At 34.8% G+C, this 72089-nt stretch overlaps 3 protein-coding genes and 1 long non-coding RNA gene across 4 annotated transcripts; all 4 read right to left on the reverse strand.

Moving 5' to 3' along the window:
- Window positions 1–22444: 22444 nt before the first annotated feature.
- LOC120258694 (pectinesterase inhibitor 10) lies at window positions 22445–23374 on the reverse strand. The gene has a single exon (XM_039266143.1). The coding sequence runs from the start codon at window positions 23372–23374 to the stop codon at window positions 22445–22447; it is 930 nt and encodes a 309-aa protein (XP_039122077.1).
- Window positions 23375–29079: 5705 nt separating this feature from the next.
- Window positions 29080–33246, reverse strand: LOC120257879. The gene is made up of 4 exons (XM_039265171.1): window positions 32889–33246; window positions 31360–31804; window positions 31052–31167; window positions 29080–29674 (listed from the first exon to the last, which is right to left on the reverse strand). The coding sequence occupies exons 1-4, from the start codon at window positions 33229–33231 to the stop codon at window positions 29250–29252; spliced, it is 1329 nt and encodes a 442-aa protein (XP_039121105.1). The 5' UTR covers window positions 33232–33246; the 3' UTR covers window positions 29080–29249.
- An 8190-nt stretch (window positions 33247–41436) lies between these two features.
- LOC120258695 lies at window positions 41437–43274 on the reverse strand. Its single transcript, XM_039266144.1, has 4 exons — window positions 42925–43274; window positions 42641–42788; window positions 41859–42525; window positions 41437–41666 (listed from the first exon to the last, which is right to left on the reverse strand). The coding sequence occupies exons 1-4, from the start codon at window positions 43272–43274 to the stop codon at window positions 41437–41439; spliced, it is 1395 nt and encodes a 464-aa protein (XP_039122078.1).
- A 396-nt stretch (window positions 43275–43670) lies between these two features.
- On the reverse strand, window positions 43671–46136 carry LOC120259432. The gene is made up of 3 exons (XR_005536108.1): window positions 45979–46136; window positions 45517–45588; window positions 43671–44247 (listed from the first exon to the last, which is right to left on the reverse strand). It is a non-coding gene; the product is annotated as an uncharacterized LOC120259432 (long non-coding RNA).
- Window positions 46137–72089: the final 25953 nt, after the last annotated feature.

The raw sequence follows: 72089 nt of genomic DNA on the forward strand, positions 1-72089 counted from the left end.
TTTATTAATAAAATTAGCTCTCTGAGCTCTTCCCTAAAAAAACACTAAATATGGTTAGAACAATAATTGCCCTTCATCTTCATAAGCATGAAAAATGATTGATTACAAAATGGATTGATTAAACATGTCTCAATAAGGAAAAATTGTAAACACTTTGCATTCCATCAAAAGAAAATATCATATCTCCTCCACAAACAGTGATAGCAAATAACAATGAAAATGACTCATGATTGTGAGTCAACATATTAAGAGGAATTCATCTGAAAACTAGTGGGCTAAATCAATGAAAAGCAAATAAAACCATTATGATCTACCCAGTTTGTTTTATCAAACAAAACCAATTAAAACCATTATGCATACATGTTCAAATGAGCAAACATAAATCAAATCTAGCTCAAATATGAAGCTCACTGATTAGACTCTCTTAGGAAACATCATAGTGAAATCATGTTATCGCAGTGACACGTAAACGCCTCTTTTAAAGGACAACTGCAACCTGATGTATGGAAATAACAGTGAAACCATGCTATAGCATTGACACGAAAGCCCCTTTCTAATGATGAGAGGCCCCTGATTTGTCAGCTAACTTTTGCCACATGGATATCTACAACTTGATGTATGAAAATGACTGCAATACATAGATCAAAACTGGATTGTAAGGAATCAATCGTAAAAAACTATTTGCTACAGACTTGCTGTTATCAACTTCTAGTTTCTGCTAACAAACCGAATGGCCAGAATACCTTCAACACAAAATCTAGTAAAAACCAGAACACCAACCAGCACATCCTCCACAAACACAAAATATTTATAACACACAATATAAAAAGCAGTATCAAACATAATCAATTGATGCTTGTCAGTAACATTGTTCGGTGTCCATTAAAAAATAATAAACCCCTAATGACTGCAAAAAAGTACAAACAATAAATAGATCTTTAGAAAACAACATAGTGGAATCATGTTATTCCATTGACACAAAACCCCTTTTCTAAAAGATGAGAACCCCTAATTTATCAGTCAACTTTTGCCACATCGATAACTGCAACATGATGTATAAAAATGGCTGCAATACAAAGATCAAAACCACAGGGATAAATCATGCTTCGTTTGGTCATAAACAAGTCAATTTTGAAAGAAACTAGTTGTTGCAGAAACTGCAACAATAAATTAATAAAAAACAGAGAACAGAAAAATAATGCTTTATCTTCTCTAGCTATAAATAACACCACCCTTTGAAAGAGACCAGATCATATCACATAGTAAGAACCTTTAAATTCTGACAGACGATAGTTTTCACAACACTCTTTCTGCGTTAGTTGTCACACTAGATCAAAATAACCAAATGGCTTACACTTAGAGCATTTCTTGTGTGGCTGCATGCAATCTCTCTTAGGAAAACCAAACACCAAGTACACATAACCCGTACTAAAGGATATTGATTTCCGCGATCAAGAGACTCCAAATTCTGCACCAAAATTTACAATTGCAGGTATTTTCATACACCAAAGGAAGCATGCACAAGAGTTGCTAGCCAAGTTCTACATGAAGAATTGTGAACTTGCTAGCACACCTTTTGTGGTTGGAGACAAGCTTATCAAGGAAGATGGTTCAACAAAGATCAATGACAGTATATACAAAAGCTTAATTGGTAATTTATTGTACTTGTGTGCAACAAGGCCTTATTTAACATTTATTGTGCATTTTCTATTATGTAAGCACCAACAAAACTTCATTACATGGCAACTAAAATAGTTCTGAGATATGTGAAAGGAACAACAAAACTTATTTTAGGGAACTGTTTTACAATTGGGACATGAGTTATTATAGGGAGTTCAAAGGAAAAAGGTCTTGTAGCATTTCCAACAGCAGAAGCCAAGTATATTGCCTTAGCAAAAGCTACAAGTCAAGTTGTTTGCATAAAGAAACTGCTGAAAGATTTAAAGTTTAAGCTCAAGGAAATGACTGTAATTCTTTGAGGCAATTGTGTAGCCATGTCAATTCCTAAGAATCCGGTCTTTCATAGCAAGGCCAAGCACAATAAAGTTAAATTTCATGGAATCAGACACCTTGAAGAGAAGAAAGAGATTGAAGTAATGTATTGGCGTTCCCAAGAACAGCTAGCAGGCATATTTACCAAGCCTTTGTCTAAGTCCAGATTTGAGACACTTAGAGGAAAGCTTGGGATGGGCATATTAACCCCAAGGAGGAAGTTACTATAGCGAACATGGCAAGATTAGTCTCAATCTGCTCCTAAATTGCCTAATTGTTAGCAGGCCTTTAGCTAGTTTTCAATTTGACTTAGTTTAGAGGCTTTTTAAATTGTAAGCAAATAATCATGGTATGATTTACTATTTTGTAATTTCTATTTATGCAAATAAAGTAGTACAAGGCAGCAACAATGTGGTCTGCCATTCATTTTCCTATTACAACTTAATTTTACATTTTATTCTCTTACGTTTTTTTTTAATTCTTGGTTCTATACCAACAAGAAGTATAGAGAGAAGATGAGCCAACCATTTCATAGAACCATAAGCCAAGATCATTGCATTGAATAGAGTGGCATCTTCATCTTTAAAGGCAAGTAAGACCCCTGCATTTCATTGGCAACATCTAAAATTAATATAAAAAAAGGCATTTCTTTTTAGAACCCCTTGTCAAGAACAACCCAATGCATAAACTAATTTATAAAAATAAAGTTATTACCACAAAACAAGAGCTTTTTTGCAATTAGGAAATAAGAAACTACATAAGCTATGACATTGCTAAAAATATTGACCAACTAACATATAAGGCTTCCTTTCTTTTCTAGCCAAAGCTTTGCATGTAGACCCCTTGAATTAAGATGCAAATTGCATGTAATTCTCCTTGATTCCTTCACATGCATGCAATTCTCATTGGTTCCTTCCTTTAATTATAATCCCATCCAATTTACAATTATTACTTTCCTCTAACTAGGACATCAACCATTATACAATTATTTTTTTCCTAAAGTTAAGATATCAATCATCATATTATTAATTCTTTACATACTTAGCTTCTTCATCTAACTCATGGTCTCTTAATGTTGAGTCTTGCAATGATTCCTCATATAGATCTTTAACCCATGTTCACTGGTTTTTTCTTCTTCAGTGCACTTTTGTTTCCAAGATGAAAATTAAAAATTGGAGCTTAATGCTTTTGAAATCTTCCCAGGGGGCATCATCACTCGGGCAACTCTTTCCACATAATCAACATGTCCCATTAAATTTGACTTCCCTGCTAATAATGCATTATGTTTTCTAGATGATCAACACTTGACTATCATCATATTGTGCTCACAAACTAGGAAGAATCAAGCTAGAATATCCTACACATTGCTCTAGGCAAGAAACATGAAAAACCAGATGAATTCTTGCTTACTCTACTAGCTCCAATTGGTACACAACCTCATAAACTTTTGGTATCTGGTGTCATTCCATTTCTTTTGTTAACCTCGCACAAAACATCAAAACTATCATTCCAAACTTTGATTAATCCCTTAATTTGCTCAATTGTTTGAAGATAATAGGTTGAGCAAGTAGACAACTCTCTCTTGTGCATCCTATCCAATTCCTCCCAAAAAATAGCTAGTAAAGATTCAATCCCGACCAATAACAATGGTGGTAGAAATGCCTAGCAATTTCCTAACATTGTCAATAAACACACAACTACAAGCTGCACCTTATAAAGGTGATAGAGAAACATGAAAGTTTTTTTGCTAACCTGTTAATGAAAACCAGAATGATTGTGTAGCCTTTTGAATTTGGGAGCTCCTCAATGAAGTCCATGTGAACATCCTTCTAAATGTGTCCAGGGATAGACAAGGTTGGAGTAAACCACTAGGCTTTTGGAAATCATGCTTCATCTGTTAGCAGATGAAGCATTTTTTGATAAATTGTAACATATATTTTGAGAATTCTAGCCAATAGAAATTTCATTAGACTTGCATCATCCAAGAACAATGTTCCACAGAATGTCCACCCTCCACATATTCATGGAAATAGTATAGTAGTTTTTTGCATGTGCCTCCTTTCCCAAGCATGATAACTCTACCTTTGAAAAATAATGAGCCATATTTCACTTCATACTCAGGGAAGACAAATGGGTCGGCTTCTAGTTTTGTTGGTATTTCTTAGACCCATGCATCTACCCTACTAGTATTTCTAATCTCATCCTAGATTCTCCAAATAGCCATGAAAGCAGGGGGCTCTAAGGGTTGTTAACAGCTTCTGTCAATCATTCATAGAATTGTAATAACCCCTTGCAAATTACCTGGTCAGAACATATGAACTTCCACTAGTAAATCCAATTTAATATCTCCAATGAAAACTCCCAAAAAAATTCAATCCAGTCTAATTATGCATTGATTTATAAGACATTCAAATTCACATGGGTACTCGGCCAAGTTTCCTTTTTGCTTGATTTTAGCTAACGCGACATTATAGTTAATAAAGACAATAGTACAAGACCTTTTTTGTGTGTGTGTGTGTGATCCCTATCTCAAATTCTTACGATGATACATTGTACTCACATGCTCTTGGACTTCGAGAGTACCATTGCCACCACTGATAGGCCTCCCCATATAATTAATAAGTGTCCCATTAAAGTTTCTTATGCTTTGGAGTGTGATAGAAGATGAAATATTAGTGTGCTTTACTAAGCTAAATAAAGTTTTTTATGCTTTGGAGTGTGATTGATCACAACATATTAATGTGCTTTACTAAGGCAACTTTATTGGGTCACTCATGGAAGCCTTTATGGCCTACTCTCCATCCGGACTCTTCCCACTCCTCAAATTCTCTTCACAAGGAATTCTGAACTCTTGGCACACCTCTTAATGAAAGAACTGATGTTAGAGCCCCTTGTCAAGAACAACCCACGGTATAAACTGGAGAAAAGCTTATCCTCCCCCAAAAACCCCCCCGAAAAAGGAAAAAGCGAAAAGAAAAGAAAGACTATGACTTTATTGCTACTAGAAAATATTAAGACTACAATATAGCTGAAAATTTTAAAACATTAATCTATGTAACTTCCTTTCTTTTATAGACAAAACATTAATCTATGTAGCTTCCTTTCTTTTATAGCCAAAACTTTGCATGCAGATCATCATCATTATTATTATTATTATTATTATTATTATTATTATTATTATTATTATTATTAGAGAGCTCCATTCCTTTGTGAAAGAGCAAGAGAGCAGGGTTCGATCAGGCAAACTTGCGCCAAACTATCAGTGACAAGGGGGTTCCAATAATATAGGACAAGTATGTAAACATGTAACTCTTCTAAAGAAGCTACATTAACAGGAACTCCTTCTCATTGGGCTTATCTATATATTATAAAAACTCAAACTAACTTTCACAGGAATGTGTAATAGGGAACATCATTGGAACAAGATCCTTCATATTAGTGAACACTCATTAAATCAAAACAGCCCTTCTTGTGAAAATCTAGATCACAAGAAGTGCTAGACAAACACATGTTTCTAATAATACAAACCATTGCTAGACAAATATTCGTTAAATCTAAACATCCATTAATATTTCAATGAATATAAACAAAAATTTTACCACTATTGCATCACAAAGTGTGCATACTATTTTTAGCTTGACTTCAGAACAAAGATCTAAATATACAAAAACTGATAGAAGGAAAATTTGTTGCATACTACTAAGAAGGAAAAGCAATTTAGAAGTAGAGCAATGACATACCCATTTATAAATGTTCCAAAACCCACTGTTCCTATCAGTTACAAAAACATAGTTCTCCTGCAAATCAAACTAGAATTTATAATCCTTTAACAAGGATTAGTAAAGTAAATAAATTGCTCCCAATACAGAAAGAATTCTTGTTAGGTCAATAAGAAACTAAAGACAATATTATGTTCTCAATAATAAAATAGCATAAACAACAAATGCAATAAAAAAAGATAAGGAAACAAAATATATAAATGGTATAACAAAAAAATGATTTCCTAAGGTACAACAATTTTGCCAAAATAACCAAATATTACTAGTTTCTCCAAAATAAAATTGTGTTAAGTGTTTAAACTCTCTTAATAGACTATAATTGATTTCCTTTAGGTTTTGTTGCTCTTAAATTCAAGGTTTCAGACACATCATAAACCCTCATACATGCAATTAAGCATAAACAAAATTAAATTTAGATAAATAAGATATTTTTCCTCTTCCTTGATGCATAAAATTTTTTTAGTTCAAGAGTAAAGCATAAATTGGTTAAATGAACCGAGCACCTATCATAAACGAAAGAAGTTTCCAATAACAAAATAAATAAATGAAGTCGCGAACATGATTCTTGAGTAGAAAGAAGACAAACACACAAGCAAAAGCTATAGCTTTGAATTTACAGAATAAAGGACTTAGCTAAAGTATCCTAACACATAGCTTTGTCTGGTGTACACATACACACATACACACACACACACACACACACACAAAAGCTACCACTTTGAATTTATAGAATGATGGACTGAGCTAAAATATCCTAACACATAGCATTTTCTAGAGTCATTGTATCAGTTCAAGGCAAAAAGACTTCTCTTACATTCAGATATGCATCGTGTTCAGTTGCAAAATTCTAATTTCAATGCCTAGTTTAAGAATCACAATGCTGAGGGTACCTACAAAAAATACAATTCCCACACCTAAACCTATCTTGTACCAAATCCAATCCCAAACTTGCTAAATCTGTCCAAAACCTGATAAATGTTTTAAATAAAAAAAAATCAATCATCCATATTTGGAAACTCAACATATTATTTCAAATAATCATACTTCAAAAATTCAAAAGAAGATCTTCTAAATAAATTTATAAAAAATAAATAAATAAATTCTAAGAGATTAAAGCTCCACATGCTTGAAGAAAAGATACACTTGTTCCAAAACTCTAAGAAAATTAGGATTAAGAAATTTCAAGTAAAAATGTAGAAATTAGAAAAAAAAGAAGTTTTTTACATTATGGTAACTGACTAAAGGTTATTATTTGCATGCTAGTTTACCCATGATGGTTTGTTCATTATTGTAAGACTCTTATAGCATGGATTAATGATTGATTTGAGTTACATATTTGTTGTTGTACTCTATTGAATCATGTTTCACCTCTAGTATTGTCTTGTGCACTGGATCTTGTGTTGATGCCCTGGGAATAGCCAACTTGACTACTCTATCTCTCTTGATTGCTTAACACACAACTTTGAGTACTTGGCCTTAGAATACTAAGTTCTATCTTTCAATGTACTCTTAAGAACTTCTAAGTCTTGTTGAGCTAACCCTAGTTTTGTGGCATGTAGAGTAGTATGAAGACTAAAGATTTTCAAATAATAATAGCAACTAACCTAACAATTAAATTATATATATACGAATTAGATTTTCTGGTACCCAAAAATCAAATTCTAAACCCTTCTCAAACCTTAGTAGGTTTTTTTTAAATGGGTCCTATTAGAGTTTGGTTTGGATATCCCCCAAATTCATAAAAATTGCCATCCCAGACTAGTTTTTGGGTATAAGTTCAAGACTAAAAAAACTTGTCCCATATATAGCTTTCACAATGTTAGGATGCAAGTTTCCAATCTTAATTCTACATTTAATATGTCTTTTAAACCATGAGGAATGTTCAAAAGAAAGCCAGTGCAGTTCAGTGTGAATAACATCAAGGGGCCTATCTTTATACATGTTTTTATACTCATTATTCATAGTGAGCTATTAGTCTTTATTTGACCAGTGCTATGATATTAGGATATGATTTTTAGTCTTGATTTAACTATAATAAAACCAATTCTATTGGTCAATATTTTCAATCTAGCTAATGACTTACCTCCACTTAAGTCAAACCAAGCATTATATCAATATTTGCCAAGGCTTATTGAACTTAACTTTATAAGCTATATTTTTTTGGACACTAATAGAAACAACTATTACAAAAAGAAAATTAAACTGGAAGGAAAAGTGATGTTGACGGCACTAATCATCAAACCAAGCCGGACAGTCCCTGCCCTGAAAAGAAGAAGGAGAGAGCATGAAGTTGACGACCATGATTTGCAAGCACGTCCGCAATAGCGTTGTCTTCACAGGGAATGGAAGAGAAGTTGATGTTGGGGAAAAGCTTTACAAAAAAATCAGCTCCTGGTATTCATTCAAAAGTCGCCAGGCGACACATGGATTGAAATCCTTGAGAATCTGAGTAATTTCGGGGCAGTCGGTAAAGATCCAATCTGGATTCCAGGATGAGTTAACACACGAGCGAAGACCCAGAAGGATAGCCGCCAGGACGGATTAACTTTATAAGCTATATGACCTCAGAACTATGATTGTGTTAACAAGCCAAGACAAACACACTTTACTAAAGAAGGGGAAAAAAAGTTCATGTCTACAGACACTCCCAATGGCACAAAGAAAGATGAGATATGGAGAATGAAAATTACTTAGCATAACAGGCAGGAAAACAATCTTGATAAATTGCAAGTACCTATTTTTTGGTTGATTAATTACTTGCAAAGGTAAATCAAACATACTACGAAGGTGGGCCACTAAAGCATATACTCAATATGCAGACCGGTAAATATAACTAATATTATTATAGTCCATTTATAGGCTTCCTTTAATTTGACCAAAGATGGAAAAAAGGTGGGAAAACCTTTAGGTGACCATTTGGGTTCACTTGGTGACTCTACAAGCTCCAGATCACCGGCAACACAGATCCACTCACATAAATCCCTATAAAAGCATAAATTGGTTAAGCAATATATATCAATCTTAGGTATTGGATATGACACAAAGCCAAGAAAGAACTTGAGAAATATTTGCATACAGAAGCAGTAGTTCACCCATAAAAAAATTAAAAAAATTTCTATTTTCTAACAAAACTGCTCAAAAAGGAACCACTAAAAGCAATTTTTTATCCTAATAAAGGAAGGTGCAGTAGCAAATTCTATCTTGGGAAGCTATTTTTCCTTGGTATATCAAGAAATATAAAAGTTCATATTCATAAATTACTCGTTTATAAATAGTACAATGGCATGAAAATGAAACATCATAAGGCATTTAATTTGTTTCTTACATAATTGAGAAAGAAACAAATATACAGTTCATTTGTCTAAAACATTATACAGTGGTATCAGTAATAAATTATTGACTTTCTGATCTCATATGAATCAATCTAGTTGAAACCCCAGAGTTATGGGGTATATATCACTAATAAAGGTGTACATAGATGATTAACTACGTGCCATTAAATCTGAGATAGCAAAATATTCCAAATCTATGAAAACATTTCGACAGACTAGCTCTCAATCTAACAATGAGCTACAGTTAGGCAAGTCATTGTGTTTTAGCTATTTCGGGCATATGTAGTTTTCAATAAGAATTCTACAACATATTACTTGATTGCAATCACCATGCACAAGTACTTACCCATTCAAAAAAACAACCATCCCAAAGTTCAGCTCGATCCCAAGGCATATTTGAGTGACTCCAATCGATCCAAGCAATCCTCTTGCTAGTATTGTCAACGTGTGCGAATACATAGAAATCATTCCCACCAACCAGCTCCTTAGGTTCTTATAACAAAAAGATAAAATTATGAAAATTAATTAGTAACTTGAGAAACAACTAAAAATGATTAAATATATCATGCAAACATTTTATAAAAACATTGCATATCTTCTACAAATAACGTATATTAATTAAGCACTCTAACTTGAATGTTTCCATCTTTGCTTTCTACATCAACAATTGTTGATGTTGGATTTAAGCTACTTATGTGATTGTCTGGGAAACAACCATGAAGTATAAATATGAGGAAGGAGAACTCATGAGAGATGACAATTGCGTGACAACTTTCAAGTGCTCTAATTTCTTACATTAAGGTTCCAAGAACACCAACCTCCCATAATAGTGGTAAAACGGTTGAAGAGATGATTGAAGACACCACCAGCATAACTATAGGTCCATTATAATCCAAAGTGAAAGGAACTGGCAAAAGATCTGCAAGCAAGCATTACTTTCGGAAATTCACACAAAGTACAAAATATAATGCAATATCTTGGGAAACTTAGCAGAAAAAGTTTGCTTCTAGATCATATACACCAGCAGGCTAAAATAACAATATATGAATAGGACAAGCCAATACAAATGGCTCTTGTGCAGTCTGAGGGTACAACATACTCAGCTTCATCACTAATGTGGAAACTTACAGCTTAATTTGTCAGTAACACACTGTATTTGTAACTTAAAAACAAGAATAACAAGGTCAACCTTTTTTGGGCCCAATATAGAAAAAAGTTACACAGGAAGCTGTAAAATAAATAAATAAATAAATAAACAAACCCTATCAACAAAGAGCACAATATGAGACAATAATCATATGAGTTGTGTCGGTTCATGAATATGCTGTCATAAAGCAATGATGCATAATGTGAGTGAACCATCTAAAAGCAGATTAAATGGGTTGTAGAAGGAATGCATTTGGCTTATACAAGATACAATGCTAGCGACTTGTATTGCACATCTAACGCAGGTTCAAGTGAAACCATCATGCATGAAAAAGCAAACAATAATTCTTCACAAGATATTTTCTGGAAAAAATAATGAAACATTGACTTTAACTAAGAATTTTTTTTGTCTCCTCCATGGTCCAAGCATTACCAACTAATCTATTATTTGACATCCATCACAACCATTTGTATGGACCATAAGATAGAATATATTAAATCAAGAAAGAACATATTAAATCAAAAGGACAAAATCCGTCAACAAAAAGTTCTGGGCCATGTTCATAAAACATCTAAATCAGACCCAAATTTTTGACATTTATGAAGTAAAACATCTCCATGGTCAAACCCTTAAAATACATCAAGAAGAGCCAGAATTTTGGATCTTTTATGACCAGAAACATAGTCCAATCAAATTTCTAGCACTCTTTGGGAGACACATAAACAATCTGACTTTGTGGTTAACAAATCAAGCTCAATGAATCTCAACATTTACACACAGACATATAAATATGGGCATAAAACATGAAGCACTTATGTTTAGCCTTATCTTAGTGGCTAGTCAATCAACATAATGAACCTCGAAGCATTAACATGTAGATTCTACAACATGGGTCTAAAATATGAAATAATCTATGTTAATGGTCACAAATATATCAAAATTTTGGGGTAAATTACAAAACATGCGAAGGCTTAAAGGTTTTAAGTGTCAGAACACTTTTGCCCTAAAAGCATAAACCATACATTATAGTTCCCTAAGAGCAATTCTGATAAGTAGAAAAGTTTACCTCCAATGGATTTCTTGTAGAAACGTTGATCTTTGTACTTTGAAAATACAAGCATGTGCTTAGAGACAACAAATGCACCACCTCCATATTGTTGGGTCAATGTCCATGCTGCAAAATCTAGATGTATGATGTCTGTAGGTTTGCCTTCAAAATAATAGGTTCTTTAACAAGAACAACACATCTGAAAGACCAAAATCAACATAGTGCTTTACCATTTCAAATTAAATGATGTGAATTTACAAAATATAACATCTCCATAAACTCCACTGAATAAAATCAAATTTAAAAAAAATTGGAGATATATCTGAATGAAGAACAAGAAAAAGCATCATTAACTAAAAGCAATGTCAGATAATCTGAATTATTTTTTGTTTTTGATAAATGTGGACAAGACACAAAGGCACAAGCCCTCAACCATTGAGTTAGGAGAGATTTAAACTCTGGACATTTCGCTTGGGAGAGAATCCAATGAATACTTTGTCTAAATTATAATCACAGTACTCATTTGAAATTTTCTTTAAAAGTTAAACATAACTAACAAGGAAGTTGCATTAATTAATTAGTTAATTAATTAATTAACTTTTTTCTTCATTCCATGATTCTATAAGAACTACAAACTAAAATGATCTTATCACCAAGTTTTCTTAGATATGAATGCTCCATCCAAAATATAAATATCTTAGTTCCATACAGGTATTCTACCCAAACCCTAACCCTAACCTCTACATTTTAAACCCCAAACCCCAATCCAATCAACCTCTAAATGAACACTGCTTTCTTACCAAGAATCACTTTTAAGAAACCTTCTCTAAACTAGAAACCTAATTCATTCATCCTTTCCAACATTTGTAGCATAACTCATTATGATTTTCAAATGCGCACCAAAAGAGAACCCATAAGCAACAAAAGAAAACCAAAACCTAAATTGAATACCATACCCTCCAATTCCATCATAAGGGCCGGTCTCAATCCAAACAAGCCGTCCATCCCCATCAATGGTCATGCCACTGAGTTGCTTCTCCGCACCAAAAACAACATTGGCAGTGATTGGGGAACTTCGTACGGCGCCATGATCTTCTCGGCTCCAACGATGTCCGATGAGGACATGGCCCAACAAGATGAGGAGAGGAGGAGAGGCGAGCGATGGAGAGCTTGGAGCGACGAGGAGAGAAAAAAGAGAGGAGGACGGGGGAGGAGGAGGAGAGTGGAAGCAGGAGAAGCAGGACACACTAGATTTAACATCAAATTCCATAATACAATTCTCATACAAGCCAAATGAGTGTACAAAGTTATATGAAATATTAGAATGTTGTACACTCATCAAACAAGAAGAAGAAGAAGAAGAAAAAGAATAATAATAATAATAATAATAATAATAATAAGGATTTCAAGGTTGGAAAAGAATTTTAGAAGAAGAAGAGGGCTCATAGTCGAAGCTGACTTGAGGAGTAAGGAGGCTGCTTGCCGTTGCTAGTATAGAGGCTAGAGCCACCTTCATCACCGGTGTGGAGTTGCTACTGTCGCTACCGGTGTGATTCAGTGTGAAGCCACCCCATCCGCATTGAGAGTTAGGGAGTTAGAAATTTGGGTGGTGTATGTCGGCGTTGTCAGCTTGTGATTTGCGTGAGTTGTGATTAATTTTTTTATATATAAATTAAGGGGCTAGAAAGGCCACCCAAAATAGGCCCGCCCCACCCAAACCTTTGACCCAAATGTGTTGGTCCAGTTTAGGACCGCTTCCAAATGGGCCTAAAAAAGGCCATCCTAGATGCATATATTTTAGTTTCCGGGGGCAGGCCAACTTTGGGAGAGGGGGAAGGGGAGGGAGGAGAGAGCAGCGAGGCTCGAATTGACAACTCTAGATGCATGTATACTCATGTCAAAAGTACATAAGATGAGTAAAGAATGTTTCGTAAGATTTGTACCTAATTTTATCAAATTTGCATGACGTTTTATTTTGAGCTTTTATTGTTAAGGAGAAAATTCATGATGTCTTATGTGTTCAATTCTTTTATTTGAAGCGTTGAATATATTTAAATTATAAATCACATTATTTAAGATTAGTTGGATATTAATGCTACTCTTGAGGTTGTGGCAATGGTAAGGTAAGCTTAGACATAGGGCATTTTAGTACAGGTGGAAATTCGTGTAAACGTGTCTAATCGTGTCATGTCAAGATAGGAATATAACACCAAAATACTAGACACAAACAAGGCATGATTATTAATCATGTCTAACTTTCTAAACACATGCATGACCCGTATATGAAGCATGTAACATGATACGACCTACTTAACCCACTTAATCTGTAATTGAGCCTTGTAACATGGCACACCCCACCCTAACACTCTTATAATTGCATCGTGTAACACAACAAAACCAATTTAATTTGCTTTTACACAAAATCCATGAATTAATAATGACAACAACTTAAATTAAATCTAAAATATTTTATTTAAAAATACACCAAACAGATATCAATACTTAGATACTTAAGTCCAACATACATAAGTACTTAAATATCTATAATCCAATACATGTTCGCTATAATTACTTTTTTACCCTTATATTCGTGTTAATCATATCTTACATGGGTTGATATGATTATGACAAAAAACCGTTTAATTTAAGCATATTTTAATCGTGTTGACCCATTACAACATGAACACATTTATACTAAACACATATACGCTTTAAACTTTGTGCGTTTTGTGTAATCATGTCAGTACCCATTTTGCCACCCATTACATTTGAGCTTGAACCCCTTGCATATGTTGAAAAGCTTTGTGTGTAGATTAGGAAATTGAATTTGTGTCACAACAAGGTGTTCCGGAAGGGAATCATATGGATATACTTGTGCCTTTGTGGGCTAGCTAATAGGAGTAGAAGAAGGGAAAGGTGTGTGCTAATGTTGGGCAAGGTTGATCTTAGAGAAAATTAATGGGTTATTAAGGAATACAAATGCATGAGAGTTCATGCCTAAATCTAGTCTAATAATGTTGTAATGTATATTTATACACATTCAATGATTTTAAAAGAGTTTTGTAGAACTTTTGTTCATATGTGTTTGGGTTAAATGCTCCATGTAAGGTTTTAAGGTGATTTGGACATCTTTATGGATGAAATAGGGAGCCATGAGGGTAGCATGCAACCTACATGGCAACTACGTGGGGTTGGCTGAGAACCATGGTGGCATCATACACCCCGCATGGAGGTTATATGTACTATAGTAGGACTGTATTGTTACTCTAGTACCTATAAAATTCCTACAATTCTTATTCTAGGTTTATATTTTGCATTGGTCTAACTTCAATGATGCTAGGGTTGGTTAGTACTGATAATTGTTATGTTAATATATAGAGTTAATCCTAGAAAAAGTTTGTATTATTGAAGTTAGGTGATGTCATCATTTAATTTTATATGCTAGGGATTGCGTCATGTGAGTATCGAGAAGTGTGCTTAATCATTGATTAAATATGTAAGAGATTTGGGTGAGAGAAAGCATGAAGTCAGTTTAAATAATAGGCTTGATTTCTTGTGTTCACATTCGGTTGTGGGGGTTACTTGAGTTTAGTTGTGCATTCAAGTTTATATTTATATATCATGTTGAGAGTTAGTTATAATTAGGAGGTAAGAGTGAAGGTTAATTTGCAAGGATGGTCTAGGTTCAAGCTTGCCTACATAGCATGGGTTATAATCTTTGCAAGTGTGGGAGATAAGAGAGTCCCCATAATACATCAAGGAGGAAGTCTTTCAAGAAATGATTGGTCTACAAATAGAGTGTGCTTAGGAGATGATGTTTAGAATCATAGCTCATGTGACGATGTTTATGGTTTTAGTGTTGATGTTAAGCGTGAGTTGGTTTTTTGTGGCTTAAGCTTGATAGAAGATCTATGATGATTTGACTTGACTAGACATATATTGTTTTGTAGGAGTAAATCTACTCCCATTGGTTGTACTATTTTGCATAACGTGTGTATCCTAATCCTGCAATCTATTTAGGTATTACTTAGTTGATTTCTACACTAAATGATTTGTGGCATGTTTTAGTCTTGTTCAAACTTTTGAACTACTATTCGTAGTCCATATACGATTTTGTTGGTTTTATGCTATAAAAGTCTTTCATTTCTACCAACATTGATATGTACTTTGAAAAGCTTTTCAAAGTGCTGAAATATATGATTTGATTCAAGGAATTTGACTGAAATTTTTTTGTTAAAATTATTGATTTGAAATATATACATACCCTTGATCATTTTCGAGATATTGGAAATATTCAGTTAAATGACTAAATATACTTTTCATGGTATGCAATGTTTTTGATAATTGATTTTATGTTATCCTAGTGAATGCGGGGTGTGGTAAAATCACTGCAATGGTTAACACTATTGGTTTGGAAAGGTATCATTAACTCTCTTCCGATTTTGAAATTATTTTTTTAATTTTGTACTTGTTTCCACCCTACTAACTAAGTAACCGAGTTACTCACCCTCTTTCCTTCTATCTCACCAATTTCTTGTTTCTTGATTCTATGGTTGTTGAGCATAAGGCCAGTGTTGTTCTGCAAGTGCTAGGATGGATCCACTAGCTAGGGTTGATGTATTGAACATCTCCTAATTTTTTTTGTATTATTATATTGTATTGAGTTGTAAGATACTTTTATGCGTTTTGGGTTATTATTTTACATAACATAAGTTTTGAACACTTTTGGGTTGTTTTTGGAGCATATTACTAAATAGCCTCACACTGCTTTGGGGTTAGGATCAGAGGACATGTGTCCCCTACTTCAAAGTTCTATGACGGTTATTATGTGCTTGAACATGGGTTGTGATATGACATATAGTGCTTAGAATACTAATAATAGCAATGGTTTTAAATTTTTTTCATTGAGTTGTTGAAGAGGTTAATAAATCTTTATTATTGTGTGCTTCAATTTTTTTTACTCTTTTTTATTTTTTTTCATATTCTTTTTTGTTGTTCTTCAACTAATATATATTGTTTCAACTATGGTTAGGGCTCATTTTCTTAAAGTTATTCTGCGTTGATATCATAATATGATTGATTAATTTTTTTTTATATATATACATTTTGAAGTGTATGTTCATATATAATATTGTTTCAATACACTCTAAAAGTACCGGTTTGAATGACAACATTGATTCCCGAAGGAAATTAGTGCTTGTGCCAATACATACCCATGTTTGGGTATGCATGGGTTGTTTTGATTACCCCCCATTTGGTGTCCCCATGGGAGATAATCATCATTCCGCCCAAAATTGGGCAGAATGGAGGAGAAGGGAGGGGTAATGGCCATAAAATACCAATTTTACCCTCCCCCAATATATATATATATATAATTTATTTATTTATTTATAATAATTAGATAATAAGTGTATATTAAATAAATATTTATTTCAAGTACAAGTCACCAAATTAAATATTAAATTATAATATTTACAATGATTGATTCATGAATTACAATGTTTAATTTAAATAAATAATGATAATAATAATAATTAATTAAATGAAAATAAATAATGATATTTAAATAATTAAAATAAATAATTTTAATTAATTAATATTTCATGATATTATATACAGAAAAAACCTTACTTATTTTAAATAATTAATTATAATAATTAGATTGAATGATAATTACATAATTTAATTCATAATTTATAAGAAAAATAATCTAGTGGACTCCGTTGCATGGAAATTATCATAGAACCAAGACGTGGCTCATTATTAGCCATGAGTTTATAAATTTTTATTATTTATTATATAATATAAGGATAAAGTGGTAATTACATTAAAAGGTTGTTGCCCTTTTTTTAGAAGTCACTAAATTGAGGCAATCCGAATGAGGAGGAGCCACATCTTGGTTCTTTTGTAACTACCATAAAACCGTGTTAATGGGATTATCTCTTTAATTTTATAATACTTATAGTTAATTTAAATATTAAAAATAAACCCATATGCCATATATAAATATTATTTTCAAATTAAGGGTATAATGATAATCTTCTTATACTTCCTCCATTCTGAAATACAAGTTGTTTTAAGAAGAAAAATTTATTCCAAAATAGTTTTCATTTTACAAATATCAAGGCAATATTTATTCATTTTTTTTTCAATTTTACCTATCTTCAATGCCTTAAGTTATATAAATGAAGAGAGTAATATTAATAGTCCCAAGAAAAATATATATGGTTCCAAGAGAGGGATAGTTTACTAATTTGGTTGATTTTTATGTTAAATTTTAGAAAATTTAATGTTATCTTTAATTCTTGGGCGACATCCTTAAATGACTTTTTGCATTCCCAATAAATTTCCCTCCAACCAAACAAAGTTTTCATTCTCATCCCTCTCCCCAAAGTTTTTATTCCTATTTCCTTCCCTAATGGCTTGCTTGGGGTGGGGGGTTGAGGAGAGTTTAGGTGGTAAAGGTTATTTGAACCCTTGCTTGGGATGAAGGGTTAAGAGTGATATAAAGGTTTGGGAGGTAAATGCCATGGTTGAAAACACCCTATTTTACCTCCACTTCTTGGAGGGTTGAGAAGGGTTCATATTTTTTTAAAACAAAAGTGTGCTTAGTACAATAATGTAATGACCTAACATCCCATTTTATTACAAGGGGGAAATGAATGGTAGAAAAACCAAACTCTAGAAAAACCTTGAAAGCTTTGTCTCCACCTCACATTGCTGGTGATTTGCCTGCAGCTCTCATCGAAGATCCGTCAAACCTCCGGTGAGAAAATTTTTCTTTATTTCACTGTCCATGTTTTTGTTTTAGGGCTACATTGATGAATCTCTATTCTTTTTTGTTTTTTTTATTTGGTTTTCAATTTGGTCTTGGAGCATCAAATCTAGTATTTGAAAGTAACAATTTCAGCTAAAAGTTGCAAATCAAGTGGTTTTCATTTATAGGTATTAATTTTTACATTTTATTTTTGAATTCCTGCTCTTGTAATTTATGCATTTTGTTCTCCCACATTACTTGTTATAGAGTAGACAAGTGACAATGCCCCTTGCGTGTGACCCGCAAGTGCACGGGTTTGTCGAAGTAATAAATTCCCAGGTGAGTGGGGTATCGTATCCATAGGGAATAGTGATCAGAAACACCAGAATTGCTATTTAACTATGATGAAGATTAATCAATGATAGTGTGAATAAAATTGATGTAAAAAAAACTAAAAGAAATGAGAAAGAGATGCACGATAAAATGAGAGGAAAGACAATCGATAGAAACTGGGGCACTCGAATATTACTCCCTCTAGGACTATTGTTTCAAGTACAAGACCAACTATTATGTCTCCTAACTGATGCTTAATGAGTCGTGGAGATCCTAAAATACACGATTCCCAAACCTAAAGTTAACCGTGACTAACTCTACACTATGCCCCCGGCGGAGAAATCGCTCAGTCTCAACACTTCACACTGTGTACAGTTGCAAGAAGCTCTAAAGATTTCAAGTGATAGACCCTATTCTTATATATATATCTAACCCTTTGGTCCAGGAGAAAGACCCCTAGTCACAACTAAGCCACAGATACTAAAGATTACTTCAACGCTTCACTCTATTGCTCGCGCAACTAAGCCCCAGCGGAGGTCCTCTCTTAGCACTTCACTCTAATGTGACCGCAATGAACTCTAGCAACATGGAGGTAGGATAAATCACATCGGAGGGGAAAGGGGACGCTCCGCTACCTCTCGACTCACCCTTTTAACCCTCTCCAATATAGTATTGTCTAACCCTCATGGTGTGTCACTCATCCACAAAGGCTACCAAGATGGACTCTCAACCCTAGTGTCACTCTGAGGGAGAAATCATTTAACAAGCATTCAAGATTGGAACTCAATTAAAGACATCAATTAAGGAAAGCATAATAAAAGGTCAATGAAACAATAACATCCTAGGGTTTACAAGTCCAAGTACCCACTAGGGAGTTTATCTCTTCATGGAGCAAAATACAATCATTAATGAAATCGAAAGTAAAAACATGTAATCCATAAGAAAACCCCTCGGTATTCATGTCGATGGTTTTGTGGAGTAGCTTTATCCTCTCTTAAGGTCCCTTTGTCAAGCCTAAGGCACACTTCGCTGGATCGGTGGCGATGAAAGCTCCCCCAATAACTATCTTCCAAGAGAAACGCGGTGTCGAAGCCGTAGAACCACTCCAAAAGCCTTGTCAAAGCCCCTATAAACCTTAGCTGCAAGCCTCTCAAAAGATGGAGAAAAGATGGAAAGAAGGATACTGAAATCGGGCTGAATCGCGACTTAAATAGAGTTGGAATCGGGTATCCACACGGGCATGGGTAATTTCCACACGCCCGTGTGGATTTCTGGGAATCTGATTTTCTGCGGGCTATAAACAGTAACTGCTACAGTACTCCGCCAAAATACTCCCGAATCCACACTTTTCATCGAGGCAACATAAACGGCCACACGTCTATACCGTAGATCGCATCGCTTCTTCAATAAAATGCCATATTGGTGAAGATCTTGCTAACATTGCACAAATCAGAATAGGCAAATGTGATTGCCTTTGTGCCCTTCCAAACCATGTAATTGCTTGAGCTCATGGAGGTTGGCACACATTCACATATCTTCAATCACAACTTGTGTCTTCACATTTGTTCACTCCAAGACTTCATCAACAAAGTTCAATCACAATCTACTTTGGCTTCTTTCTTTCATTATTTGGCTCCACAACCCTTCATACACGAAAGTTCATAAATACGCATGTATTAGCGCTAAAATTTGATAAAAGTAATGTTCATCGTAAGAAAAGAAAGCTTCATATTACTAATACACAAGCACTTATCAACAAGCATTTAATGGATGAGTTGGTGCGACTTTGTGTAACCTTGTCTGAATTTTCTCTTTTCTGTCCTTTCCAATATATATGTGTCTTTTCCCTTCACGAGCCAGATTAGGTATGGTCGTTATCAGTCCGATGGTTGGGATGATATTATAATAGAAAGTATTACACTGGCCAATGTCCAATGTCCAATGATCTATGTTGAATGAGATCAACCATGCTATTTGTTTTGAAAATTAAGTAATATTTTAGGTGTTGTCGAAGGTGGTGTACACTTATTTGCCATCTGCAGCTCTTTATTTGGTTTCATGGCTTATAGCCAAGTGTCAAATTGAATTATGTCATGCCTTTTAACTTGTCTTTAATGAATGAGATGTTAATTGAAAAGCCTATTTCGATGTTTGATGGAATCATTTTTATAGTTTTTCGCTTTTTACTGTATTCATTTGATAAAATTAGATTTCTATTTCTTCTCTCTAATACTTGAGAAGCTTCAAATTATGTCATCAATTTGAAATTTCTTTTTCTTTTTTTTTTTTTAATTCTTGACCATCCTTATTGATCTTTTTTCTTTTTTCAAGCAACTAATCAAATTGTCTAACTATTTTGATATATAATTTCTATAAATTATGTCTAGGATTAGAGGCGGTTCAAGGCTTATAAAGGCCTAAAGCCCAAGCATAAAACTGACCTTAATTAGTTAATAAAAAAATTATTAAAAAAAAATTGAAGCTACAATTTTTTTTTTTTGAAATAGATTTGTTTGTTTGGAGAAGAAGATAATTAATTATGTATTGAAGCTACATTCTTTTTTGTAAATAGATTTTTTTGTTGGGAGAAAAACATAATTAATTATACATTAAAGTAAAAAAATTAAGAACTTAATTTATTAGTTTTTATTTTAAAATGCTAATTGATGGAAGATTTGAAATTAGTGCAGAATTAATAAAAAGGTTTAAATATTAATTAATTATACAACAAATAATTATTATGATTTTAAGGATAAGATTTTAAAAATTTTAAAAATTTTAAAGTTAATAATGAGGCCACAAATTAAACTTTGAAGTTATTATTTACCCAGTACATAGTTATTATTATAACTATAGTAATAAGATTTTAAAAACTATATTGATTTAAACTTAAATGAAGCCTCCGGGGGCCTAAAGTGGTTGCTTGATTGGCTTTTACCCATTGAGCCGCCCCTGTCTAGGATTTAGAGCTTGTGCATTGGTTTATTATTAATATTAAGCAAGGCTTGCATGAACTTTCGAAGTTAACTTATAATTTTTGTCACTTCTTCAGGAGAAATATATGAGCATGTTGTAGTTCTTAGTGTGAATAGTAAAAAAATCTATGAGACATATATTAGCATGCAACAAGATACCAACAATTATCATATGCCAAAGCTTTACAATTTTTAAATGTGTTGTGATTAGTTTTTAATTTTTTACATTAAAATATTTGTAAACCTCTTTATATCATGGTCTTATGTGAGAATTATAAAAAATGCGTATTTTGTTTTGTTGCGATAAAACATTGTGTTTTGAATATTTTGATGAAACAATGTGTATTTTGTTTTATTGTGAGAATATATTGTATATGCATATTTTGATTTATTCTAGTGAAATAATAAATTGTATTTTTTTCTTAATTTATTATTTTTTAATTAAATAATTAATATTTTTTATTATTAAGTTTATATTTGAAAGAGTACGCATTCTATTTTAGTAATATTATTTCATGTTTTTTATTTTAAGATAACAAACATCGAAAGCACAAGAGATATTAAAGATATTTTGATAATATTTAGTACAAACCCTTATTTTTCTTTTTCATTACATCATTCTTCTTTATTCTATTACGGTAATATAAACAAACACTTCCATTCCCATCCTCATTCCATCATTCAAACGTTACTTTAATTTTTCTATTTAACCTCCCGTTTGAGGAATGTTTAGTTAAAACAGACCAAATCAATCCAAGCTAGATTTAATATTAACTAAATAAAGAGTGTTAATTAAGCACATATTTTATTACAATTAACAATTGATATTTATTAATTAATAATATAATAATTTTTAAAGTTAATCAATAATTATATTTAAATTTAGCAAGGCTTATGAAATATAAATAACAAGAAAACCTATACAGAATTTATAGAAATTCCAAATTCAGAAACAAAACATACAAAATTTTTTACATATATATATATATAAATACATTTTATTTTTAAATTAATCATTAATTACCAAAAGCAAATCCCACTAATACCCTGCAAACACTGCTCTCCAAATTCAACCGTCCGATCAAAACTCCCCGGGGAGATCGAGCCGTCCACTCTCCTTGAGCGCCTTCAAGAGCTGTGTCCCCTTGCGCCGCCCTCTTCCCCCGCACTCCTTCTGCAACGCCACCACCACTGCTCTCCCGACCTCCACCGGCGCCTCCCCTGCGGCCGCTCCTCCCCACGCCGCCGCCATCACTCCGATCGCGCACTCCCTCCCCCTCTCACCCATCCCCTCTGCTGCCTTCGCCAGCGCCACCCCTGCCATCGCATGCCCTCTCACCACCTCCGCCCCCTCCGACGTCCCACACATCAGCTCCAATGCCGCTAACGCCCTCTCCGCCGTCGCACCACCAGCTCCAACCGCATCCACCGCCGCACCCACCGCCCCGAGCTCCACCGCCAATCTCCTGTTCCCCTCCCCCAAAACCAAGGCCAGCAAAACCTTCGCCGCAGCGCGCGCGGTCTCGGGATCTCGCAGCGATTCAACCACCCCGGCCATGACGGTGGCCGGGCAAGCACGATCGCCGCCCGGAGTCAATGGATCTGGCGAGATCGCCCTCTCGAGGAGACGCAGGGCGGGGAGGCGAGCGCCGGAGGCAAAATGGAGCTCGGCGGCGTGAAACGCGTCAAGGATAGGTGCAGGAGGGTCAGGAGGTGGGTGAGGGTGGGAGAGGGGAAAGCGCCATTGGGTGAAGCTATGAGAGGCGGAGGACGACGAAGAGGAGGAAGATGAGGGTGCGAGGTCCGGAGCGGGGTGAGGGGCGGTGGTGGTGGTGGTGGGAGGTGGACGAGTTGGAGGAGGCGGAGAAGGGTTTGGGACGGCGGAGGAGGGGGGAGGAGAGGTGGCGGCGGTGGGGCTGAGGACGGAGTCGGTGCAGTGGCGGAAGAGGCCGCAGGTGAAGAGAGGGCGCGGCGGTGGCTTCATCTTTGGCTGAGCTTGGCTGCGGCTCATGGCGCCGACGAGCCGGAATGGCAGGTACGTAAATATAAGTAGTTTTTAGGGGGAAAAGGATAGATAGAAATGGATATAGTAGGATGTGGATGATGATGATGAATTGGAGAAGGTTAGGGGTAGAGTTAGGGTTAGGGTATATAATGGTGTAGAGTAGAGGGAAAGGAGGGGTGGTGAGGGTGATAAGAAGTTGGGGCCCAGTTCTGGCGGGAGATCTCTCTCTCTCTCTCTCTCTCTCTGCTTGTCCTTTTACTTAATTATTGATTTTATTTTAAGTGATTTTTTTATCTCATCTAATAAATTTTTTTACGGTATATTTTTAGGATATAAATTTAGTTTGTAATAATGTCATAATAATAATAAAAATAATAATAATAATAAATATAATATTTTGAAAAATAATAAGTATGTGGTTAGATGAACGTACATACTTTTTCCGGCAAACTTTTTTATGCTCATTTTAGAGAAGTTTTTATATATTAAATAATTTCTTTAAGTTTTATCAAGTTTTAATATCTATAATATTAAAACTTTAAAGGACATTTTGGTTGCAAGGAATGGAAAGGAAAAGATTGGAGGAGTAATGAAAGTGAAGAGAAATGAAAAAGGTATATCATGAAAACTATGTTTGGTTGTAAAGAATTGAGAGTGTAATACATTGGGAATGAAAAAAATAAAAAAATATATATAATAAAAATGATTTTTATACTGTTGATGAATTAAAAAATATTACATATAAAGTTATATAATGATTAATTTTAAATTATAAAGTATTTTGAGTAATATTATTTATATTATAATTAAATATCAAAATTAAAATTTTCATTTTAATAATAAATAAAATTATTTATTTAATTGTTATTTGAATTAGATTATTGTTTTAACTATTATTTGTTATCATTTCATTTTAATTATTATTTTAATTAATAATAATAATGTTTTAATTATTATTTATTATATTAAACATCCAAACATTCACAACTATTATTTATTAATATTGGGGTAGTTTTGTCTTTTAACCCACAAAGAATAAGTAATCCTCCCATATTTAGTTTAAAATAATTCACATTAATTATTATTTATTTTAATTATTATTATCTTTAATTAAAATAATTAGATATTTAAATTAATTAAATCATGTTAATTATTACAAATAATTATTTAAATTAATAAAACTTATAAGTAAAGGGTAATTAAGTAATTACTCTTCATTTTTTCCCATCCCTCTCTCATTACCAAGGTTGTCAGACCCGGCCCGGGTAATGACTCGGCTAAACTCAATGGGTCGGGGTCAATGGGTTCGATCGGGATCGAACCGGGATTGAACCGCGATCAATAATTAAATATAAAAAAATATTATAATAATTAATAATGAGCAAATATAATATTAAACCCATAATTATATTATAAAAACCTACTCAAATTTGATATTTAAATTGATAAATGACTTTATATATAGTAGAGTTTTCTAATTATGTCATTTATTTTTATATTTTTTAAATATTTACAAATTTAATATATTAATATATAATTATCGAACTTCTCTCGGTGTTATTTATTTATTTGTTTGTTTATTGGTTGATTTTATTAAAATAAATAAGAAATTAATTCACTAATTCTTATATCTCAATTGAGTTTTTTTATTTTTGTTTTTAAATTTTTCTTATATTTTTTTATTTAATTAGAATACTTTAATTTTTATATTTTTTTATAATAAAAATTACACTCATTTATTGTTTTATTTTTCTTAATAAATTAAATTTTTTTAGAAAGTATTTACATAACACATTAATATATTTTTATTTTTTTAAATGTTAATTTTTTTGTTGGTATGTTTATGATATATATATATATATATATATATGTAATTCTATTTATTGATTAAAAATTATAAATTAATATTAATAAATATACACGATTTTGTGGTTTCTAATGAGAAAATAATAATAAATTATTAAATATTGTAAAAAAATAAATATATATTGTGATCCGATTGACCCGGCCGGGTCAATCGGTTCCCAGTTGAACCACCCGAGTCACCGGGTTGATACCGGAGTTTTTTAATACCCGGGTTAATGGAGTATACCCGGGCCAGCCAAATGGCCGGTTCCCGGTTTTTCTGGTTGAACCGGCCGGGCCGGTCCGGGTCTGACAATCTTGCTCATTACCCCCAATTTTGGGGGCATGAGGATGCCTCCTTCATACCCTCTCCAAAATCATTCCCATTGGTGGTGTACTCAAACATGGGCATAGCACTATTAATGCATCATTTCATTCCAATCCCCTCCCAATCCGGATACCAAACACCCAGAAAAATTTACTCGGTTAACCAGTTTATGTTCCCCTTTAGTTGAGAGAGTCAGAGGGGGAATGAAAGAGAAAATTAAAGGGGAGGGAGAAATTAATCAAATTTTGATGGAAATAAGGTAATTTGAAAATTTTGATAATTTTTTTATACAAATTTAAAGCTATAAACTGATTTTGATTATTTTTTAATTTGTGTACCTCATAGGTGCTTGCGGTCATTATTTATTTGTGTGAATCTGTTAAAGTGGGTATATAAATAGAACAAGAGAGAGTAATTTATAAAGATATGCTCAGAAGATTTTAAGTTAGTTTTTCTTATTATATATACTGGGAAATTTTTATTTAATATTTATTTTAAAGTACGTGTAATTTTAGGATTTTATTGTGTACATGGTGGTTTTGTAGGAGTGTATTGGTAAAAGAAATATGATGTATATATATATTTAGTTAATATATGTATATATATACATGTATATAATGTTAATATTAATGTACTTTGTTCAAAAGATAAAATGTACACTCAAAAAAAATAAAAATTACATTTGGTGAATTTTTTTCAACCTGATGGAGTCAGTTTATAAAATTTCTGTTGCGTGGTACCAAATCAAAAGCTAGTTTGTAATTTAAATTTCTAGTAAAAAAAGCCTTATATGTTTAACTATAATTATTTGAAATTAATTAATATTAATTTTATGAAGACTAATGATTATTTTTTTTCTAATTTAAATATTACGTACGATGAATTTAACAAGTTTAGAAATTTAGGCTGCACAGCTTTGTGTGTAACATACGATTACACATAGAGAAAGCTATTAATTTAAAATATCTAAAGAAGTTTATTAAACAGAAAATTTATTGAAAATAAATTTTGGTAAGAACTGTGGTTAGTCCAGTAGTAACTATTACCGTGTAGTATGATTGAGAGATCTTAAATTTGAGCCTCTCAACTCGCATTGCACTAAATCTTCTGTGTGAGTTCTATGTGAGAAATACTTTTCATCCTCCTCTCTAGAGTTGTATAACAGGGCATTTATCTTTAAAAAGTCATTTAAGTCATCGTAATTGATGCACTAATATACATGTTTATTTTTTGATTTGGTATTTATTACCTTTGTTAAAATAAATAAATAAACTCTGATTTTTACTCGCAACACTTGTGGAATCAAATAAAAAATAAATAATTTTTTTTTACTAATTATTTATTTGTTTAAATGGTAGATAGTGTGATTTTTTAGTAATCATTTCTTAAAAAAAAAGTCCATAATTAAAAAAAAAAAATAAAATGGGCAGAGAGTGCACAGTATGCGGGAGGCTGAGGGATGCTGCTGCTGGTGGTGGTAGTAGTGATGGGTCCCAAAAAACAGTACGCTGAATATCACAGGACCTATAATTTCATGTGACGAAGGCTTATGAATGCCACAATTTACTGCTTGCCTGCGTATCATTGTCCTCCTTTTATCCTTTCTTTTGTTTGTCAGCTCTTCCTCTCTCTCTCTCTCTCTCTCTCTCTCTCTCTCCCCCCGTCACCCACGCACATCATTATTCATTTATTAATGGACTCTTGTCCAGTGTTTGCTTCCCCTAACTAAGTTCCCTGTTATCAAAATTATATATCATATTCTTATATTCTATATATATATATATATATCTTATGTAAAAACAGTTGAAATGTGAGAGGATGGATGGTGTGTAGATGTTGTATCCATGTAGAGATGGCAATAATACCTATATCTGACTTAACCTGACCCGACCCGACCCAAGTTTGACGGGTAAAACCCGATTTGACGGGGTTTCGGGTCGGGTTCGGGTAAAACCCTGACTTGTATGAAACGGGTGTGGGTGCGGGTATGGGAATTCTAATACCCGACCCGTACCTGAACCCGTACCCGACCCGAAATTAAAATTACTAAAATATTTATATAATGTATATATACACACATATATATACTAATATGTTCTACAACTTAACAATTTAGAATTTTTTATTTTTCCTCTTTGTTTGGTCTTGTAATTTTATAATTATTTTATTTTATTTTATTTTATAAAAAATTATAATTACTTTTAAGTTATTTTTTTTATAAAAGTAATATATTTTTTATTAATTTTTTAATATTGAGGGGGAGGGCGGGATACGCATGGGTGCCCGATTACCCGTCGGGTGTTGGTGTGAGTTTGGGTTTTTAAAACCCGTCGGGTTCGGGTTCGGGTATACTAGTGGGGTATCGGATACGGGTACGGATATGGTAATACCGCACCCAACCCGACCCGTTGCCATCCCTAATCCATGGCATTCTCCAACCCACAATCCCAAATTTCTATCCCAAATCTCAAATTTGGTCTTGCTACAAAAAATTTTACTCCAACCACAAATCTCAAATTTTACCCAAAAAAGAATATTCTTATAATATTCTTTTCATATATTATTTTTATTATTATTTAATGAAGATATTTGAAATTAATCATTTTAACAATAAATTAATTAAACATTAATTACAATTTATAAATAATTTATTAATAATATAACATTCTCAACAACCACGAATTATGCAAAAAAGAGGACATTCTCAACAACCACCTTCTTCATCATCAAATCTATTTGGAAGCTATTTCGATAATATAGGCAAAAGTGCTAGTGATTTACCTGAATATTAGTTTTAATTTAATTTGTTTTTACATTATATTAGCTTTTACTAAGGTTATTTTCAATAAAATTTCAACTATTCATGTTTTATAAATTTATTATATATTAATAATTATCAATTTTAGTTATTAATTAAATAATAATTATTATTGATTATTAATTAATTACACACAAATTAATATTATAAATAACTGCTTATAATTATATTAATGGAATAATAATTTTATATTTTCCATTACAATAATAAAAAAATAAAAAATAAAAATATAATTGAAAAATAAAAAATAATGTGGAACCCCAAATTTGGGGTAAGATTTGGGTGTGGATTGGAATACTCTACACCCAAATCTCACCCCAAATTTGGGATTTGGGTGTTGAGTTGGAGATGCTCTAAGAATTTTGTGAGTTTATTAACTGCCATGTTTATAATTTTTAGGGTATATCAAAGTGTAAAAAGCTTTTTTTAATACGAAATTAGTTATTAATATACTTTTTCTTTAAAAAAATAATTTGAGGTCTATCATTAAAAGATGTACTAAATGGTTCAAAACCTACTTGCGCAAGCATTATACGGGCGGAACATGGATGAGTAATAACCCGCTGGCGCATCCGTGCATAAACTCACATTTATTTTAATTTAATATAAAATACTTATTATATAACCAAAATTCACTTCTCTCTCTCTCTCTCTCTCTATATATATATATCCTGATATTCACTTTTATATAGATATTCATATTCATATAAATTTCTCTTATTTCAACCATGCTAAACAAGCAACAACCCATTAATAAACTATGTACACAAATCAACCTCATATCTGCAACACAATATCAAACCAAAATCAACAGATTAAAAACAAACAATGCAAGGCAACATCTAATAATGCTTATATATATATATATATATATATAATTCTGCAGTCACTCAACTAATAGTAGAGACAGAAACCCTAAGGAACACCATTTGGGTGTATCCATTAAAAACAGCAGTCTCAAACCTTGTTAGACCGAGCCTCTGAAACAAGCCGAACTTTCCATCTTCAATAATAGGGTCAGTCGAACGCGCTGGATCATATCTTGTTTGGTGAGTGAGTGAAGGCCCAGCAACTGGTGGTAGCTCCCAATATAAATCTAAAACGGACTCGATGAACCTGCCGTTCTGAACATGTTCATCATCCGAGATTTGCTTATTGCTATGATTAAAATTATCACGCATGTAACCCTTAACACCCCACCAAGCTTCACCCGCCCCACAGAGGTCATCTATGTCGACAGCCTTCTTCCAGAACTTTTTCCTTTTCAGCCTTATTTTTGCTTCATCACTATCTTTAAAGCAGCTATGGCCACCACCTAAAAAGATCAGACAGACACAAGTTTAGGTTTTCTTTAAATATATCCATTATCACAAGCTTAATTCTAGTTATTTCGTTGGTGTTTTGTGAAGGTCCAAGAATCCAGATTATAACAAGTTGCCAGGTCTTTGTTATCGCCAATGATAAGTTTTGATTCATCTAAAGTTATGTTGTTTACCTTTACTGTGCAATTAATATGTAATTCTTAAATGGACTATGTAGAAAACAAGAAAGAATAAACAAGAAACCTGAGGGCAAATGGTTCGTTACAAGGCCTTGTGAGTTCCTTGAGATATGGGTCCAGACAAGCCAATTAATAGTGGATTTTGTCATTCATGAACACATTGTTATGAGTCTATGAGATACCTTAATGTTCTACACCAATAATCTGATATTTTATATTTGTCTCATTTATGCATCACAACCACTTAATTGGCATTTCTTTAAATTTTTCTCTTCTATTAATTTCTGACTCTTAACAAGATCAACCCAAAGAAACCCTTAAATATTGCAAGGGAAAATTGCTTGTCTAACAAGATGTTTAACTTTTTCTACATGTCTGACTCTAGGAATTTTGGATAAATGGCAACAATAGAAAGAATATGAAAGCCATTTGTCATGTACAAAATATTATTGCAAAATGAAATGATTGTGAAATTGTTTATAATCAATGGAAAAACTACAAATTAGCTTCCTATGATCAGAAGCTATATGTTCTAGGAAGTTCAGGATTGCAGGATGAATTGATATGCCAATGTATTTCAGAGTAAGCTTTGGGCTCAGGCAATTTCTTCTTAGTGTCTTAAGTTAAGCAGACTGGTATAACCAATAACCTCCCAAGAAACCAACTTCTTTTTAACGGCTTCCAACTAGCACATACTCCCCCCACTTAAGGAAAGGTTATCCAAATACTCACTTCTTCAATGTCTTAACTCCTGATTTAAATAAAATTTCAAATGGTGAGCCTTCATCAATCCTCAATGACGTTTGGTACTTTCAATTCCATGCATAATCTGAAGAAACACATAGTTGCCCATGGCAAATCAAGAATGAAAGAACATGACATACTAAGACTATATGAATCTAGCTTACTGTTAGGCCCAAGATGCAAGATATACTGTCTTGTCTAACTATTTAGCAAGTGAATATAGCATCAGTTTTCATACCATTATAGAAAAACAATGAGTCACTAAGAGAAACATAAAGATAAGTCACTGAACATGGCAAATGCTTCATAGAGGTATGCTAAAGTTCAATTTTATTATCATAGAAACTTGCTGAACTTGAATTTAGAAAGATAAAAGCTGCCAGCATGGATGCTTGAAAAATACATGAATGAATCGACAGAAAGAATAATGAAGGCAAGGGCAAGCACCTGTAATGTAAGTCTGGTCACAAATCTGCCTCAGGGAATAATGATCTCCGGTCCCAGTATCATAGTTATCTTCAAATATCAGGTTACGAAAACCAGCCTTAAGTGCCTGTTTCACTCTGCAGCCAATTTAAGAATAAAAACCACAGCATTTAAAAAAATATCTTTGGCAGTATTTGAACTAAAATTACTTACACATACCAAATGAACATGATAGTTATCACTAGGAAATAAGACAAAATCAGATGAAAAGGATACATGCACTAATTCTTATTGCCAAAGTTCCATACAGTAAATAAGCACACATTTACCTCTTCAATTCATTCTGATGATCATCAAAGAAGGCAAGCACCCGACTTGGGTCTGCAACACCATGTTTCTTCAACACACTCACCCAATCAACACTCCCAAAATCCACAAAATCCTTTCCAGCAAAGTACGTGCAATTTGCATCAACATAAGCTGGTCCTTTCCGCAAGTACTTCTCTGGGTGTCGTGGAGAAAGAGATATGATCCGTGTTTCTGGCATTGCCTGTCGGAGCACCCACGTAGAGTGCCCTTTGAAAGCTCCACTCTCTATCATCAGATCTGGCTTTAGCCAGCGTGCCATGAACCAAAGCCCAAAGCTGTGATCAAAGCCCATTCCATATATATTGTTTTTGATAGGTCTTGTCTCATAGACTGGCACAAATTCTTCAAGACCTTTGAGAAGGTCCTTGGAAGTCCACTCCACCATTTTTCCATGTTTTGATCTGCCTTTTGGCCAAGAACAGCAATTAAAACAAGAATCACAAACAAAAGTATGAAATTCAATTATCATGCCCCAATCCAAGTATTATAGATCATCAAGCCCTATAAATTGTAAGACCCAAATGCAACAGAGTTATCCCAAAGAGCAACAATTACCATGTCCATTTGTTATGCATGATTATAATAGAAATCACCAACAAAACTAAGAAATGCTAATCATGTCCAACCGCAAGCATTATAGATCCACAAACCATGACAAATATAAGGTCACAACCAAACCGAGAGTTAACCAAGAGATAAAGAACCATCACGTTTGCCATGTTTCAATCTACATTTCAGTCAAAAAAAATTAACAAAGGAATCTCAAACAAAACTATGAAATGGCATTATCATATCCAAGTCCCAAGAAACCTTTTATGTATAAGACACCAAACCAAGAGAAAGTTAACCCAGGAACGACAATAATCATGTCCGTCTTGCCATCTTTCTATATGCATTTTAGTCAAGAGCAACCATTAGCACAGGAACCACCATCACGAAAACTCCAAGAACTATAGATCCATTAACCCTTATAACTACAGGATCAAAATTCACTAACACTTCATTCAATCAATAAATGAGCACAGACAAATCACTAAATCAAAAAAAGAAACAATATTTCCTCATTATAAGAGCACTTCACAAAAGCAAATTCAAGAATTCAGTTCAGGGCCTAGTCTATATAGTCCCCCATTCTGCCATGTTTCGATCTGTCTTCCAGCTGAGAACAACAATTAACAGAGATATCACTAACATGACTATGCAATGCTATTAACATGTCAAATTCCAAGCATTTTAGATCCATGAACTCCTATAACTATAAGATCAAAAACGCAACCTACACTTAAACCAACGAAAAATTCCAAAAAAAAAAAATCAAATCAAATCAAATCAATGAATCAGTAAAGATTCACATGAAAACCACCACGCCCATTTCTTCACATATAAATGAATTTAAAAATTTAAAAAAAATAAAAAAACAAATCAAACATCCGCAAAGATGGGCAAACAGTCATTAAAATCAAATCAGAAAAAAAGAGACAAGGCTTACACAAGGGCACGCCAAGGGATCCGAAATTCGGAGCAAGTCCTTCAAGGCCGTTGCCTGGCAGCAACGGAACCAGGGGGAGTGAATCAAGCGGGGTGACGAGGATCTCGGCGTGAGGGCGGGAGCGGGAGAGAACGGCAACGGCGATGATAAAGACTAGGAGGAGAGGGAGAGCGACGGCGAGGCAAGGGGCGGAGATGGAGAAGCGGCGGAGGTGGGCTAATATGTCCATGGTGAGGCGAGAGGGCTTCTTGGTCTTGGAATCGTCACGGCCATCGTCGTCCTCGGAGCTCAGAGCGCCTCTGCGCGCCGACAGCGTGGTCTCTTGCATCGCCGCCGATGCCATTAATCTCGACGAAGCTTTTGCTATTTTTAAGCTTTATTATTATTATTATTATTAGAGAAAAGAAATTTGCACTGGATTATTTTTAAAATAATATTATTAAATTAAATATTTATTAAAAATAAAGTATGTCTCTTATAATATTTATTTGAATAAGCGGAATAATGATATTTGTGCCAATAAAATTTTAAAGTGAATAATAATCATTAAAACATTGTATCTTTTGTTATTTCACTTGGGGTTATTTGGTTGCATGTAAGATGTAAGTGATTGTAAAGTAAGTGCTTTTACATATAATAGTGTGTTTGGTTTGCTGTAAAATATCACTTATATGTAAAAATAAATATACCATCATGAGTTTATGTTGTAATTCGACTTACAAACAATTTAGTTGTAAATGAAAATGCAGTAAACTGTAAAGTGTTAGAATCACCATCACAACCCATCAACTCTCCCAACCATTACCTTCACCACTTGACAAAATCAGAGCTGCCTTCCTCTCTCCTTGCATCCATCAAGCCCTTTATTCTCGCCCTTCTGTCTCCATCTCGCTCGCACCTTCTTCATGTTGTGCCGCAACATTGCTTGCTCAGAGTTGTCGTCGCTGGAAAGAAATTGGAGCCATCCAAGGTCTCTCGCTGGAAAAGTTTGGTATTTGGGCTCAAGGTATGTTTTTGAGCTGCATTTTTCACTCACTTTATTGCTTGGGTCTAATTGGCATGATAAGTGTTAGTTGCCTTTTTCTTTTTGTAAATTCTGGCTCTTTTTGCATCTGGATGTTTGTTTTTATGAGTGGGTTAGATCTGTGGTGAGTCTTGCTGTTGTGTTTTCTTAAGATTTAGTTTGGAATTTCATGAATCCTTTGCTCATGGTCTGAATGATTTTTAAGCTGTAAAAATAACTTTTTCTGTTCTTTTTCTGCATTTTGCGATGTTTTTATTTTAGGGAAAGTTTGCATTTTTTATGATGCCAGTATGATCCTTAGGTTTAGATTCATGGTTTTCACATGTATGGTGTTCTTCTTCTTATTTATGTGTTTTGGGGTTACTTGGAAGGAGCACTTTGTAAAGTACTTTTTCCTGGTTTGTATCTTTTCAATCTATTGTGAGTGTATTCATCATATGAGCTAATCAATTGTTTTTTATAGAGTAATAATATTACTTGTACATATACTATATACTTATACATATACACCCTTGAGTATACATACTCATGTATATATTCTTCTTGCATTTATATGAGTTGTTTTCACTCTAATGAACACACATTCATTCTCTTCTCCCATCTTTTATCTATCATGGTATCAGATATCGACCGATCTCGCCGGATCTTTGCCAGATTTTAGTACAGTCTATGATGTTGACGTTTGTTCGATATTTTATTGTTGACGTCGGCGTTTTCTCGATCCACTTCTGCCTGATTCGTCATCTGTTGAGCCTTCTTGAAAAGAGCTTCACATTCCTCCGTTCTCTTCAGGTGCCGTCGTCTTCATGCCTTTCGTTCTCCGACGAGCATTGTTCGCTCTCCGACAGTGTTGACGATTTTGATAAGATCCTTACGAGCTTTGTTTGCTTTCTGATGAGCGTTGACATCCTCACCGAGATCTCTGTGCTCACAGTCGTGATCTTTGTGCCCGCAGCCCCGCTGTGATCTCTATACCCACAGCCCCGCCGTGATCTCTATCATACTGCCCTACGCACTCATCACTGATAAACTTCTCCTCCGTGCTCCACAGTCACAAACAAGCTTTCCACTTGACGAGTCAACATCAACAGCCTTTCCTTTTCTTTATTCCCCGACAGGCGTGCTTTCTTTCAGCAGCTGAAGTCCTAAGCCTTTGCCATTATCCTTTTTGCTTGATTCCTTCGTTAGTTCTATTTAACAGTATCAACTATTATTTATATATATATATATATATATATATATATATTTTCTTTTTAATAACATCTATTATTATTATATATATATATTACAAAAATGACATCATCTTCCTTTGCTTATGCAATGTCGGAACTCTTGGGTCATATGTCTGAGCATTCCAACTCTACTCGTCAATATGCCATTTTGCTGGATCTTACTCACATCCAGCAACGAGAGCGTTCCGTTAGGGAGCATGTTAGGGCTTGTGGTCCCTGTGGCATCAGATTGATTAATTGGAGGAGTCCACTTTCCTGACATGCACATGTTCCAAAACTCGCACTCAGTTTCACCAACACACAGCGCACCTTCGAATTTTTTATGTGTCTTCATCCAAATTTTGAGGCTGTTCATAGCCAACTGCTTAATCAGGGCCCTCATCTATCCTTTGAAGATGTCATTCGTAGTGTTATTGCTGAAGAAACTCGGCTCAGCATATTATTTCCACGGCTTATTCTATAGACACAGTTCTCGCTGTCACCTCTCCACGTTCCTCTCGAATACCTTCCGGCTCTTCTATACCACCAGCTCCTACTTCATCGGCCTCTTCTAGGTCTTCTGTCGTTTATCATTACTATAAGCATCCTAGTCATATGAAGAGTTAGTGTCTTAAGCTTCAGCAACGACAGTAGTAGCAGTCATCATAGTCTCGCCCTCTGCCTCAATCTCCTGCATCTTCCCCTAATGCTGCTTCTATCTTAACTTTAGATTCTCCTTCCTTTGCTAATCTTCTCTCTTAGGTTGCTCAGCTTACTGAATAGATTCATACGATACACAGCGCTTTACCCTCCACTATTTCCTTTGCTATGTCTGTTGTCTCTAATATGTCTTCCTCCTCCTGGATTTTAGATTCTGGGGCCACTCATCATATGATTGCAAATACCTCTAACCTAGTCTCTATTTCTATACCTCATACCTTTTCTAGTGTCCGCACTATTGATGGGAGCCTTCATCCTATCACGCAGTGTGGTCATCTTTAGTTTATCTCATTTGACATTCCTGACGTCCATCATGTCCCTGGCTTAGCTCTCAACCTTCTTTCTATTGGTCAGATCACTGATCATGGTCTCACCGTCACCTTTTCTTCCTCTACTTGTTCTGTGCAGGACCATCTTACAAGCCAGAGGATTGGGATCGGGACGTAGAGTTGGTGACCTCTATCACTTAGATTCTCTTCATCTTCCCGCTCTTCCATCTTCTGACATAGCCGCTTCTGTATGTTCTCTTGATTGTTGGCACAGTCGCCTCGGTCACTTATCAAGTTCTCGCCTGAAACTCTTAACAAGTTCAGGTAATCTCAATTCTATTTCTTCCCTTCCTTCACATCCATGTATGGGTTATAAACTCACTAAACCCACTACTCATCCTTTCTCTTCACAAGAATCTATTTCTGAATCTACTTTTGATCTAGTTCGTTCTGATGTTTGGGGATTTGCACCCCTCTCATCTCTTGGTGGTTTCTTCTATTACATATCTTTCATTGATGATTTCTCACGTTATACTTGGATTTATTTAATGCATTCCCGATTTGAGGTTTTTGCCATTTACTCTGAATTTGCGCAAATGATATATACTTAGTTTGGTAAATGTATTAAGATCTTTTGCTCTGATGGGGAAAGTAAGTATCTCTCTACATCCGTATGTTACTCTCCACTCACGGCACTCTTCCTCAACAATCATGTCCTTACACACTTGCTTAGAACGGTGTCAGCTGAGTGCAAACATCGTCATATCTTCGACATTACACGTGCACTTCTTTTTAGCTCTTCTGTCCCTCAATCCTTTTGGGCTGAAGCCATTCTTACATCAGTCTATCTTATCAATCGCACTCCTATCTTCACTCTCTCTAGAATCACACCTTATGATCATCTTTATTCCCTTCCTCCCTCCTATGGTCATCTTCGCATGTTAGGTTGCACTTGTTTTGTTCTTTTGCCTACTATCGAGAGAAGCAAACTCTCTCGTCGTTCTGCCATGTGCACTTTTCTTGGATATAGCTCTGAACACAAGGGCTATCGCTGTTACGATCCCATTCTCACCGTCTTCATATTTCCCATCACGTCACTTTTCTTGAAGATACCACTTACTTCTATTTATCCTTCCCAAATCTTTCCTTTCTTCAGTCTTCCACTAGTGTATCTTTTTCTCTCCCCTCCATAGTTCTTCCAAGCTCCACTATCACTGCCAATTCTGTGTCCTCTCCAAACATCTCCATAGATAGCTCCTCTGTTCCTCCCTTCCCTTCCTCTCGGTACATTAATAATTCTAGTGATTCATCTCCTCTCTCTGCCGACCCATCCTCTCCTGAAGATGCTCCTATTATTCCCAGTTGTTACCCAAACCGTCCTCACCACCCTCCAGCTCGGTACACCCTTTCTCTCTCCTCTATCTACTCTCCCGATTTCCAAGCCTTTCTTGCTACTATGCACTCGTATTTTGAGCCGCAGTCTTATCATGAGGCGGTGAAACATCGACAGTGGCAATAGGCTATGACAGTGGAACTTGATGCTCTTCAGAGCATGCGTACATGGGATCTTGTTCCTCTTCCATCTGGTGTTACTCCTATCAGCTGTTGGTTGGCCTATCGAGTCAAGACTCAAGCCGATAGTAGTATTGAGCATCACAAAGTGCGTCTTGTTGCTAGTGGTTTTACTCAGGAGCATACCATTGATTATGAGGAGACATTTGCTCCTGTGGCCAAGTTGACTACTATCCATCTTCTATTCGCTATTGCTGCTGCTCGTCATTGGCCACTTCATCGATTAGATGTGACTAATACCTACATGGAGATCTCTATGAGGACGTTTATATGACTCATCCTCCTAGTTTCTCTCATCCTTCTCAGCATGTCTGTTATCTTCGCCGAGCTATCTATGGGCTCAAATAGGCTTCACGTGCCTGGTTTGAGCGGTTTCACAGTGTGGTTCTTACTCTTGGTTTCACCATGAACTCTCATGATTATGCCCTCTTCACTCGGCAGACTTCTCGAGGCATCACTATTTTTTTTCTTTATGTTGACAATATGGTTAGTACTGGTGATAATGTTGATACTGTTCTTTTCTTGAAACAACGATTACACACTGAGTTTCAGATGAAAGATCTTGGCCCTTTTCATTACTTTCTGGGTCTTGAAGTTGCTTATTCTCGTCGAGGTTACTTGGTATCTCAACAGAAGTACATATCTGACATTTTTAGACAAGCTGATATCACTGATCTCCGCACTGCCTCTACTCCTATTAAGCTGAAATACCGACTCTCCTCTTCTGATGGTGAGCCTCTGCCTGATCCTACTTGCTATCGTGCACTTGTTAGTGCTCTCATCTATTTGACCATTATTTGGTCCGATATTGCATATGTTGTTCGTGTTCTTAGTCAGTTTGTGAGTGCTCTCGCTTTACTCATTATGCTGCCCTCTTACGAGTTCTTCGTTATCTACGTGGCACTATATTGCGCTCTTTACTTTTCTCTGCCATGTCTTCTCTTGAGTTGAGTGCCTATTGTGATGCCAATTGGCTAGGTGATGCCTTTGATCGATGTTCTACTAGTGGTTTCTGCATTTTTCTTAGAGATTCCCTTATCTCTTGGAAAAGCAAGAAACAATCTACTGTGATAACCAGAGTGCGTCAGATTTTGATGGGCTTTGGTGTCTCTATCTCTGCCCTTACTCCTATATACTGTGATAACCAGAGTGCCATTAAAATCGTTGCCAACCCCGTATTTCATGAATGCACGAAAGCATCTTGAGATCGCTCTTCACTTTGTTCGTCATCATTATCTTGCTGGCAGTATTCTTCTTCTTTATGTTGCCTTTACATTACAGCTAGCTGATCTCTTCACTAAGGTACATATTATCTCTCAGCTTTAGTTTCTAATTGATAAACTCTTGGTTTATGACCCACCGTGAGTTTGAGGGGGCATGTTAGAGTAATAATATTACTTGTACATATACTATATACTTATACATATATTTCCTTGAGTATACATACTCATGTATACATTCTTCTTGTATGTATATAGGATGTTTTCACTCTAATGAACACACATTCATTCTCTTCTCCCATCTTTTATCTATTAGTTTTATTGGTGTGAGTTTTGTGTTTATTAATTTTTGTTTATAAGTACCTAATTTTGGGATAAGACCAACCACACCATTAATTGATGAAGAACAAACATTATGGCTTTTTGCTGCATTGAAATTTTGGATATACATGTTAAATCAATTAAAGTGTAAAAAAACATCTCAGATAAAAAATAACTTTTATTGTAAAAAAAAATGAGAAATGCAAAATTTAAAACAGAACACTTGCTTTCGTGAATGATTCCAAGTTGATAATGAAATTATGTATTTATGCACATTCACATAATCATTTTTGACCTGATTCAGAATATAAATGTTAACGCATGTGAAGTGGTTGTAATATATATGCATGTCTGATCAATTAGCTTTTGATATTATTTTTGTGTCCCATGTGAAGCAGTAGTTGCAACCTATCAAACATGAGTGATGATGAGTCCCTAGCTCTCGTAAGAGCACAAAAAAAAAAAAACACATGAACTCAATCTATCCAAACAAACAGAAATGAGTATTCAACCATTGCCACCAATTAGCTTTCTCTTTGTGTCACATTATCTGATGATGTTTATTTTGTTGTATTTGATGATTTAATTATGGTTGGTTGGTCTTGGTCTCATGGTCCTAACACTTGCTTCGAAAGATGTGATTGTGGTGTGCGATGTGGGCTTTTGGTTTTTTACAAGGACTGTTCAATATATATATTTTTTTCTAATCTTTTGAAATCCACAGATACTTTAAATTATATTGATCCCAAAAAAAGCAAGAGATTTGACACTTTATCCTTATCTTAGAAGTTGAAGCAATGCTAATAAATGAGAAATTCCCACTTTCTCCTAAGTTCATAGGCATAAAATTTAAGTAGTCCATATGATGTGCATTGTGAAAATTTCTTTTTTATGACATTCTTATTTGTTACAATCTTTTGCATGATATTTTTATAGGTAACATATTTACCTTTTGATGACTATTGTAATATATTCTAGATGGAACCAAATTATGGAGGTGAAAATGTTGCAGTTGCCTCAATTGTCATTATTACCATTTTTGTGTTGACATGGTATAAAAGAAGGCGATTTAATTTGCCATTGGAGCCATATTACAATAGGGATGAACAACATTCAAATTATATTTCAAGAATAATATATGCCTCTGACGAAGCTAGTATAGCCATGTTGAGAATGAAAAGAGCATCATTTTTCGGATTGTGTGATTTACTAAAATCAAAAGGATTATTAATCAACACTTTACATGTAAGTGTCGAAGAGCAAGTGGCTATGTTTCTTCACATTCTTGGCCATAATGTGCGAAATAGAATCATTGGAGTTAATTTTCTATGCTCTAGAGGAACTATTAGTCGGTACTTCAATCATGTCTTATATGCTACTGGAGAACTTCGGGGTGAATTAATTCAACCACCTAGCATAAGCACTAGTCCAATCATCATACAAGATCTAAGATTTATGCCATATTTTAGGGTAAATTCTCAAAGGCTATACAATTACAATCTTTTAATCAAACCTTACATGGTACTAATAGTTGGGTTGTTAATTTCTTAGAATTGTGTTAGGGCACTTGATGGTACTCACATCCACGCATCTATTCCATATAAAATTGTAGCATGTTTTTCGTGGGGAAAACCTTATCCCACTCAAAATATGTTAGCCGCTGTTGATTTTGAATTAAGATTTACATATGTATTGACCTGGTGGGAAGGTTCGGCACATAATGCACTTGTCCTTAGAAATGCTTTGGAAAGAGAAGATGGACTTAAAGTGCAGGGAGGTATTTTATCACTATAATAAAATTATTAAAATTAAAATATTCGATCTAATGCAGTTGTGGAATAACTTCAAACTATATTCTTATAGGTAAATATTATCTTGTAGATGCCGGATACTCCACATGACCTGGGTTTATTTCACCATTTTGTGGTGTTCGATACCATCTCAAAGAATTTAGTGCACGTACACCATCAACTAGAAAATAATTATTTAATTATAGGTATTCCTCTTTGCGTAATTCGGTGGAACGAGCATTTGGAGCTTTGAAAAACCGTTTGCTCCCTTTAACTGATCAAATAAATCATCAATCCTCGGCAACGGGTACTTGTTCTTGATTGTCACCCGATTTAATTACCTGTAATCTATGCACAACCTCAAAGATCCATCCTTCTTCTTTACAAAAAGAACTGGTGCACCCCAAAGTGATACACTTGGTCAAATAAAACCCTTATCTACAAGATCTTGCAATTGAGTCTTTAATTCTCTTAGCTCTACTGGTGCCATCCGATAAGGTGGTATAGAAATAGGAGCCGTACCAGGTAGTAAATCTATAGCAAACTCCAATTCTCTGTCTGGTGGTAAACCTGGTAATTCTTCTGGGAAAACATCATGAAATTCCCTCACCACTGGCATCTCTTCTAGTGCTGGCTCCTTAACTCTTGTATCTACAACATGAGCCAAAAACATTGGGCAACCCTTGCTTACCAATCTTCTAGCTTCCACGGATGAAATTAAACATGAAGGTAAAGTCCTTCTCACACCCTTTAACACCATTGTGGATCATGAAGACCCAGGAAAAGTAACTTCTTTCTTGAAACAATCAATGGAAGCATGATGTCTATCCAACCAATCCATACCAAGGATAGCATCAAAATCTTTGATATCCAAAGGAATCAAGTCTGCCTTCAAGGCAACTCCATTAACTAGCACAGGATACTCCCTGTACACCAAACTCCTTACTACCTCTTCACCTAAAGGAGTTTGTATCACTAACTCACCACCCAAGGGGGAAGGGTCACTATTCGCATAACATGCAAATGTAGTACTAACAAAACAACGCTCTGACCCAGAGTCAATCAATGCATAAGAGTCATGCTGAAAAATGGGTAATGTACCTGTGATCACATTAGGCCTACACTCAGTTTCTTCCTTTGTCATGGCAAAAACCTGGGTCTGAGCTTTGGTCTGAGGTCGCTGGGCACCTGGCTGTGAAGTGTTGCTAGCAGCTCCTGACTTGGTAGTAACTGGGGAAGATGTTACCGGCTGGGAACCTCTGAACTGGGTAGGACAGTCTTGAGATGATGGTGCAAATCCACCCCGTCCCAACTCTGGACATGCTGACCTCAAATGTCCTGTTTGACCGCAATGGAAGCACTTGCGAGGTGCCTGACACTGGCCTCTATGTGACTTTCCACAATTCTTGCACCTGTTACTAACTTCTGGGCCTCTGACACTAGGAGCACTGTCAGAACGTGTGAGTCTCTGCTGATCACCACTCTTAGATTGATGGAGGTCTAGTGGGGCCTGGAGTAGAATTTCCCTTAGAGGAATCATCACTTATGCTCTTCTTAGATGGCTGCCCCGCATATAAGCTTATTCTCTTAGCTATGTTCTCTCCAACTCTCTTGCCTTCTCTAACCAATTGCTCTGCCCTCAAAGCTGATTGTACCACCTCCTTGAAACTTTGCTTGCTTGTAACTGTCATTCTTTCTCTAATACCCAAGTTCAAACCAACTTCAAATTTAGAACAGAGAACTTCCTCAGTAGGTGCTAACTCTGGAACAAAACTAGCCAAATCTTTCAATTCTGTCTCATATTCTTAACTGTCTTATTTCCCTGAACCAGTCTCATAAACTCATGCCTCTTCTGATCACGGTGAAACCGGGTGTAATATTCTTTATCAAATTCACCTAGAAATCTGACCAAGTAACCTGCCCAAATGATCTACTCTTCAAACTTTCCCACCAAATTCGAGCTCTGCCCTCCAACAGCCTAGTAGCAACCCTGAGTCTCATCTCACCACCTAAACTCATGTCATCAAAGGTAGCAATCACCCGCTTGACCCATTCTTTAGCAATCATGGCATCACTAGTGCCATCAAAAGAACTACATCCAAGCTGTCGGGTTTCTTTTAGCAACTTGGACAAAGCTAAGGCTTGACTAGGTCCACTGGCCTCTCCTCGGATATACTGAACTACTGGGGCCTGTGGTGGTGCAGGTTTAGGTGCTGGGGTAGGTGCTGGGGCAGTCTGAGCCTGTCCCCCAAAAATCATTCAGTAATCTAAGAAGTCCTGGTACTCCTGATAGATAGGCTGTCTTCCCTTGGTAGCCCAATGAGCTCTAAAGGCTTCTAACGCTTCAGGGGTTGGAACAGAAGCAGGCACAGGAGCAGCTCCCTGAACCTCAGGGGCATGCACAAAAGCTGCCATTGCAGGATTATGCCTTGAACTGGCTTCCTGCCTAGGTGGCGATGGAGATGGGGGCGGGGTTGGTTCTCCTCGCCTTCCACCTCTCTGAGCTCTTGGTGTAGCAACAGCAGGGGAAATATCTCTTCCACGGAGAGTGCATGAACATTGTGCTGGCATCTTACTGAAATGAAAACATAAGACATCTTTTAGAAATAACTACAATATGCAACAATGCTATATGCAGACTCTTCTTGGATCCACTTGTAACAAAGACAAAGAGTCAGACTTTTGACCCAATCGAGAAACTAACTCTAGATCTAGATTATACTGTCTAAATCTACACCTAAACTTTAAACCAGGGCTCTGATACCACTAAAGTATGTCACGTCCCGTTCCACGGGTCCCACACATGACATACCACTACGATAACCCAAGGGAGGTCCAACACTGCCTCGACCCTTGATTGCCGTAAGGCTAACTTGTTTCCCATGCAGAACCACCATAATAGCAATAAACATTTTATCAATCCGATAGGCACAACCATTCCTACATATGCTCATCACTATAATACAAGATATGATACATAGATAATCATAACATAGAAGGTCATAACATAAGAACACCATCCCCCGAACACTGAGTATGACTTTCATACATTATATAATCCAAATTCACACATATACGAATGTCCAAGGAAAGTATAACAAAATATGGAGTTATAACATACTAGTGGATCCTGCTAATACATGCTAAAATGCTTAAATATCATACACAGCTTAAATAATACAAACTACTCTCCCAAGCACTTCATGCTTCTATCCCGCTGCTGTGCTATCACCTGGGAGGGAAAAGAAGAGGGAATGAGTAACTAGGTTACTCAGTGAGTGGCTAAACATGGAGCTATATCTCATACATAATATATATTAAAGTAAAATGTCAAAAATATATTTCAAATCCTCAAAATATTCAATATACTTTGAATGTCAAGTATAAAGTAAGAAATAAAATTTACAACAATGAAATGCTTGATAAAACTCTTTAAATCATCATGAAATCCATACAAGTAAGAAATCCAAATCCATTCTTTTGTTTAGTAGCTCATAATCCAGAAACATATAAATCTTCGGTTAAAACAATAAAATATATATCTTAAATAGCCTCAAAAACCCTCCTTTGCTAACCGTGGCCACGGTTAGGTCAGGAGCCACCAAGATGCGCGTATCTTGGTGTTGGCCGCTGGGAAGTTCGTGTGGTGACTCTGAACAACCCAACTATATCCAAGTCAGGGCTCTATGCTCCCACCTGAAATGGCATAACCGGTTTGACAGTATTCCACGCCACCTCTATATAGGTCAGCCCATGGAAACCATCCACACTCTTACTGCAGTAAGTACTGGGGTTTCCCCCTGTCACCATCAAAACCACCCCGTCAAGAACATGAAGGCCGTAGCCCACCATTTCCATGGATATGTTTAAGACAACACGGGTGTTTGCATAATAAAATCCAATTATTCATCACAACATGAAAGGGTCCTTATTCGGGACTATGTTCACAAATCATGAATGAAAGCAATAAAGAGCATTCTGGCCCGTAGGCTAAATATATTCATTAATAGGGAAGCATAAATCTCATCAAGAGATCACAAGTATTCACAAATGCCAATCTCACTCCAAAAGTCAACAACTTGTTCATAACCATGCAATGAAAACATTTTTATTAAGAACATCACACAAGAATATTCAGTGAAAACACATATATATACCTCAAATCAATTATGCCATCATCACGGTAAGATTCAATTTGTTTTACCCAAAACTCTTGGTCATCATAGGAAGAACATCAATCTTTTATAAGGATACATAATTCAAACATATCTTCTAAAACATATAGTTTTCAAATCATAACAACAACATATATATATATATATTTATGATCTTTAGTAAAAACCATGAAGAAAATCAAATCATAAATCCTCATGATTTCCAAATCCAATGAATAACATCTCAAGAGTTTTATAGATAGAAAGCTTGTCATTCAAAGGCCAATATATATATATATATATATATGCATGATATATAGTCCATGATTTAATAAAATTTCACTCACAAACTTGGCGAGCTAAGACACCATGGTGTTACTTCTCCACCGGCTCTTTCCCCTTGGTTGAAGTCTCGCCTCCTAGAAGCATTTAAACAACCAAAACAAGCAATGAAACTTTATCAATCACTTAATTAATTAAAATGAAGAACAATGCTCAAATTAAAAAAATGAGTGCTTCTAGGGTTTGCTAAGAACTCTAGCAAGAATATCTAACAAAAATGATACTCTCACAACCCTCAAAACTAACAAGAAAAGCAAAAGAAACCAAACTTGGTTTGGTGCTACAGTAACCCTAATTTAGAACATGAAAGATCTTTCTCCAATCTCAATGGATTCAAGGTTTTACAACTCCATAGTTCTTCTATTCTCTAAATCCAAACAAAACCCATCATTCTATACCCATAATATCAAAGAAATCCAACAAAAGAGAAAGAGAGGAGGAGAAGATCAAATGAAGTACTTCCTTACCTCAAAACTTCTCAAAAACCCTAAGGAAAGCTCATTCTCAAGAGATGAAGGAGAAATATTTGAGTTTTCTTCTTGATTCAAGGCAAGAATGATAGGTTAGAGAAGAGGGGATGAAGGTTCTAGAGGAGGAGAAAATTGGAGGAGAAAGGGTTTGTGGAAGTGTGTAGAAGGAATGAAATAAAAATGGCTTAAAATAGCTTCAAAACCTAAAAATATGCCTCCATACGGCCTCCCATATGACCTCCTTTCATCCCGTAAGAGTTAGCTCAAAGTTTCTGAATTTTTATCCCGAGCTATATCCAGCCCGTATAGACACTGTACACCACAAACACCTTGCACTAAAATGGCTCTAAACGGCTCATTTGGTGTCCGATTGACCTCATTTTTTATTCTAATGACTCGGGACACTCTAAGACACACTCCTAAATGAAAATAAATTAAGAAAACACATTAAAACATAAGAAAAATAAATATGAAATTTATCGAACTACCACATCTGTGAACCCTCCAATTTAGCACCTATTGTTCACAAGGTTCGAGCCTTGCATTTACCCCTTCTTGAGGGTTTTCTCCCACCTTTTCAACCTCCTTAAATACCTCAAATAAATTTTTAACATGATAGGGCATTCAAAGAACTTAAGCATGCAAGTTAAACTCAAGAGACAAAACATAAGCGAAGTAAAGAAAAAGTCAAACTCCCACAGATTACCCCTGAGTGGAGAAACACAAACCCAGGTGCATGAAATGATGTTATTACCCTCCAAACAATAAAATACCTTTTTACAAAAAACACCCTTAATTATTACTTTACTAATTCTCTTCATACGTAGAATCCTTGCTTCCTGTGAAGAATCCTTTCTTCTTGTGTATATTCCCAGCGTCATATGTAAAATCCTTACTTCTTGTGTGTAAAACATAATTAATGTGTAGTGATTCATTTTTAAGTGTATATAATTGTGTATGATATGTTGACGACATTATATTTGTTGTGTATTTGCTTTGCAGTTCTATTAACTTATGCCAGCTAGTGACAAAGAGAATTATTGACAAATCCATTGGCTTTTAAGAAGCATGTTGTTGTCATGCGGTCTTTGGTGTTTGCTATGTAGAAACTGCAATTCGCTGTGGAGCAGGCATTATATATGATGGAGGATGTCATATACAGGACTGTCCCCAACAAGATTCCGAAAGCGTTGATTGTTCGGTGTTTTGCATGTGCTGTATAGAGTAAATTCTGAATGGGGAAGCATTGGCATACCTCAAACATCCCATTCCTACGGCTACGTTACATCGCGCGAATACTCATTGACGGCTCTGTTAAATTCTGAAGGACGTTGCCAGGGATGAGAACACTGCAGTGAAGGAGGTCGCTCCACCTATACAAATGGCTCCCTGAAAAGAGGGCTCTACTAGGCAAGATGGCGCTAACAGTGAGGAGACCGATGTTGCAAAGGAAGATAACATCGTTATCGAGGTGGGGTTTATGACAGATGACAAAATGGACTTAAACGTCGCACCTACATCTGACACCTAATGTATGGTCGTAGATAATAGTATAAGTACTTTTATTTTTTTCCTTGTTTATAAATGACAACATTTGTATATGAATCCAAATGTTACACAAGAAAGTCATATAATGCACACTAACATGAAACGCTAAACAACAAAAGGAAAATAATATGCAAGAAACATAGATAATACACATAAAACATAGGTAATACTAATGAAGCATAGATACTGCACATGAAACGTACATAATATACATGAAATGTAGAAAATACACAAGAAACATAGATATTACATAGGAAACATAGATATTACACAGGAAACACATGTAATAAACATGAAATGTAGGTAATACACAACAACAACAACAACAACAACAACAACAACAACAACAACAACAACAACAACAACAAAATATACACAATTCAAGATAATATTACACAGAAACCTTTCATTGTAAGAAAAAGGTATAAATAAACCCCACTTGTATAATGCATAATCTGCTCAGTCCGCTTTAACTCATTACATGATTGATAATTATGTCTAGATTGATGGCACTAACTAAAATGTAAATCACCCGCATCGATATCATGGGACTCGATTCTCTTCCTCCTTAGACACCCAGCAATAGTGAGTGCCTTAGTAGGAGGATGTTGGGAGAGAAAAGTCTTAACATCAGCATTCATGCTGTATGAGAAGGTCTTCCTGTGGGGCAATGCATAACACAAAATACACATGAGCTATTAAACAATAGACGGGAACAACTAATAATACACAGGAAGTAGTAATAATACACAAGAAAAGTTAGAAATATGAGAAGAAGAAGAAGAAGAAGAAGAAGAAGAAGAAGAAGAAGAAGGAGAAAAAAAGATAAACTCTCTAACAGAGAAAAAGAAAAAGTCTGACAATATTTAATGTGACATGACTTAGCTGGAAAAAAACTGCACTAACTTTTCCACTCAAAAGTATTGGGCATTTCAGACTTTTCACATGCCATTAAACTAACGGATCAAACGGCATGGACTAAAAATAACTTGGATGAAAAAGGAGGGATGTAATGGAATTTTCAAAAGTCAGAGGGACTGCAATGGAAGTTTGAAACTTCCCAAGTGACTTATAAGTAATTTTCCCATTATAAAATGAGGTGGAGTTTTAAAATCAATATAAAAAAATAACAAAAGGTAAATACGTATAATATCTAATATTTACATATATAATATTTATCTGCTTTAGGAATATTTTATAATAAAATTTTTATTAATTTCAAAATTTATACTAATGTCTAAACAATTACGAATCAAAATTTTCATGTGATAAAATAAAGCATTGTTTTGTGTTAAGGGTTGCCACATATTACCGTAAAGGCTTATAAATAGAGCCCATGGATCTAAATAAAACAATTGAAGAAACAAGATGACGAGGTTAATCATACAACAAAATAATATTGTTTTCTTGTTATTTCACATTATACCAAAGAGCATTTATATTATGCATGTATATTATATTAGAGCAATGCTTGTATTATATCATTATTATCAATATTATATCCTCATATAGGTTTGGGTTATAATCATTGATGACTGTACAATATGCATGTATTTTATATCAATTTGTACACTCATCCAGCATGTATTAGAATTAGAGGAATTGTCCAAGAGGTCCCCCTATCTTTGTGGCTCGAATAAAACAACCCTCAACTATTTCATATCCTCACAATACCCCTCCTTTTCAATACATATTCCCTTAACTCTTGTAGCCTGGTTGATGGACTTAACAGCGGGGTGAAAAGACCTTCTTACCTCTTTCATAATATTTAAAGCATTAACTAATCCAAATAGGTAACCATCAAATTGTTACCTCTCCCGATGAAAGCCTTGGAAAACACTAATGGCCTTCTTCTTCACCTCTTCAACTACATAACTATTCAGAGAAAGAGCAGCACCATTTATAAGTCGCCAGTGTTAACCTGAAGGCCGCACTGTCATCATCTTGCCATCACTTACAGCCGCATTGTACCAGGCACAGCTTAAGGTTGGTTATGATCCCATTTTCAATTTTAGGGTTTTATGTAATATCTAAGAAGTATGGCAATGTTAATTCCCTTAAATCCATGGATAACCATCTTATCCATGTGTATTTCATGTTTAGAACATTAGTTGTTTGATATGCATTTGTGACATTCAATTTATGCATTGTTCTGCTTTAAATTGTATAGTAGTCGTTCATTTTTTAGTTTTTATTGTTAAAGTATTATTTATGTCTTTAATGCGATGACTTTCTATTTAATTTTTCTAAAGAAGATGTATGCCACCCAATTTTGTAATGAATTTATTTCTTTGTAAATGTTGTAAAGCTGACACAGAATATGGCAAACAACAATCGGATTCTTGTAAATGGACGGTGCTACTTAGCACCAATTGTCTCCACCCTGCGAGAATTGAAAAAGAAGATGACAAGGCGGCATTGGGAGATCTTGGGACGAATGCCATTCTGCCATCTCATGGTTGTGGAGCCCATAATCCAAGAAAGGTTGTGCTTGATGCTCTAATGCAGTTGTTTGATGAGAAAAGCAATGGATTTCAAGTTTGGTGAAAGTTATCTTCAATTCAAGCCTAAGGATATGTCACTTCTACTGGGTTTACGATGTGATGGCGATGCTATAGACTATGAGAGCAAACGGGAGAGAACTGCATTGGAGAAAAACTTTCTCCAGAAGGGAATAGACCGAAACATAGACGGTTTGAGCAGGACATTATTTAGTTTAGTAGAGAAGAAAGAAACGGACAATGAGGAAAACTTTGTGAAGTTGTTCTAATTTATCTCTTAGGTTCGTTATTGTTTACAAACACATTGTGTTCAGCAACGCCATGGTTAGCTGTATATGTTGATGACTTGTCATTGTTGGATCAATATGTGTGGGCTCAGGTAGCACATAAATGGATCAAGGATGCTATACCAGATGTTGCCACCCAAGTAAAGGATAGATGCGTAGGGAAAGAAGCAAACATAGGGTATTTAAGGGGATGTGAAGTTGCGTTGAATCTTTGGTTTTATGAGGTAACCAAGACAGGAAAGAAATCCCACTTTGGAATAACACCAGGGATTCTATCCTATGGTGAATATAGTTATAAAAAGCAAGGCTCTATTGCTACTCTGATCAATTCCCTTGAAGGAAAATAGGTAAGCCTACTTTGGCTATCATTTATGATGTATTGTTGACTTGTTCATATTATGCGTTATTGTTCAAAATCAAGTGTAATACACTTGAATTATGGAAAATACTTTAACATAAGGCAGAACAATTCATGATGTGTTTCTTCTATTTACTAACATGTGTTAATTGTTTATCATATTATTCAATTACTAATTATTTCTTTGTTTAAATTTTTGTTTCTCATGAAACAGTTTGTCAATTTGAACCCTGTGAACCAATACAAAGTGGATCTACTTGGTTCTACAATAGGTGATGGTAGGAACACATTGAAGGGTGCCGTTGAGACATCCCTTGCCATGCAATCATCAAAATTTTTAAGAACAAAAGTTTAAGGAAAAAGAATGAAGGGCCACGAACAAAGAAGAGTCACCCAACCAAAATGGCTGTGAGGGAAAAACATAGCACGAAATCATCATCTTCCATCTCCAATAAAGATTGTGGTGGTGATGAAAAATATGATAAACTGTGGGATGAGTAAGAGCACTCAGATCATAGGTTGTTACGTTTCAAGGGATGGTAGACGCACTTGAGGAGAAAGAAACACATTTCTTGCCAGAAAAAATCCACAATTTGTGACCTACCTGAACATGAAGCCACAGAACCTGCATCAAAAAAGATGAAGATGGTTGCGATAAAGATACGAAATCATCAGATGTCGGTGCAAGGCCTGCACTCCTAAGAGAGTAATTATGAGAAACCAATTACCCATGCTTCCATAACCGCCTCAAGAGCAGTGACCTTAGGGATTGCAGTGGTCCCTAAAGGGAAGCATAGAGCTCCAAGGAAGGGAAAAATTATAACACCCCTATCAGAGATGGGAATCGTAGATCTGAAAACATTAGAGGATGTCAGCTGGGCAATTAAGTCTCTGACATCGATGAAGCCTGGAGACCTTTGTACCGACATGAATTTAAATGAGTACACAGAGCCAACATTACCAGTTGATGTTGTTGCTATCCAAGACACATCAAACAAAGTTTCCAATGTTCGTAAGCCTCAAACAAACTTCATCCCAAACAAAAAACAACCACCCGGGTTTGCACGGCTAGACAACATGCAACAGTTATCACTCTCAGTGTTTCTGAACCTCCGATAGACAAGTAAGTGTCTTACTTTTTTATTAATCTTGGTATCGATATGCGCATTGATCCAAGCTTCAATATCAATATTTTTTCAAATAGAAAAACAAAGAATTCTAGAATCAAAATATTTTCTATTCATATTATGATCCATATCAACAACATATCCTTCCTCTAGGTAATCATTAATAACTATAGTAATTAATATATAATATGATTCGGCTTTTATTGTGTATAAATTATATGGAATTTCTTGGTTCCCATTTACTTGTAATGTAGATTCATAAATATATGAGTCCTCTCTATTCCCATTGTATAAAGACCTCATATAATACTTGCATATTTAATACTTTGGATCATCACTTTCATGTTTATGATTAAGATTAGAAGTTATAGTTTTTAATCTTGTTTAAATATTCATGAACTAATTCTGTTGTTTATGATCTAAATGTCATATTTGACATTAGTAGTTATTGTTTAATTATGCGATGTATCCACAACACAAGAGTGTGGACCAATGAATGGGGCTACACAACCAGTGAATGGGGCTACACAACAGGTGATCACTTGTATGCATTGGTTGATGGAAAGAGCTTGGTGCCGGATGACGTCATGGATGTGTATGTCCTTATATTGAGAGAAGATATGAAGAAGTCTCCATGTGAGTTTAAAAGGTCTGCGAGTATTGTTAGGCCAATAGCACTTGCACTATCTAGGAAGCCCCATTCCGCAGGTAGGTTAGACAACCTATTAGCCCCCTGTCTTGATGAGTACTCCATGGTTGAAGTCGTGCTTATGCCGATAATAATGAACAACTACTACCACCTAATTGTTTTAGAGAAAGATAAGAAAGAGTACCTCCATTATTCCTCGATGTCAAGCCCACTACATGACGTAGCTACAAATGAGATGGTAAGTTCATATGTTTTCATGAGTTGAAGTTGGAAATTGGAACTAACTAGCATCATGTCATTTTTTTAATAGCGAACAGTGTTGGACAAGTATCTCCAAGGTAAACTTGATGTTAGTGAGATGAGTGGATACCCATTAAAACATGTTCGGGATCGTCCACAACAAAAGATGGACATTATCAATTATTCAGTTTACATAATGATATTTATAGAACAAATCTTGAATGGAGAACAACTCCATCTACCTGAAATTGATGTCCCATGGTTGCATTTAGTGTATGCTAATGAAATATACACATATGGCCTCCGCAGAAACCCCAACACCACAAAGCAGATAGCTGTCGTACGAGAAAAAGACCAAGTTGTTGCTGATGAAGTTGCAGTGGAACATGGTGAGGCTCCGAAACCCCCGCAAGAAGAATGTGCCGCTCCCACGGTAGCTGTGCCTTTGGCATCATCAAATGAAGACCCAGTTGATACTCTTGTTTGATTTTCTTTTATGCTGCATGTTTAGTCTTTCCAGTTATCAAATAGACAGTATGGCTTTATTTTGCGGTTTTTAGTTTACTTTGTATGATAATTGGCTAAAACCTCTGTTTGGGAATTAAAATCTACTATATTTGTGCTAATATTGACAATACTGTACATGTTTGGCCTTTGTCAGTTACTATTGAAGTTTGCACTTTACGTTTTTGAATTGTCATTTAAAGCACATGTTTGCATATTAATATCTATCATATATGTGCTATTTCAGACAAAACTGTTTATATACAATGCTAACTTTTACAACATTTGTTTGCGAGTTAGGATGCAATTGTGCAAAGTATTGAGTGAACATATGTACATACTTCCAATCTAGTATTTAGTTTAGCAATTTACAATCGAAATAAAACATATTTCCATCTTAATAACTTCTAAACTTTGCAAGAAGAACTTCATTCAAAAACTATTGTTTGTACAGATACCATGCAAATCAATCCTCAATCACTGCATTACAAGTTGCCCGATTGTGTCCAATGTTATGACAATGAATGCAATGTAGATCTCGCACACCAAATGCTTGTGACTCAATTTATATTCTTCTTGGCTGACCTAGTCTTTTTTTTGTAATAGGCGGTCATATACTAAGAACGCGAGAGGTGTCCATCGGTTTATCATCGTCAGAGATGGGAAATATAGGATCTGTGTACGTTGCTCTATAAAAATCAATAGTGTGGTAGTTATCGACATAGCGATGAACATTGGTATCATTTTGCATAATTGCTGCACACACATGTTTGCATGGGAGCCTAGATACCTCCTAGCACCTGTAGGGAACATGTTCTCTAAGGCAGATTGGCAGAATAACTTTGATGGTCAAGCACTTCTAACCATTCTCCATCTGAGCGACCAACAACTAATGACTTGCTCTTCTACTGTTTCCTCAAGGACTTTGTGGATCTCGGGACAAAGATGTGTGTCCACCTTTTTATAACGTTTGCATCGATCATACATCATATTTATCAATTTGAACCTGATACAAATGCATGTTCAAATATAAGTACAAACCATAAATATTATGCAGTAACATAAAATTTTAAACTTAAATGATTAATGTTGAAGACAAGTACAAGAAAGTAATTGATTATTAACGAATAACACTAGTAAATAATAATCCTAAACAATTGACATGAATGTTAAATGTGAACTAAGAATCTCGAACATGAAAGAACGAACCTACATTGGTAGACCTTATCAACATCACATAAAGTCTTAATTGAACAGGTGCACCAAAAAATAAAGAATTAGTTATGAAATGGAAGAAATGTTTCATCCGAAATTTCATACCTAATGGAGTCTACCATGTTAGACACTAGAAGATGGCGTGCATCCTTCACCCAAGCATTAAATGACTAGGCAACGTTAGAATACATCTTAGCCCATCTTGGTCCTTAAAACAAATAATTGCACCAGTGGGTCATATCTGATTTATGAAACAACCAATTATGTGCCAGAACTGATGCAAGTGAAAGTGCATGCATAGCTTCTTCATACTCTGTGGATGTGTAAGCATATGCAACCTTGATAATCAAAGACCAGAATTAATCTTTTAGTGCTTTTCCTAGACCGCTACCAGTCTTGTAGAAGTTTGGTTGCATATATCGTAAGCAATAGGCATGTGGTGATGAAGGAAAAACCTTAATAACTGCGTTTATAAGCCCCTTAGATCTATCTGAAATAAATGTTATAATCTTGTCATAGTCATCTTTGCCATACAGTGCATCACCCAATATTGACATGAACCAAGTCCAATTTTCCTCTGTCTCATTGTCGACTATAGTAAAAGCTAAATGAAAGAAACTTTCATTACCATTCTTTCTAGTAGCACCTAATATGATCCCACCATATCTCCCTAATAAATGAGTCCTATCAAGGAATAGTAAAGGTATGTAACCCCTCTTAAATCCTTGAAGAGATGCATGGAAAAAACCCACACCTAAAATGCTGGTCGTCATTGTTGATGATGACAATGTTGCAGGGGTTGGTTACAAACACTTTATCGGCGTACCATATAAGTAAGTCACATCACACCCATAAAGAATCTCTCTTGTTTACTCTTTGCCCACCCAAGCTTGTTTATAGGGCAAATGAACACCATAATCACGTAATATATCTCATTGTATATCAACGGCATGATATAAAGGACGATCATGGAGTTTTTGAATTACTTATCTATTGACCCATTTCTTTGAAGCCTTTGGATGAGATGTCGTGCCAATATTACCACCTCAAGTGTGTGTTTCTTTAGCAGTTTTGATTCTAAAAGTGGGAAGATTATCTTCTCATGACGTATGAACACGCCACTAATAGCTAGCTTCGGCGCATCTAATAGTAACCCTTTGTGTATCATTTTTAATGAAATGAAAATCTAAGTTGCATTTGATTGCCAAATCATGTAATTCTTCTTTAAAGTGTTGTGCACTATCATAACATAGACCAATTCCGGTGATTTTTACATCAGCATTTGTTGAAGAACTTGATATTGCTAAGACCCTGCAGATAACCCTAAAGGTTGCATGGGGTATGGGTCAAAAGAAACTGTTTGCGAGAATGGATCCCAACATATGGAGAAAGAAATAAAGAGTTATTCAAAAATTTCAATGGAAAAGCTCAATAATAAATGGTAATGTTGTTCATTAATTATTAACTATGTATAACAATAACAAACGCAAAATATTAAACATGAAACTCGAATATAGGTCACAATTGACAACAAATGAAAAAATAAGCACAAAAATTATGTACGAGCCAATGGAAGAATCGGATGGACCCTCTGTCTCTACCATGTCAGTAGTGACCTCCACTATCATCATGACAACATTTTTCTTGAACATCTGGTGTATATTACACATTCATTGGAAATCACCTTGTGATTCAATACAAGAAATTGTCTTATGCCCGTCTGGAATTAAATATTTTAAAATCACATTATCGGCTTCAAGACCCCAACGCTTGCATACCTCGTATATCACTACTTCCCACCTTGTCAACACATAAAATTCCAACACACAATCTTCTTTCTTATACATCATGATGCAGTGGAGAGAATCCATCCACACCCTACAAAATAGGTGATACATTTTGGCACATGTAAACCTAAGTCACTCATGCATTCAAACTCATTTAGACAATTATGTCATTTGCATGTATGAGTCACTCATGCATACATACACCATGAAACCTAAATATGCCAAGCAAAGGTTGCAAACCTAAGAGGACAAACGTCGGGCAACTCTACTAGAGTTTCTCCTTTTCCTTCAAATGGACTCCTCAAATGAGCTCTCACCTTCAAGCTAGATGAACAAGGTGAAGAGCAACAAGGAGAAAAGCATGAGAAAGACAAAAAATAACTGGCACTTGCTTCTCCTACAAGTTCTAGTACATATACACCTTGATCGGCCAAAAGAATGATGTGATATGGCGCCAACTTTCCCTCTATGTTGAAGGGCACTTAAGGTATTTTGAAAAAACTTAACGTGAACTCTTAACAGCAGGGATGAAGAAGTAAACATTTCAAAAAAGAAGGATTGCTTAGAGACTGAAATTGTCAGAAGGACTATCTGGTAAACTAAAAAGGTTTTAGGGACTAAAAAGTAAATTTTTCTTAGAATTTTATTGTGGAATTCGATGCTAAATCTAGCATTCTTAGCTTTAACAGGTTTAGGGTAGCACTCCAAGATGAAAGAGACCTAAAAGAAGCATTTCAAACCTCAAACGATGAAGTTGGAGCTCTCGGCATCACTTATACAATGACAAGGCAAAAGTGAGTGACTTATGTGTAGCTTATGGCCAACCTTATGGCCATAAGTCAATTCCATAAGACCTTGCGGGCATGCTTATGCCTGTAAAGGGGATTCAAAACCAAGACAGAGGACCTTACGGGCATGACTTATCCCCGTAAGGACCATCTAGAGGAGTTCACGACCACAACATACGCCCGTAAGGGCAGTCGCAAGAAGCCTGTAAGCAGTTGGGTATAAATAGACATGATGTGGATTTTTAGCTCTTTATCATCTTTTATTTTGGGCGATTCTTGGAGGTGAAGTTAGGGAAGATAAGAGACGAATCTCCAGCACCTAAGGAGCAATTTCAAGGGGGATTTGGCTCGACATTCAAGAGGATTGAAGATCATAACCGTCAAGTTCACCTTGGCAGCATGCGTGGAAGCTCATCAAGGGCTTTTTCAGTGATTCTTCACCAACGCAATTGAGAAGAGGGTTTTCATATCCTTCATGTTTCCTCCTATTATTTGTATCTTGAATGCTTTCCCTCCTTTAATGGAGGGCTAATTTGTATATGTTTAGGCATAATTGAATTCTAGGGTTTATATTTTGATATTGGTCGTTGCATCTTTAATGCTTTGATTGTTTTTTTAATTATAATCTCATCTATTTGAGTCTAATAATGTGATTGAATGCTTGGTTGTTAACAAGGCAAAAGCCCTAGCTATCATACTTTGTATTACTTCGTGACAAGAAGAAATTCCATCTAGCATAGAATTGCTATAATTCGAGAGGATAGCTGGTGCACCTCTGGTTAGGGTACTTCGGAGACTTTGTTTATTGTAATCGTTCTGATTGGGTTAGTGATAAACTCTATGCTCCTTAGAATCATGTGGAGTGGATTTTAGGAGAAATCACATTTCTATTTTGCATTCGGATTGGGGATAGTCTTTGTCTACGGAGAAAAATTATCGACTTAAGAGATTGTCATTAGCCCACAATAAAATTTCATAGAGTGTTCATGCGATTGTGTTGATGTTTGCATCAGCTCTGCACCTAATCAGTTACTCTTTGCCTGAGAAATTGGGGTTGAGTATAATTCTAGAAATCTTTTAGTTCAAATAGGATTGCATGCTTAGACAATCTTTGTTCTGTACTTCATAACCCTAGAGGAATACTATGCCCGGACATCGCCTTCTTCCTTGACTTGTATCCTATTATTTCCTGTATTATCTTATTCTTGCTTACTCTTGTTTACACACACAACATTCAATCATTTATGCTATTTTTCAGGTTTAGAGTCATTTCCAGTACTCACTTTCTTCCATGTGGATCGACACTCTACTTTATGCGCACTATTATTACATGATCGGCATGTACACTTGCGTCCCTATCAATCATTAAGTATTTAGAAGGTGTTTGACAGAAGAAGTAAGCTAAGTTTAATCCCAATTTAATCCTAATTCCTCATCTGAATACGAAGCAGACAAACTTTTGAAATTATGTTATATAAATATTGTTAATTAATTTATCTTAATGATGTAGTTTAACTATATTACTTTTATATGTTAAATATGTACATTTACTATTTTACCTTTTTCTTCATATCCCAACTACCTCAGTCTTCCAAATATTAATATGACCTACATTTTCATTATTACATTAGTCAAACACATACAATTATATAAATTAATTTCATTAGCCACTCACATTTATAAATATTATTGCATTACTCTCATGTCGACCTCCATTATTGTTTATCTTCATCTCTTATCTTTCCTTTGTCTTCATTGTTCATCTTCCCCTAACGCTTTATTTATTTATTTTGTAAATAACGTGGACATATTTGCCTAACGAAGGAAGGTTCCTCTATTTTTGAAAGGCTTGGTGGAGGACTAGTTCTATACGCAATTCAAGATAATTAAAGGCCTAAAGGCAAATTTCAAAATAGGACTCTTATTTGTTTAATAAAAAACTAAATTTTATTTGAATTTTTTATGGCAAATCCCAAATATGTTTGCTACTACTTTTACATGTTAACAGGAATTTAAGAACAAAGACAAAAGAGAGTGATGATAAAAATAGATGAATGTTATATTAGTCCTAGAAAATCTACATTACATTTGAAATAAGCTGTTGGCAAAAATAGAGAGGAAAAATAAGAATTTTCAAAAGTTAGTTGAGGAAGATATGGAATTAATTAAGCATTAAAATAAAAAATTAATTATAATAAATAATTATCGTAATTATATAAAAACTTTTTAAGACTTCAAAATTCATGATGTAGTTTCACGTCTAAGGAAATTACTTTCATTGCAGCATTATCATACTTTACTAGTGTTTTTTTTTGGTCAATTCCCTACATTTATTAATGCCACCAAATGGCATGGTGGCATTTAAGTAAAATGCTAGCAAGAGCATCAATGATGTCGGCATCGCTAAAGTGCAGCATTTTTTTGTTACAAACACCTCCAAAATGGTGGTTCCAACAAAAAGCGCCGCTCATGTGCATCGGCGTTCCTATAACAAGTGCTCTTTTTATCCTCATTTTTTTTAATAAAATGCAGCCTTATTACCTATAATTTATGAATGACCGCAAGTAATTTAAGGGTGTTTTCTAGGAGTTCGTTAGCAATCATTGTTGCATTTGCCATGAAAAGTACTGGTAACTTTTGGGCATTTTCTTATCAAATGCGAGCAAGCTTGCGAGCCCCATTATGTTACATGTTTAAGTTTTGCTGCCATTTGTTTACATAAATGCTACAAGTTGGCAATATTTTTTAAATATAATTCTTTTTTTTATTTGGGCATAATTTTCATCTAAACTTCTAAATAAACCTGAATTCGTTATTTGAATTAAAAGATTATTCATTTCTTAAAGCATATTTACAAAAATATAAATATATACAAATATAACATTCAAATATACAAGACATTTGAATGAGATAAATATCTCGTCTAGAAACTAATTAAGAACTCACAAACGTCATTCACAATGGAATTTTTACCAATCATGGCACATAAAATTATGAAAAGCATATGTCTCCGTTCAAAGTTAATAGATCACCTAAACATAAAAATAAAATTAAAAAAAACATGTCTCCAACCTTCAAATTGTTGTAAGTACCATCACTAAGATTCAGGAGGCTGATTTTGCAATTAAAATTTAAAGTATCAGATGATAAATATAGTACAATAATATTTTTAATTTCCAATTACCCGAAATCATGACCTATAACCCACTATGTTAGCCCAAAAGGATCTCAAGTCCAATAGATTGATTTTGCAATTAGAATTAAATGTTTAAAATATAGTAATGAGATGGTAATAATTTACAAGTTTAAAATACCTGAGATTGTGAACTTAGGCCACCTATGTCAGGGAGGGGGATACTAGCTCCAGGGAAACTGATTATGTAAGAAAGTAAGCAAAGCCTTGTACTGAGAACATTCTCGCTCACACTCTTCTTCCATTTGTTGTACTCTCTGTTCCATTTGATGGAATCAGTGATCACACTCAATTAAATGGCTGCTTGAGGTTATGGTGCTACAACTACTTGAATGCCCATAATAACTTATAGGTGTTAGACCCAATCCAAGTCCTCTTCCTAGGCCATGTCGTTCTTTTCTAATTACTTAAGTCAAAATTTGTGTTCAACCATTTCCCCATCTACATCCATTTCTTCATATTTCAGTTAGCTTTTCATTTGCCTTTTCGTACATTTAAGTAAAATTTTTTAACAAATATGTTATTTGCAAGGAAACAACTAAAACAAAGAGTATTGGAGAAATAATTAATACCATTGAGCTAATTATTTTTATGTAAGGGAGATTCCGACAATTGTTGATGTGGTTTTTGGTTCTTTTCTTTAGATCCATGTTTTCTATTTTCTTATATAATATGTATGAAGTCATTGAGAAAATAAGGGTTGCAAAAATTTCACAAGCTTCCCTCAATAATAATAGCAAAACCAATGAGGTAAAACTTAAAAGGACTTTTCTCAAATACGTTGAGGACACAAGAAATTTAGCTAGAAAAAACCACTAATTTATTGAATTAAACATCCCTTTAAATACACAACAAATTCCAAGATTATATCAAACCTCTAGACATTGCTAAAACAACTAAGCAAATATCTCCTACAAAATTAGAAACATTGCTAACAACTAAGACTTCCAATAACTGACGGTTGACTAAGTAGAAGAATAATTAAGCTTATTAATTTTTGCATCTCACTTTTAATACTTCCCCATCTTAATGCAAAAATTTACAACCTCTAAAATATTTCTTAAATAATCAAACTTTGCAAAAGGTAGTACCTTCATAAACATATCTGCAACTTGTATATTATTGTTACAATAGGCTATCTTTATCATCTCTTTAGCTATTGACTCTCTTATAAAGTTTTGTTGAACTTTAATATATCATGATTGGCTATTGTACTCTAGATTTTTTCATTGCAATAGTTGATTGATTGTTACAAAAGATAGTAGTTACACCCTTTTGCTTTCATTTTATATCACCAAGAATTTGTTATAACCAAATTGCTTCACAAATTATCGACACAATAGCCATGTATTCAGGTTTTGCCAAAGGAAAGGATTTGGATGATTGTATCTTTGAAATTTAACAAATAGTACTTGAACAAAAATTGAAAACATAGCTGGATATGCTTTTTTGATTATCTAGAGAACCTTCCTAATCACTATTAGAGAAACCACACAACTCAAGATTGTTAGCTCTAATGTAATAAATCCTATAAGTGCTGGTTCCCTTTAAATATCTAAGTACGCTTCAAGCATCACCATAGTAGATTGTATTAGGATTTTGCATGAATAAAGACAATAAGCTAGCTGCTTATGTGATGTTTGACCTGTTGTTCGTTACCTATAGTAAGCTTCCAATTAAGCTTTAAAAAGCACGTGGCTTGGACTTTTTATTGATATTGAGTGAAATCTTTACGAGATTACAATCTTACGTCTAAAATTTTGCAAGTCTTTGACATATATCTCTTGAGAGATAAAATTCCAACACTATTTTGAGTCAATTCATGGCCCTAGAAATAGCTCATTAAACCCCAATTAGCCATCTCAAACTCATTGGCCATCATTCTTTTAAAATACTCTATTAAAGCAACACAATTAATAGTATAAATCAAATCATATACATATCAACACACAATAAGTACCTTATCTACTCCTCTACTTTTGATATAAAAATTTGGCTTAATTGAACTCTTTCGAAGGAAAACTTTATTAAAGTATCTATTAGTTGTCAAGTACCAGCCAATTGTTGCTTACTTGAGGCCATATAATGCCTTCTTGGTCCAATAATGCTTTTCTTGCCTTTTAATTTCATAACCCATTAGTTGTTCAACAAACACCTCCATATCCAAGACACCATTTAGAAATGTAGATTTGGCATCAAATTAATAAACAAGCCAATTGTAATGTGCAACAATAGTCAAAACTGTTCCAATAGTGTTAAATTTAGCTACCTGTGTAAATGTATCTTCAAAATCAATACCTTATCACTGGATATAGCCTCAAACAACTAGTTGTACCTTATAATTCTATATAAAACCAACAATTTGAGTTTAAGCTTATAAACCCAATTTAGACTAACTTTCACTTTGTCATTTGGTAAGTCAATAAGCTCCTAAGTATCATGTTTTCAAAGGTTGTAATTTCTTCATCCATAATTGCAAACTAATCATTGATTTAGATAGCATCCTCAAAACAACTTGCCTTTTGAATTTACTGCAAATTGACACCTTTTTTCCTTTTCATAAATGTCATGAAAAGACTACTTTTAGAGGAATTCATAATGAACTTAAGCTATTGGAATTTGTTGAAGTTGGTAGCAATGATGAGCTTTATGGAGTTAGAGGTGGTGTAGCACCATGTCCATCATCAGCAATTCTGTCAATCAGAAATAGAGCTTAGATTCTTGGCAAACCTTTGAAAAGCTCTGCAGATTATTCCAATCCTAGGATCATTTCTCATTGAATAACGTCATGACTAACAACAAGCTTACTAGTCAAAGGATCATAAAATTGATATCCTATAATTTCAGCAATATAACTAGAAAATATACATTTGACACTATTATTATCAAGTTTGTGTCTCCTTTGAGAGGGATATCAACATATGACATGCAACTAAAGATTTTAAAATGTTATACCTTTTGTTTCCACCAACAGCTAAGCTTCAAATGGTGTTTGATGATGTAGTGATATTGTTGGACTTCCATTTAGAATATAACGAGCTTATGAATTATACTAGAAAATAATTAGGTAACTATTTGATTTTAATCATACTCTTGGCCATCTTTATAAAACTTCTATTCTTTCTATGCAATGCACCATTTTGTTGTGGTATGTAATTACCTATCAATTACCTTAGAATTCTTAAAATACAACAAGGCTACCAATTTTTTCTTGGCAAAATAAACCCATATGCACATGCTATAATTATCAACAAACACAATAAAGTAATTGCTATTATTGACAGAAGGGATTTTTATTAGCCCACACACATCCTCATACACTAGTTCTATGGTTTGGTTGCTTTTCAAGCCTTCCCCTTAGGAAAGACCTCTTGATGTTGCTTTCCAAACATAGCTTTCACACACTTATCCAAGATCCCTAATCTAAGGCACTATATCCTCCAAATTTTAAGAAGGTAAATCTTTTCAACTTTGAAATTCAAATGCCATACCAATGATACTACAACTAATTCATCTCTTCTATTAATTCTTTGAAAGCATGATGTTCTCCATCAAGATAATGAGGGAAAATATAGTTTTTAGCCATTAATAGTTTGAATAGTAAATGCTTCTTATTCGAATAAAAAAAGACATCATAAGACAAATCCTTAAAATAAATGAGTATCCTTCTTTTAAAGTTTGACCAATTCACAATGAATTTGAGTCAAGATAAGGAACATAAAGGACATCTTTAATGTATTTATTGTCACTTGGGAGTAGTTACGCGTCACCTTTTTATGTATATTATGAACCACACCATTACCTATCTTAACAAGGATCAGAACTTATTGATCTAAAGTGATGAAGATTTCCAAATCTGCTATCATGTCATTGTTGCATTAATTATCCATAAACCAAACATTTGGAGACAATACTGTTGAAGAATATTAAGCAAGGAAAAGAGTCTTACTTTTTTCATCTGCCTTTTTCTTAACAAATTTAGCAGACTTCTCATGCTTTTCCATAAACTTGCAATATTTTTCAATGTGGCCAACTTTTTAACGATTATAATATTGAAATTTGTGAATTTTTAATCCTTCATGGAGCCACCATTTTTCTCTCCCTCTTTGACATTTCTGATTTTGATCTTCAAGACATCTACCACTTTTGCCATCTTGTTTACCTTGATGGGATTGTCTGCCGCATCCTTCTTTGTCAGTGGATTAGGCATTGGTTTTGGATAGCAACACTGTGGTGTAAAATGCATTTGCCACTACACTTTGATAATTATATCACTTCACCAGATCTTTGTGGGACTGCAATGATCCCAACAAGTCACAAACAGTTTACTCATTTTTTTCATTTGTTGCTATATGTTCATAATTTCTAGCAAAACTAATTAGTATTTTTTTTCTACAACATTTTTCCTCAAGCATATCCTTTCCATGCTTTTGCATTTGATTTAAAAATTTTGTTTACTTGGTGCAATAAGCATCAAAAGACTCACTTCCTACATAAAAGAACTTTCAAAATTTTGTTAAAGAGTTTTGAACTTAATAGATTATACTTTGTAATACTTTGATAACTATTTTAAACCAAATCCTATGCTTCTTTAGAAATGTTGATTGCTTCAACGTGTAGAAAAATGGTTTCATATATAGCTTGTTGGACGCAAAAGGGAGCTTTGGCATCTTTCTTTCAATAATCTTTAAGAACCTTAGCTAATACTCCTATTATATTAGAATCATTCCCTACAAACTCTCATAAATCATGAGAAATGATGAGTCTTCATTTTGGTGCTCCAAGCATCATGACTATTGTTTTTGAAGATAGGAATTGAAGTATTGATATCCACATGGTTGTTGGCCATGAAGAACTCCATTTGTACTTTGATATCAGATGAGAAAATAAAGGTTATAAAAATCTCACAAGCTTTCCTTTGCAATAACAAGAAAAAGTAAAGGTAAAACTAAGGGTTTTTATCAAATAGATTATGTGCACAAGAATTGGCCTTAGAAAAGAACATAAATTTATTAAATAAAGCATCCCTTTAAATACACAACAAATTCTACAAGTATGCCTGAACTCTAAGCATTACCATAGCAACTAAGCAAATATCTCCAAACTAGAAACATTGCTTAAGGCTAGACCTCCAACAATTGACTATTGCCTAAGTAGAATAATACTCTTACTAAATTTTTCATTGCTTTTAACTGTTATTTGATGTATCTTCTTTTAAATTTATTTGAGGATTTACTGTCTTGTGAGGAAAGTGAAAAAACCATCTCCTAATGGCCATTGAAAAAGTTGTTCTTAATTAATTATTAGAAAATCATACTACCAATAGTCTCTTGTCAATATGTGATTTAACCATTAAGGGTAGCAAACAAATCATATTGCTATCATGTCAATATGTGATTTAACCATTAAGGGTAGCAAATAAATTATATCGCTATCATAAATGATTGCAAGTAGAAATTAAAATGAAATCTTGGTTGGTAAAATAAAGTTGTATTCTTTATATTGTTTAGTTTTGTGACTATCTTAAAACTTTCTTAAGTTTGACATTCTCATAATTGATAGTTTATTTTGGTTTACTTTTTTAATCTGAAGTTTATTTTCCATAAATGACTATAATAGTTGATTGATACAATTATTTTGATGCATTTTGTGTCAAGTGTAAGACATCAATATTAGCTCAAGAACAGTTTCTTACTTATCCCCTAACAAATTCTCAATTCATTTTAGAAATGAAGAAATCTGAGCAAAGAAAACCAAAAGGTGAAAATTGGGTTTTAAGGTAAATGAGAGATGATGTATTCTCCACAAGTGCATGGATCATAGCAAGTAATACAAAGGTACTCTGCGAGGGGTAGGGTCGTGGAACCATATGGGCTGGACTCCTAGTACCAATTGATCTTCTAATCTCTAATTGATCAAGTGATGGTTGGATCAAAGACTAACTAAGGAAGGAAAGAAAAATAGAGATGAGAGAATAGGCAGACAAGGATTGGGCTTTTAGCAACAAAGAGAACAATGCCCCAGGACAATCCCCAAGTGCTTTATTGAACTGACTTGCTTCTAATGACTATCAGGTACATTCTAAGCTTCTTACTGGTGCTCAAAAGCAATGTTTCATCTATGGCTCTCCAAAACATCAAGTATTGCAAACATAACTATGTGTCTCATACACATCAAGTTTTGCAAGTACACAAGACAATCACAACTATGGTAATCAACACAAGTCAAGTTTTACGAATACAACTATGCAATTCGAGCACATCAAGTTATGTAACACATGAATTAACACAAGAGCACAATAAAACTACATAGTTAATAAAAGCAAGTAAATCAAAATACATTAAGTAACATGGTTCAAAATCCTAGGGCACCGTGGAATGTTTACCCCCTTATGAGTTTATACAATTGAGAGAAAGAAATGAGTACAATAGGGTGAGAAGTCATGACTCCCCCTTTCACAAGATCTTCTCAATTGTGCCTTGAAAGCTTCATGGATAAGATAACACCACTTCTCATGTGCATCCAACTCAACCTTGATCTCCCTAGAAGGTGTGATGAAGATAGCTTATGACCTTCAATGAATAATAAAGTAGATCCCTCCAAAGAGTGGTCACCAAAAAGTCCCCTTGTTAACCTAATTCTTGGCATAAAAGAGGTTTTCGAGCTGAACACAGCTTGAGCATGGGGGTGCTCATGCCATGATTTCCTTGAGACACGGCATAACTAAAGTACGGGGAGAGCACGGTTGTGCTCTCACAGAAGCACGCCCGTGAAAGGAGTTCTGCAACCATGCTTCCATTGAAGAGTATAACCCTTCTGAATCTAGAGAAAATCATGGGGAGAGCACAGTCATGCTCTCCCTCAACACAACCCTTGAAAGGTGAACGCTAAGTGTGCTTCTCCTGAAAAGAAGAGAGGCATCCATTCAGAGAATATCAAGGGGAGGGAGCACATGCGTGCTTCACCCGTGTTCACCTTGGAGCGTGCCCTTGTTTGCATTGTTGCTCGAGCCTCTTGGAGACAGCAATAATCATGATCAAGGATCATGACCATACTTATGGCGTGCTTGGCTTGAACACTTATAAAAATTCACTTTCTATTGCCGAATTTCTCTCCAATTTCACCTCTTTTGCTCCAAACCCTAATAATCTGAACAATAAACACACAATACTCAAAATAGCATCAAATCACAACAAATACTTGCTGAAGGACAAGAGAATTGCACAAAAGAGGTAGGAGAAATTCTATATGAAATGCACTCATCAAGAGATGAGCAAATGGTGCAACATGCTTACAAAGAACGTCTAAAAGTAGAAAGTTATGGTGGAGACTTTAAGAAAGAATATTGCAATCAAATATATGTGTATTTAATGTTGAGGTCACTAAACAAATCCAACAATGAAGATCAAAGTCACTCAAAACAAGGTGGAAGTGATTGAATAGCTAGTATTTCAACAAGTCTAACATGTTATATGAGAAAATGAAGGGGTATAAAATTTTAAAAATTGGGGCCCAACTCCTAATGCAAAGGAAGTTTTGGGGAAGGTGATAAAGATATTATACTCACTTGTTAAAGCTTTCAATGGTATTAATTTAATTATCTACTTAGGTTATTATTGGACAAAAGAATCCAAGCTTCGCAAAAGTATGAAAACTAAAAGTTTCCTTACTTCCATACTATCTATAATGTCAATAGGATCTCTACAACAATAGGGGTATATGCCGTGTGATCCACCCAAATGCATTCATCTACATACGACATTAAAGGGAGTGGCTCATTAGATAATGCAAAATAGCCAATGCTACTAAATCTAATATTTAATCCAAACATAAATGTCAAAAATTATAATGTTGCCTCTAGCACATCATTAAGCTAAGTGGCAGTTTGAACTATCGTCACTAATCACTAATGTCAATACTAAGAAAAATTAGTTGAAGGTCTACCACATATATACTCAACCACATTGCTGACTAAAGTGGTCAAAGACATTATATGGTTGTCTTAGCTCTAAAGGATGATAAGGAGTTCTCTTTTGATAAAGCCATTGATAAATAGGTCAAGCTTACATGATTGACAAGCAAGGATCAGTTCTTTGCTAGTTAAGCCTTCAAAAAAAGGGGGGAAAAAGCTTCATCACATCCAGTCAAGAAGACATTATGTTTTAGATTGATGAGTTCGTGTATGAATACCAATTAAAGGTATGATTATCTTCTACTAGGTCAACAACTTTATGTTAACAACATAAGTTTTTAATATCATTTCATTATGTACTTTGCAAAAGTAGTGTGAATCTATGTAGGCCAATGATTGGCGACCATCTTAAGAAAAAAATGGTCTACTGGAGCATTATGCAATGGATCCCTTCTTATAGAATTTTACTTTTGTTATTCTCATGGTGTACGTAATTGTTGTTCAATTTATGGCAATGGAATGGCATGAAAATATATACCTAAAACTTGTCAGCTTAGCTTTCTTCTTATGGACATATTTTATGTTTACTATTGCTCTATGAAATGATACTATTTTATTTGTATTTTATCTATTTTTTGCAAACCTAAACTTTGTTATAATTTGGCATATTAGAATAAAATAGCAGTTAATATTACCAAATTGTTCATCCAAAGGCCACATATTATCTCTGTGTTTAGATTGACATCTTGAAGATAAGGAAGTTGTATAAGTGATTTCGATAAATTAAAGATGTATTATATATCTCCAACACAGATATTATCACTATAGATATGATCTGGAGCATGTGGGATTTGATTGATTATTTCATGAGAAAGGTAGCTAATGAAGTACTTAGGGGTGTTTAAAAATAGGTTAGGTGGTAATAATAGAGAGAGTTGGTGGAGTGAAGATGCTCATAAGGTTAAGTAAGACTAAAAGGGATTGTTTTAAAAGTTGGTAAAAGAATATGAGTAAACTACAGGGTGTGCAAATAAGCAAACAAGGAAGCTAAAAGGATCATGAATGATACTAAATATATGGATTATGATAAATTATGTGCTAAATTAGGTACAAAATAGGGAGAAAAAAGGGGGTTTATAGGTTTTTGTAGGTTAGATAAATCTAGAGAAAGGGAAACATGAGATGTAGGGTATTTCTAGGTGCGTAAAAGATGAAGGTAATGAAATCCAAGTGATGGACGATGAATTTAAGGAGAGATCGAAAATGTATTTTTGTAAGTTGTTTAATGTAGAACATAAGAGTAATATAGTATTGGATGCCATTAATTCTTAGGTTAGTGATAGAATTAAGTATATCAGGAACATTAGAGTTGGTGAAATTAAGGATGCTATGATGAACAAAGTAGGGAAGGGTGTAGGCCGCATCCTAATTGAAAATTGGAAGTACTTAGGAGATGAAAGGATTTGGTTAACTAAATTATTTTATAGTATAATATGTTCTAGAAAAAAGCTAGATGAATGGAGAAAGAGTATTGTAGTACACATATATAAGAATAAAGGTGATATTCAATTAAATTTATGAGTTATACTGTGATGCAATTTGGGTGAGAGCAACTGAGTAAAGGTTGAAACACAAAACAAGTGTTTCTTCAAATTAATTTAATTTTATTCCCAGAAGATGAACTATAAAAGCAATTTAAATTTTAAGACAATTGATGCAGAAGTATAGGGATAGAAAAGAAAGATTTACACATGATCCTTTGATATAGAAAAACATACAATAGGATACCTATAGAGGTCATTTAGTTGGTTTTAGAAAAGAAGGTTACTACATAGTATATAGATCTAATAAAAAAAAAATATATAACACTTTACCACTAACATTAGAATTGCAAGGGGAGAGACTAGAGAGTTCGTCATTACTATATATAGGTTAATATCAAGGTTTAGCATCGAGCCCTTACCTATTTACTTTAGTTATAAATAAACTAACTAAACATATTAAAGAACAATCGGACCTTGGTGTATGCTTTTTGCTAATGATATAGTCTTAGCTGATGTAAGTAAGAAAGTGCCAACATAAAGCTGGAGATGTGGAGAAATACTTTAGAAACCAAGTGATCAAATTAAATAGGGTAGAGACAAAATATGTAAAAATGCAATTTCAATAATAAAGCAAGTAGAAATGAGAGAGGAGTTAAGATGGATGGTATCAAAATTGCTAGAAGTAGACATTTTTTTATACCTAGGTTTGATAATCCAAGATGACGTAAAAGATATCACAAATAGGATTCATGCAGGTTAGGTAAAATAGAGAAGAGCTTCTTGAGTTTTATGTGATTATAGAATACATATTATATCAAAAGGTAAGTTTTGTAGAATGGAAGTTAGTCCAGCTATAGATATACGGATCATAATGTTAAGCTGTTAAAAAACAATACACTTAAATGATAAGCTTGGCTAAAATTAGAATGTTAACATATATGTAGGCATTACTAGGAAGGATAGATTAAAGAATGACTTTATTCAAAATATATTAGCAGTGACACTCATTATTGACAAGTTAAATGGGAATCTGTTAAGATAGTATGAATATGTCTTTAGACGACCCATAGGTGCTCCCACTAAAAGTTGGATTAAACTGGAATAGCAATTGAATGTAAAGCAATTGATTTGGCAAATGATATTTACATTTACATTAAAATATGGACATTATATAAGCTATTGGATATGTTATAAATCTAAAGTATGTTTCCATAAAAAAATGGTCAATTAAAGAAAGTTCTCCATGAAATGAATACATAATATCAACTACTTTTTAATAAAGGTATTAATGTTCTAATTAATCTTTTTCTACAAAAGGAGAGTGGTATTTGAGTCACCAAAGTTCTCAACTAGAGATAAGTATCTCACCATCGGTCTATCGAGGCACCCCCGAGAGCGAAGATGAGACCCTCCACCGCTGACCTAGGAGCACAGCTCAACCAATGTTGACGGCTTACTCTGCTCAATGCCAATTCTATCCTCCTAGAAATCCACAATAGTCACGACTACTGTGTCCTCCTGGGTGGGAGCCAAGCTTAACCATCCCTTTGCCAATCACGTTATTGACGTTATTGACCGTTGCCTCCACCAGGTGCTTATTTCCCTTCTCCTCCGTAGGAACGTCATGAGTAAAATGATGTTCAGGTTGCAGAAGCTTGCCCATTTCCACCAATTGCTCATCTGAGGCTACGCTCCCAACTCTGGCTGAAATTTTGGGAAGACACCGCTGCCTTTCGTGAAAAGCACCAAGTACTTTTGCATGCCCAGACTGAGGTCTAGCTCCATCAGAAAAGAGACACCGAATCGTCTGTCCACCAAAATAGAAAGAAATCGCTTATGCGTTAACGTTGTTTGCGACAATGCCACCAACTCCCCCACCGACCTCAGCACATCGGCGATAATCCTCCAAAACCACCCATGCAGAGGAAGGTTCCAAATGAGGATCCACTATCCCTCCCTTGACGCTCTCCCATCGGCACCCAACTCCACTGACCAAGGAGAAAGCTTCAGCGTACATGGCCCGTCCTATATCGTCACTTTCAAGGTGCCTAGTTTATAATCTCCTTAACTTCTTCCCTACTCTTCAGAGGAAGCAATAGAGAGAAATCATTCAGAGGGGTGATTGGTCCAGCAAGAGGTATGTTGAGGATAGAGGGGATGATGTTGATAATGCTTGAATCATTGACAAACCTTGCCACATGAGATAGCACAACAACTTTTGACAGCTCCTCTCGAAGCTCCGCCATCTTTGGCGACAAAGAAAGCGACAAAGTAGTCCTGATAATCTTATATTTCCTAAGAGCCTAATGCACTGGCACTTACACAGCTAGCTCCAGTTGTGCCGACAGCTTATCCTTAGGAGAGATCCTTTTAGATCTTACATGCAAATTCTTCCACCTCAGGCTCCGCCAAGCTTCCACCGGACATCCCACCGCCGTGTGGCCAACTCCTGCAC

Source organism: Dioscorea cayenensis, chromosome 4 (assembly GCF_009730915.1).
Source record: "Dioscorea cayenensis subsp. rotundata cultivar TDr96_F1 chromosome 4, TDr96_F1_v2_PseudoChromosome.rev07_lg8_w22 25.fasta, whole genome shotgun sequence".
NCBI lineage: Eukaryota > Viridiplantae > Streptophyta > Magnoliopsida > Dioscoreales > Dioscoreaceae > Dioscorea > Dioscorea cayenensis.

Excerpts from the sequence above, each read along its gene's own strand:
- LOC120258694 (XM_039266143.1), bottom strand. The coding sequence starts at position 23,374 with ATGAGCCGCAGCCAAGCTCAGCCAAAGATGAAGCCACCGCCGCGCCCT.
- LOC120257879 (XM_039265171.1), bottom strand. The coding sequence starts at position 33,231 with ATGGCATCGGCGGCGATGCAAGAGACCACGCTGTCGGCGCGCAGAGGC. Across the intron at positions 31,805-32,888 it reads ATCCCTTGGCGTGCCCTTGT|GCAGATCAAAACATGGAAAA; the intron begins GTAAGCCTTGTC and ends CTTGGCCAAAAG. Across the intron at positions 31,168-31,359 it reads CATCAGAATGAATTGAAGAG|AGTGAAACAGGCACTTAAGG; the intron begins GTAAATGTGTGC and ends AATTGGCTGCAG.
- LOC120258695 (XM_039266144.1), bottom strand. The coding sequence starts at position 43,274 with ATGATTTTTGGGGGACAGGCTCAGACTGCCCCAGCACCTACCCCAGCA. Across the intron at positions 42,526-42,640 it reads CTTTGAGGGCAGAGCAATTG|GCCCCACTAGACCTCCATCA; the intron begins GTTAGAGAAGGC and ends ATTCTACTCCAG. Across the intron at positions 41,667-41,858 it reads AGATTTTGATGCTATCCTTG|ATACAAGAGTTAAGGAGCCA; the intron begins GTATGGATTGGT and ends CTCATGTTGTAG.